We start from the raw sequence: 62,761 nt of genomic DNA on the forward strand, positions 1-62,761 counted from the left end.
CTATTGAGAATAAAATATAATAAATCTTGGAACGGGATGTCACAGATGAAGCCCTAATTTGATACTAAGGTGATTCTGAAAAAAGTGGCTATCAAAAAAAGTTGGCAGAACGGTGAAGACCAACTACCAACATCTTCTCTATATATATAAAGCCAGTAGGCCAATTTGGTGTCACTGCTTCACCAAAAAATTTTTGAACAAAAATGCTCTTAAAACAAAAAAAATTTAAAAACAGCCCAAAATAATGTATCAAACAATACATGAGTATTTTCGTCATATAAACAATGTTTTTTAAATAATTATTATTTTTTATTATAATTGAGAATTGTTATTAGTACTTCAAAAATCTTATTTGACACTCCAAACACTTACAAGCAAATGTAAAATGAAAAATTTTAAGTGTTAATAACATTTCCCTTGTAAATGTTTTTTGAAAAAACAACTCATTTTCTTTCCTCCCTGCGTGCAGATCAGCAGCTGCTCTTTCCTGAAATGCCTATTTAAATTTGTTCATTTTTAAAATGAGTCAAAGAAACCATTTTCTGGATCTTCCAACACAGAGGCCGTTGTCCTTGACAAAATGTAAGTAAGATTTAGCTAGATTTAGCTAAATGTATTTTCCATTAAGAATCCTATCCAATCCTTTTTAGCTAATGGCTTTCAATTTTCATTAGTATGGTTCAGTTACCTTCACAAAAAGCACTTTGCCACTCGGACGATAATATAAAAGTTTTAAACCTGAACATGTACGAAGTGTTTTAGTGTTTGTCTTCCATTTCAACGAAATGTTTGGTAGTAAAAATATCGTTATGCATGCACAAATATGCATGGGAAAAACTCTATATGCCGCATGCTGTGACTCCTAAACCCCTGCTACTCAAACTTGCTTCCAAGTGCAACAAAAACATGGATATCTAATATTCACTCATTGCCAAATAAATTGGCCAAACCAAAGGATAATATTTGTAACTCACAATATACACATAAATGGTATTGTATGAAATATTTGACATGAATTTTTATTATTAACATCACTTTATATGTTACTTAACTGTTGACAATTCACAGTCCTCATGTTCTCTTTTCTTTTTTCAAAAATAAATTATCTTGTTCTTTTTTTTTTGTTCATGTAGGAGTACGAAAAATTCCAAGTGGACTTCAACAGATCAAGTATGGAGGGATGTGATAGGAGCAATATATCACAGGTTGTCATCTTAATTGCGTTTCTCTCTATTTTTTATTGACTAAAATTTCAGTGTTTTGTTGCATAATGTTTCAATTTTTTTTTATATTAGTAGGTTTCACTTACCTTCACACAAAACCTTTTTTTTTTTTTTCTTTTTTTTTTTTTTCACTCGGATCAAAATACATAAGACTTAAACCTGTATTTTGGTTGGAGATTTTACAATTGCACCTTCGTTGTAGTTCAATATGATTTTTTTTTTCCTTTTTTAAAAAAACAAAAATTCATTCTCTTTTGCAATTTCTTCGTATAGGTCGGCAATGACGGATGAGGATCCTCTTTGTGAGGATCCCGGAGATCATCAAATTGTGATCGTTCATTGTATATTGTGCGGTTAGTTTTCGTCATGTACTGTTGATGTTTAATTTTAAATAAAAGTATCTAAAATAATTTCTAACCATACGATGTACAATGAACGAACACGATTTGAGAATCCAAATTCGGCAATGAAGAAGTTCGATTGGGGCAAATAAATGTTCACAATTCTCGAGAACAATCAAAGCAAAGGTTTCGTAGGAGCAATCAACAAAGACACAGACACCAAACTTTGAATTCATCACAGAGGGCTCAAAATTCAATGCAACGATGTGCCAATTATTAAACTTGATTAACTACTTCAATATTGTACAAAATCAAATTTAAAAAAAAAAAAAGAAAAGAAAAAAGAAGAAGAGACTATAGGATCAATATTAGCGGGTAACTATGATTTCTTTCCTTTGGACCCTAATAATTATATATTTGTAAATCCATATGATGTATGAATACTTTTGGACAAAAATGCCCTCTAAATGAAAAATTCAAAAGCAGCCTAAAATAATGCAGGGGTATTTTCATTATATAAATGGTGTTTTTTAATAATTAATTCTTTTTGTACAGTTTTACTCTATTTTTAAACACTTAAGAGGCGCGTAATGCCAGTTATAAAAAATGTCTTTCATACGTGCATAATAATGTGATTCAATTAGTTGTCAAATGATTTTTTTTTTTTGAACAAACGATGTTATCTACACTAAGGGGGAGGGGGTGAGCTTAGCTTCACAATGAGCTAGCAGTAATGTGATTCAATAAGTTGCTTATTAAATATTTTTTCTCTATTCTTAATGTAAATTCAATAGAATATAGATAGAAATTGAAAGACCGATTTTATTATATGGATTTAGTTGCTTTGGTTGGTTTATGAGGGGTTTCTTCTAGTATAGTCTAATATTATTCATTTACTTCAAATATTTGACTTTCTTTTTGTGATTAAAAAGAATTATTAAAACAATTCACACATATGAATACATTTAAAACGTGTAAGTCGCGCGTAGTTTTTCTAACTCTCATCATGTTACGAGACTTTAATCCATTTCACGCATGTGGGAATCCATTTCAACAATCATCGTCTTTTCTTATTTTTGAATTTCTAGGTACATGTCTATCACCTTTTAAAAGTATGGATGACAATTATAACTGTTAAACCCGATAACCGTGGATAACCATCCGAATGGATTGGATTTGGATATGAAAATTCGGGTATGGTATGGATATGGGGAAAAACCGTGAACTTTATTCAGTTATGATTTTAGATATGGTTATAGGGGTCTTCAATCCGTATCCGTCCCCGAATCCGACCCGAATATATTATATATATATATATGTATTTTTTTTTTATATATATATAATATAATTTTATTCAATTTACCGAACCCTCCTTATACTAATTCATTATGCAAGCATCAAACCCTATACTATCTTTATTATGCACCAAACATCATGCATGGGGCATGCCAACAACCTCATCAATTCAATATTTTTGTTGTTATACTCAACAAAATTAATTCATTGAATCATTTTATATATCCATTATCAAATATTCCAAGTTTATCAGATTCATCTCTTTTCAATAGTCTCATTGTCAAGAAACCGGTGCACGTTGTCCGCTCAATAGATACTCTTTCATTCTTTTTCATGTTATTTGATTCATGCAAATTCTCAATTAGCGTTAGTTTTCTAGTTTATTACATATGTTATGAGCCCATAGTGTGACATCCCACATCGCCCAGGGGTGATCCTTATATGTATATCCCATCCCTACCTAGCACGAGGCCTTTTGGGAGCTCACTGGCTTCAGGTTCCATGGGAACTCCGAAGTTAAGCGAGTAGCGCGCGAGAGCATTCCCAGGATGGGTGACCCATCGGGAAGTTCTCGTGTGAGTTCCCAAAAACAAAACCGTGAGGGCGTAATCGGGGCCCAAAGCGGACAATATCGTGCTACGATGGTGGAGCGGGCTCGGGAAGTGGTCCCGCCCCGGGCCGGGATGTGACAATTTGGTTCCATGGGAACTCTGAAAAGGCCTCGCGCTAGGTAGAGATGGGATATACATATAAGGATCACCCCTGGGCGATGTGGGATGTCACACATAGAATTATAAAAAATTAAATCAATAATTGTCTTCTTGTTTGTTGTTATATATATAGTTTACATGTTAATTGATTCAGTTTCAGTATTATGCCATGTCTTTGTTTACATATTAATGGATTTGGTTGTGTTCGCAACAATCAAAATGTCTAAAAGAAAATTTAAGTCTCAAGAACAAACAATATCTACCCCAACTGATTGTAATCTAGCACCTATTGAATCCAAGTGTTGTGCAACAAGAAATACCAAATCAAATTGCTCAGCCCCAAGATATACCAACTCCAAATGAGGTCGTTGGTGAGATTGAGGAACTTGGAGGTGATGATGGTGAAGGTAATAATTCAAGACTTTGCAGTTTGGTGTGGCAACATTATACAAGAACACTAGTTGATGGGGGTGATGAAAGCAATATGTAATTATTATAACAAGAAGTTTGGTGGGAACACTAGAACCAGCCATTTGAGGCATCATGTGACAATATGTCTGTGTCGGAGACAAAAAAAATTGAAGCAAACACTAACCCAAAAAGTGGGAGATGGGAAAGTAGAGTTGTATACATTTTGATCAAGAAAGTGCAAGGAGAGCTCTTGCCCAAATGATAATATTGCATGAGTACCCTCTTTCCATGGTTGAGCATGTTGGATTAGAAACTTCATGAGTGTTGTCCAACCTTTGTTTAAGGTTGTTTCAAGAAACACAATCAAGAGTGATATCCTAAAAATATATGATTATGAGCGTTCGAAAACAATGCAATTGTTGGATGAAAATAAGATTAGAATTGCCTTAACTATTGATATGTGGACTGCAAGTAATCAGAACAGAGGATTTATGGTAATAACGACATATTTTATTGATGACTCTTGGACGTTGCAGAGCTAATAATAAGGTTATATTTTTAATACTTTAATTTCTATTTAATTATTGTCTAGCTTTAGATTTATATTTCAGATTCTTTATTGTAACCATCTTCCTTGTAACTTTTTTAGATTTATTTATGTGCCTTGTCTGCATACCACCGAGACACTTTCATATGTTTTGATGGAGTGCTTGCTAGGTTGGAACCTCGATTGTAAGCTTTCTACCTTAACCGTAGATAATTGCACTATAAATGATAAAATGATTGATCTTATTCTTGAAAAAATTTCTAGTAGTTCACTTTTGTTGGGTGGAGGGTTCTTTCACATGCATTGTTGTGCGCATATATTAAACTTAATTGTGAAGGATGGTCTGGAAGTGATTGGTGGTGGTGTTGGGAAAATTCGTGATAGTGTTGTTTACTGGAAAGCAACACACAAAAAAAGAGGAAAAGTTTGTGGAAGCAGCACGTCAGTTGAAGCTTCCAAGCACTAAGAAACGATGGTGCTTGATTGTAAAACTAAGTGGAATTCCACTTTTTTAATGATTATGTTTTCCCTCGTTTGAAACAACGAGAGTCGCAATACAAGTGTTTGCCTGATGATAGAGATTGGGAGATGGCAAGAGAGATTTGTGAGAAGTTAAAGTTGTTTTTATAATGTCTTCGAGTTATTTTTTTGGAACTAAGTACCCTACAACCAATCTTTATTTTCCAAAGATTTGTGAGATCAGGTTGTCGCTAACCCGGTGGCTTACATCTAGACATGATGAAATAAAAAAACATGGCAAGAAGTATGATTGAGAAATTTGATAAATATTGGAATGTGATTCATGGAATAATGGCTGTAGCTACTGTATCGGATCCAAGATTCGAGATGAGGCTGATTGAGTATTTCTTTCCTCTTATGTATGGGCAATATGCTTCGAATTAAATTGATAAGATTCGCAAATATTGTTATGATTTGGTAAAAGAGTGTGGATCTATCACATCTCTAACATGGGTTATCAACCATCATTCACTTCATCTCAATTAAATCAATTTGAGTTTGAAGAGATGAATCCTTTAATAGATAACTTTGACTTGTTTGTTTCTAGTACTGTAATCACTGATAATGTAAAGTCAGAATTAGATCACTATTTGGAAGAGGCTGTTTTGCCTAGAACATCTGATTTTGATATTTTGGGTTGGTGGAAATCAAATGGGACTAAATATCCTATCTTAAATGCTTTGGCAAGGGATACATTAGCTGTTCTTATATCTACAGTTGCTTCCGAATTAGCTTGTAGAACTAGTGGGAGATTTGTAAGTCCACACCATATTAGACTTCATCCAAAGACATTGAAAGCCTTAATGTGCGCCCAAAATTGGATATGAATGAGGTAAGTATTGGCAATTATATTATATGTATATAACTATCTTCTTTGTAGATTATATGTGTACAACGGTTCATATTAATTATTTCGTCATTTGCTTAATAATGTAGAAATCATGCTCCATTGATGGGTGTGAAGGAGAAGCACCATGAAATATAATGCTGGCTTGGTGGAACTAAAAGCGAAGTGCAAATATCTCGTTTTTTTGTCATCACAAGTTTTGGAATTATTAGACAATTTGTTTTGTCTTCCTTTTGTATTTGCTTTTGTCCTCTTTTTCTTTTCTATTGGACCAATTTATCATATTGGCTTATCATGAACAACTTCAAATATGTTGTTATGTTTTTTGTAATTGGATGTTGTTATTTAATGACGGAATTAGTATCTACTAAAATTTGTAGTGCATCAATTAGATTAATATATATATATATATATATATATATATTTTTACGAAGATGGATATAACCGATAATTGATTGAAAATCCGTTATCCGGTGAATATGGTTATAGATAATCCTCAATGGTTAATTTGCAGTTATACATATGATTAATTTTTGTGGTTATGAGAATGGATATAACATTTCCGTCATCAAAACGAACCGTTGCCAAAGTCTCTTTAGAAAAAGAAAAAACTCTCAACCAAAAAAAGATAAGAAACTAATGAAAAGCAAAAGCATAAAGAACCATCAGGGCTCCTTACACGAAGGAAGTAATGACTCAATGACGACCAGTTCAAGCGTTTCTCTAGCCGTATTTTATTAGTTAATTAAAATTTATACACATTGGTAATTCAGTATTAAGATCTACTGATACTTTTTTTCATTTGTAAATAAAAGGTTTTAGGTTTGAATCTCGTTGATGAAGAATTTGATATCAAATTAAGTTGTCTATTATGTAGTTTAATCGAACCCTTTAGTTTAAAATATATCGTCAAACTAAAATTTAAACACACTGCAATACATAAACAATAGAAGAAGCTCTTGATCCGAAATTTATTATTTATGTTTTTTATTTTGAATTTCTAGGTACATTTCTTTATCATCTTTTAAAAGCCAGGAGGATCCTTTCCGGATCCTCTTTGTGAGGATTTTGAGGATACTCAAATCGTATCCGTTCATTATATATCGTGAGGTTAGTTTTCCTCAGATACTATTCATATTTAATTTAAAATAAAAGTATTTAAATGATTTCTAACTGCACGATGTACGATGAACGGATACGATTTAAGGATTTGCAGAATCCTTATAAAGAGAATCCGATTCTTATTCTCGAAGTTTCTTTAGAATAGAAAAAAAGAAACTAAAGAATCTCTTTTTTTTTTAATTCTTTTTTATTTATTTATGGAAAACTAAAGAATCTCTTTAGAATAGAAAAAAAGAAACTAAGGAAGAGCAAAAGTGTAAAGGGCCACCAGTGCCACTACACAAAGCAAAAGCATAAAAATTATGAAGTATCAGAAATTGGTGGACCAAAGATTCGCTCTGCATGGGCGAGTAGATGCAACGCCTGAAGAAAGCAGTGACAAGTGGGTCCAGCAGTACATCTGGGGCACAAATCACAAGGGCAATTTAGTAATCAACCTAGTTTTCATTCTGATTGAAGTGAATTAGTAAACAATTTATATGAATTCAACATCATTCATATCATCTTTTAATAAATAAATAAAACCTATTTATATATTTTTATATAGATAAATTTTATTATGTAAATTTAATTAAGAATTTAATTAAATTAATTAGTGTGAAAATAATTTATTTATGTAAGGGCAATATAGTAATCAACCGAGTTTTCATTCCGATTGAAGTGAATTAGTAAACAACTTATATGGACTCAACATCATTCCTACTCCGATTCCAGACAGTTTTTGTAAACAACTTCAATAGGAATCTGATTCTGATTCCATCTCATTTCAATTCCTCCTCAATCCAATTCCTCCTCAATTCAATTCCTCTCAATTTGAGTACGGATTGGTAAACGCGTAGAAGTTGTAGCCGCGCGAATATCAAATATATTATAAGTATTATATACGCAAAGACGTAAAAACACCACAATAGTTTTCAAACATTTACATTTAGATACACCAATTTAAATTGGTCTTAATTGAAGCTTAGACCATCTCTAAAGCATATGTCAAATTTTAAACCTAAAATTTAAATTTGAAGGCTTACGTGGCACTTTGGCATTTTTTTAACTTTTGCTCTCCAACCGATATGTCAAATTTTAAACATAAAATAATAATTTCTTTGCATTGGGAATGAAAAGAAACAAAAAGATAATGCTTTAAACCAATAAAAAAATTAATAAAAAGTATTTAATAATTAATTAAAAAAATTTGAAGGCGCTGTCAAATTTGGCAGCAAGGGGGAGAGATGTCAATCCACGTCATGTCACATCAGATTTGGCTTCTCGGTTGGAAATATTAATACTGTCTTTTGTTACTGTTATTGCTAATTTGGATATTTTGACATCTCATTTGAAGATGTTCTTAAACAAAATCCAATTGAAAAGATGTCAAATTTTTTAATCATACTTCTTATTTGGTTTCATAATAACACATAAATCAAAAGAATAAGCTAAGAAATTTCGTAATTGTTCAAGTGAATCATTGTGCATAAAATTAGAAGTTATTTTGACAACTGAAACATACCACTGCATGAATTTGAAAGATCGATTATTTTTTCCAAATAATTGATCTTAGCCTCACAATGGGCTAGTAATAATGTGATTCAATTAGTTGTTCATTAAATATTATTTTTCATATTCTTAATATAAATTCAATATAATGTAGATGAAAATTGAAAGATCGATTTTATTATATGAATTCAGTTGCTTTGATTGGTTTGTGAGAGATTTTTCTAGTATCTAAGATTATTTATTTACTTCAAACATTTAACTTTTTTTTTATCAATTCACACATATAAATAAATTTAAAATGTAAAAATTGAGTAAATCACTTTCTTAATTGTACATGATATTTATGTTTTTCTCCATTATTTGACAGAGGGAGCTTCCCCAGGAAGCTAGAGGCCCAAGCTTCTATAACGCACGTACGCGACACGCCGACGTCCTATTTTGGACTTCCACCATTACCTCATTTATTTTGGGACTTAAAAACAATCACTGCGTACCTAAACGAACATTGCCTCAAATGAAATGGTCCCCCTAGTATAAATTTTAAATTTGAGGTTTATATTACTTTAAACCGTTAATCTCCAACGGATAATCGGAACAAAAATCTACAATGCAACTATACTACTGATTGCAATTGGTGATTCTTTTAAAATGCATTTTAAATGTTTTTTAATTTGAATTTCAAAAAAACTTTCACAAATAATTTTTTCAGTCATTGCAAAAATACTTTTAATAAACTCTATTTTTTTTAATTATAAACGCTAGAGCCTGTCTTATTGTTAGATATCCCAAGTATTTGTGACTTTTGGCCAACCTAAAACCAGGTTGAAAACAACATAAGTGAGTTGTATCAATTAGATAAAGAAGTGTGTTCATCATCTTGTACCTAAATCCGAATCCATATATATCTTTGTAAATTAGAATGAACAATGTTTACTGTACACTCATTTTTGTTCTTGAACACTCTCATTTATTCGAATTTCTTATTATTCTTTACTTTACTCAATGTAAACGTCAAAAATAAACATGAGTCTTGAAAAATTAAGTTGTGTGGGAGTCGCTTCCTATACAAATAATAAGAATGTTACTATGTCCAAAATACTGTTCCATCTTCAAATTTAAATTTTTCTAGACATTTGCTATTAGTATTTTTCTTTAGTTGTAACTTATAGGTGAGAACTATTAGGTTTTATTTTCGTTTTGAATAATAGTCGTTTCTATTGTAATTTGTCATGATGATTGCTTTTTAGTCAATTATACGGAACACTATTTTTTAGTGAGTTGAAATTCTTCACAAATTTTTTATTGAGGCTTCTGTCCGCACATTATCCTCTTATTGTACGGTTTCCAGGATTCTTAATGAACAATGTACTTTCTAAAAAATAAAAAAATAATCTTATTAAATTGATCGGAATCATCTTTCAATAGATAGCGTAGCGACTCAAAAAGTTCAACAGTTCTGCTAAATAAGGGTTCGAAAGTTAAAACAGTTTTAATTTCCCAAGTGGAAAATAATAGTAGCAAGGCAAAACAATTCTGAGAAAATTGAAGAAGACAAAGAAGAGAATCACTGAATCAGTCAAATGGAAGTGTTTGGCTTTGAGAAAAGGATTAAGAATTACAGCAGCTACCAGAAGATACTGTTAGTGGGAGAAGGAGACTTCTCTTTTGCCGTTTGCTTAGCCAGAGCTTTTGGCTTTGCTTTCAACATGGTTGCCACTTCTCTTGACTCCAGAGGTAATTCCAACACAGCCACCATCATTGTTACTTTTCTGATTTAAATTGTAATGTATTTCATGTGTTTCAAATGTACAAGAGACCTTGTGAAATTTCAACTTCAAGATTCATAGAACCTTCTTCAGCCATAGTTCAGGCTCTGAAGAAATAATCGCTGCAGTAAGAATGGGCAGAGACAGGTTACAAAAGAACCTGCTCTGATACCATGTTAATTTTCTGATTTAAATTGTAATGTATTTCATGTGTTTCAATGTACAAGAGACCAAGTATACATGAGAGAAGAGAGGAGAGAGAGATGGCTACAAGTAATCAACTGGCAAACCCTAGTGACCGGATAAACCTAGGCTTAATCCAATCCTTAAAGCAAGGAGATTACACCAAACGCTAGGTTATGAAGTTAATCACGTCAACTCCCTTCAATCAAGGGAAGATAGCTGTTTTACACTTGAGATAATGATGACCTTGATATCTAGGAAGGGTGACCCTAGAAACCGAGAGACCAAAGGTGTGTACACTTCAACAATCATTGACTTGTGTCAACATCCAACTACTTTAAATCTTTTTCCTAATTTCATCCCAATTCCTTGAATTTTGAAGAAACCCCAGTTGAAATTTAAATTAAATGAAAAAACCAATTTAGTATTGTTGTTGCAAATGAACTCTCTATTTGGTGCTAAAATTTACATTTTAGGAGTGACTCAAATGAAATAATTGATTGAGGGGATCAACGATTTTATCTTTTTGCTTAAACTATAGAGGGTTTCTGAATCCTGGTTGAAATCCTTTGCATGCTAATTGTAGAATTCATCAATGGTGAAATAATAGGCAGAGGGGCACAAAGATTTGATTTTTATTATGTTTAAACTAAAGGGGTTTTGATTGATCATTTGCATGCTAAATGTAGAGTCGTTAATGGTGAATTATTCAAAAGCTATGAGCAATGTGAAGGAATTAGAGTCCATGGGATGCATTGTATTGCATGAGGTGGATGTCCATAGCATGAGCAGGCACCCTTTCCTGATTAGTGTACGCTTTGATCGCATAATCTATAATTTTCCTCACGCCGGTTACTTGCATGGCTCTGAACGCAACAAGTTACAGATTTGGTAAGTTCAAACACACTCATTTATGCAGCTTTTTGTTTAAGGTCATGGTATATTTTGTGCTCATACGGTGTTTGTTTATGGCAAAGCCGGTATTTAAGGTTTATATGAGAATGGTTACTAAATGAAGGATGGAATGACTTAATTTCGATAGCAAGCAGAACACTAGCACAACAATGTAAACATAGGACTCAAATTCTAGATTAAATTCATGCATTTTTCAGGTTTCATCAGCATTTGGTCAGGGGATTCTTTGAGAATGCAAGGGAAATGCTGACCGGAGTAGGAGAAATTCATGTGACACACAAGACAACATTTCCTTTCAGTGAATGGAAAATAGTGGAGTTAGCTTATATGGCTGGATTATATTTGGTTCATGAAGAACAATTCTTGATATGGGATTATCCAGGTTATGAAAACAAGAGAGGAGCTGGGATGTGTGATCAAACTTTTCCTATTGGAAGGTCTAGCACCTTCAAATTTGCCAGAATGTTATTGTTGTACCGTTCTACCACTTCTGGTTTCCACCTTGGCGCTACTTCTTCGGGTCCAGGGCCTGGATGGGATACGTGTCCTCCCATGCAACTGTAAGCACATCATATCAAATTTGTTTTCTTGATTAGTTTTGTATGATTTTGATTACTACTACATGAGCAAGCGAGTTGCATTGCGTGAGCCTAAATTTTTAGAGTTAGTACACCAAATGAGAAAATTGACCCTGCAACTCCCTCCATAAATAGGGCATTAAAAATGAGTATAATTTTGTACCCGTGGAAAGAAAATAAGTTCCCAGTCACGGAGTCACCTTATATTTCCAGCTTCATATGTTCATCATTAACTTATTGTAACGGAACTTTTTTCCTAACTCTTGTTTTTCTTGCAGGCCATTTTACGCATAAAGTGATATTGACTGCTGGTAAGAAGTAGCATGGAGAGTACGCTTTCGATCGATAGGCGATGGGATTCTTCATGAAACATGAGTCCCCTTGTTTCTTTCCCTATAACTTCAGAAGTTTTACTTTCCAGCTTAGTTTTGAAAGTGATCATCAACTTGACAGAACCTAGCTTTTTGTTGTATATGATTTTTAGTAGAAAATCAAGGACCAAGCTCTGTAAGATGATCTTTCTTTAGACATTGTAGGATGATCCCAGTCAAATACATTATATATATTCCTATTCTGACGATGAACTGCAGTTATCTATGGATGTATTAATCTTGTGCCTCTTACCATGTATTACCTTTTGTCCAGCTACCTGATCCTCGAATCTCTGAAAGGGTTTTACTTGGGGAATATTTTTGTTCACCACCCTCAAGTGATAGTGAAGCTCGCTGCATTATTTATCACTGTAGGGTATGTTTAAATTTCAAGATCTGTGTAGAAGATAGACACGAGCATGAGCAAAAATGCACCCCTTTACTGAAGGCTTCACTAGGGAAATTTAATTTGAAGATGCTAAATATTCCAGGAGTGCTAGATTTGTCATCTAAATTGAATTTAGAATTGAAATCACTCTCATATAACTCAAATTTTCTGGCTCACTTGTAAGAGTTTGATTCCTATAAAATTGGAATCATACTTGAGGGCCTTAAAAGTTGTTTTTGTATTCGTGGAACTTGACTTAGAGTGGAGAATATAATTTTATAAATCCTCTACTCAAAGTCAAATTGCAAAAATACACAGACGCGACTTCAAATAGTTATTTCTCTTGAATTTATCAGGCTAAACCCACGACTTGATGCCTCTCCGCTCATGTGAAAGATCTGTGATGAATGGGTCCATTAAGTATCGAAAGAATGATATTATACAATTACATACTAATACAAAAAGGCAACTATTATCATGCACTCCTCTCTTGTAAGTTGTACAAACATAGGGAAAAGTTAAGGTTTCACGAGTTCATAATCACATTTTTGAAGTGCTAATAATAGTTTTGATAAAAAAAAATCTAAGCATTTGAGTTCGTCTACTTTTATTTTTTCCTTCAATTTCTTGGTATTCTTTTTTTTTTTTTTACTTCAACATGGACATGCATCATCAACTATAGTACTATCCTTTACTCACATTCAGATTTGGCTCAATCAAAAGATGTATCGTGTTTTCTTTTTCTTTTTCTTTTTAAAGTCCAAAAAAAATTAAAGAACATGTCTATTATTTTTTAAACAATAAAACATGCTAAAATATTATTGTGCCAAAATAAAAAAGGTGAGTATATAAAGTAGGTTGCATTATTCCTCACCACCCTAACATAGTGATAATCTCATCATCGTATTTATCATCGTTAGATGATTTTAGATTTTAAAATTGATGTCTATCTACTACATAGATTTGAAATTTAAACTCTTCTAACGATGATAAATTAGATGATAAACAAAAATATTTTTTATAAGTACTTACTAGTAAGTACCTAAGTATCTAGCTCAAAGGTGCACGGATTCAAAAGAGTTAAGCATAATTAGTAGTTCTCCAATTTCCAACAAGGAGACCCTACAATTACCATATAAGCGCATGCATGTAAAGCCTATAAATTTGGAGTGATAAATGGTAATTATTTAAATCAAATGAGAAGCCTAACAGTTGCCCCATCCTGTAACTCTATATATTTCAACGATCAAGTAAACAATTACAAGAAATTTCAGATAAAAATAAAAAACAGAGACAAATGGAAGAGGATAAACAAGAGAAACGGATAAAACATTACAGTAGTTCTCAGAGTATACTTTTAGATCATTACCAACTCTTGGAATGAAATCTAAAAATTTTAATTCAAAAATAGTTTTTCTACCTCAATTTTTCTGGCCTAAAATTTTAGTCTTAAATTATTAAAGAATGAATCTCACCCGTTAGATTTAAAAGAGATGGAAATCTATGTCGTCTGATAGAAATAAAGGAGATGAGATTGCATATGGGTGGCCGACAATCCCATCAAGTTGGGCCCCACTTCCCCTCAAAGTGTCCCATTTTCCTAGCTTTTTGGCGCATTGCCATGCTTTTAGCGCGTTAACTAGCGCGCTTTCTTTTTTTTCACAGCGCACCTGCACGCACAGTGAGTCAAGATATTTAGCCTAGACTGGTTTCTTGGTTGGTATTTGAGTTTATTTTTTTTGGTTCTAGCACTTAACTTATTTTTAGAATAAGGGTTGGAATGATTTTTTTTTTTTTTTGGGGGGGGTGGTGGGCATAGAATTTAGAACTTACTTCAAGGATTGTAGTTGGTTTTTTTGGGGGGGTGGGGGGGGGGGGGCGCTGGTGGGCATAGAAGGGAAATTTTAGAACTTACTTCAAGGATTGGAGTTGGTCTGAGTGGGTGAGGGTGACTTTTCCTTCGCTGCCTACTTAGCTAAAACCTTTGGCTCTTCTGCTACCATGATTGCCACTTCTCTGGACTCTAAAGGTAACCATTTTATTCTACTTTTTGGTGCAATGATGTTGGAGGATTCATACAACCGACTCCTCTTAATAGGGCAAGGCTTTGTTGTTGTTGTTGTTGTTGTTGTAGTATTATATACTTCTTCCTGGCTGATTAATTAATCCTTTCAATTATCTTTTGCATTCATGCTAATTATTTTTCAATTGTTCTCTTAAGTATTTAAGTGCAAAGAGCAACATGAAGAAGTATACTGCATGAAGTGTGTTAGAATCTAGAGAGAGATTTAGTGAGAGAAAGATGTAGAGAAAGAAAGCAAAATAATATTTTGTATTGTATTGAATGAATAATCTAATAATCTTACACTTTAGGTATATGTATATATATACACACCAGCATTTACATATATAAACTACCTATCCTAATGACCAAGCAAAGTATAACTAATTCTCATAACAAACTCTAACAATACCACACATTGTCAGTTTACATTACTACCCTTAATATCCCCCCTCAAACTAAACTGAGGTAGCCAAAGAGAAAGTTTGCCTCTAAGAAGCAGAAAACGATCTTTGGACAATGCTTTGGTGCAAATGTCTACAGTTTGATTCTGTGTACAGACAAAATGAACTGTGATAGAGTGTGCCAAAACTTTCTCTCTGATATAATGATAGTTAATCTCCAATGCTTAGTTCGAGCATGGAAGATTGGACTCTTAGCTAGAGAGATGGCAGATATGTTGTCACACTATATTTTGAGAATATAGGGAAAAACAAGGCCAACATCAACCAATAATTTGCAAATCCAAGTCAATTCAGCAATTGCTGAATTAACTTGAGGGGAAAGAACCAAGAGTACTTGGTGAAATCATCAACCAAGATAAGGTAATATCGATATCCATTAACAGAAGAAATGGGTGCAGGACCTCATACATCAGTGTGTAATAGCTCAAGAGGCTTGCTTGTGTTACAAGGAACAAAAGTAAATGATTTTCTAGAGCATTTGCCTAGAGCGCATCTTGAACACACAAACTTATTGAGCCTATATGAAATAGAAATACTAGTCTGAAAAGCTAGTTTATTTAAGATTTTGAAGGATGGATGGGCCAAACGTTGATGCCATATATCCTGAGGAGCTTTAGTACTTGCTACATAAGCATATTGATTTCCAGCAATAAAGGGTGCAAGAAAAGGATAGAACCTAGCTTTGACAAGACCTTTAAAAAGCTCATTCCCTGAAGTAAGATCCTTCACAATAAAGTGAAAATGATATAGATGAATGGAACACCAGTTATCAAGTTTAAATCAATTTGCAGAAATCAAATCTTGTTTCAGATCAGGAACATGTAACACATTGTTCAGGCCAAATGTATGTGTAGATGTAGTAAGACTAGAAGAACCAGAGTGAGTGATAGGCAAACCTTTGTCATCGCCAATGTAGACTTGCTCAGGACCATTGTAGGTTTCAGAACTCTGAAGGTTGTTGGAGGAATTTGCCATGCGAGAGCTTGCACCAGTATCAATAAGCCATGTAGGATTTGCAGAAGAGGTGCTGGCATGAAATGTAGTTTGAAAAATCTTGTTGCCATAACCAGGATTCATTCGATGAGGGCAATCAAGAGCCTCATGATCAAATTGGTGACAAATTTGACAGGAATTTCTTTTGTTGAAATTATTGAACTGAGATCTGGATCCTCGATTGTACCTCTATTGACCTTGGCGAGATAAATTTGGACGAGAATTGAAGGATCGAGAATTATTAGGGCAATTTTTTCTAGGGTTAGAGAAATTTTGATCCATGCCACATCCTTGTGAGCAGTTGAAATTTGAGCCTTGTTGAACATAATACGCCTGAGAACTTGAGTCATCGAACAGTGTAGGAAGAATTCCAGTGGATGAATTGTAAGCTTGAAATGGTGCCGATGTTGAAGCTTTCTTGCGACTAGTGAATTGAATCTCCTTACTGAGCAAGAAGCCATGTAATTCATCAATGGTGTTTGAACCAAGACGAAATTGAATAACATCCACAAAGGAATCATATTCAGGCGGTAATCCATGAAGAGTGACAGAGATAAGTTCTAAATCATCAACTCCAGCATTTGCGAGAGCGTCCGCGATTTCTTCAAGCTGTTGAAGATAAGCAGCTACGGTTAAATCGCCTTTGGTTATTATCCAGAGTCGAGAACGAAGTTCATGTATGTGTGAATGAGACGTCATCGCAAGGCGCGACTCCAATTTGGACCAGAGTTCTCGAGCGGTGGTAACACCAACAATGTAAGGAATCAGAGAATTCGAGAGCGTAGAATTGATCCAAATCAAAATGTTTTGATCATTCTCAAACCATGCCACATATTGAGGATTCACAGTTGAAGTGCAATTTCCTGAAAAATCAAGAAGGTACTTAGGCGGCACCACCATAGAGCTATCAACAATTCCGGTGAGATTATACTGGAGAAAGATCGGTGCAAACAAAACACTCCAGGTAAGCCAATTTTTGGTTGTCAATTTGATTAGAACCAGCAAGCCAATGTTCTGGATTGTGATCGAAGAACTGGTCGAATTAGGGGACAAATTTGGGACTGAGGAATGTGTTGGAGGAGGAAGCTGAGAGGTAGAGTCAAAAGAAGGCGAATGAGGTACCGCCATTGTTGGTGGCTTAGGGTTTCAGAAGAAAGATCTTGAGAACACAGAGGAGTGGAAGAAGAGGATCATCGAAAGTCGTTAGACACCAGCGATAGATACCATGTTCGAAACTAGAGAAAGATGTAGAGAGAGAAAGTAAAATAATATTGTGTATTATATTGAATGAATAATCTTACACTTTAGGTATATGTATATATATATACCAGCATTTACATATATAAACCACCTACCTTAATGACTAAGCAAAGTATAACTAATTCTCATAACAAACCCTAACAATACCACACATTGTCAGTTTACATTACTACCTTTAATAAAGTGGACGTCCACACCATGAGCCAACACCCTCACCTGATTCATAAACTATTTGATTGGATCGTGTTTAATTTTCCTCACACTGGTTTCTTTCTTTGTGGACACGACAAGTACCTAATCGAGTAAGTTTATATATAACCTTCATGTTTGAGAAGTACCAATAGACTAAAAGCTCTAGTTATATCTTTATATATAAAGCCGGCAACCCCATTTTGGGGTCACGGCTTCATCAAAAATATTTGGACAAAAATGCCCCCCAAACAAAAAAGTTCAAAAGTAGTCCAAAATAATGCAGGGGCATTTTCGTCATATAAACAGTATTTTTAATAAATAATTCTTTTTGTACAATGTTTTTTTTTTAATTAGTATCTCTCCCACACTAGGCAAGTAATAATGTTATTCAATCAATTGTTTATTAAATATTATTTTCTCTATTTTCAAACACATTCAAAACATCTTAAGAGGCAAATAATGCCGGTTATAAAAAAAGTTTTTCGCACGCGCATAATAATGTGATTTAATTAGTTGTCAAATGGTTGGTTATTTATTTATTTATTTATTTATTTTCCAGCAAACAATATTATCTAGCCTAAGTGGAAGGTGGGGTGGGCTTAGCCTCACAATGAGCTCGCGAAAATGTGATTTAATTAGTTGTTTATTAAATATTATTTTGTCTATTTTTAAACACGTTCAAAACATCTTAAGAGACGCATACCGCATGTGATAAAAAAAAGGTATTTTGCACGCGCACAATAATGTGATTCAATCAATTTTATTATTTTCTATATTTTTAAACACTTAAGAGTCGTAGTGTGCCAATTAAAAAAAAAAAAGTTTTTCGCACTTGCATAATAATGTGATTCAATTAGTTGTCAAATGATCTTTTTTATTTTTTTTTATTTTTTAACAAACGATGTTATCTACGTTAAGGGGGAGGGGTGGACTTAGCCTCACAATAGGCTAGCAATAGTGTAATTTAATCAGTTGGTTATTAAATATTATTTTCTATATTCTTAATGTAAATTCAATATAATGTAGATGGAAATTGAAAGATCGATTTTATTATGCAGATTCAGTTGCTTTGATTGGTTTATGAGAGGTTTCTTCTAGCATGGTCTAATATTATTCATTTACTTCAAATATTTGACTTTCTTTTTGTCATAAAAAAAAATTATTGAAACAATTTACGCATATAAATGCATTTAAAATGTGTAAATCGCGCATATCACACTGTGATTAAAAAAATGCATTTTGCACATGCGTGAGCATGTACATGAAGGCTAGTTCCTTGTTATTTATACGTGAAATAATATTGCATGCATTGCACTTTCAGGCTTCATCAGAATTTGGTTACAAATTACTTCAAGAGTGCGCTTAAAATGCTGACCAACTGTGGAGAGATTCATGTGACACACAAGACTGCACATCCTTTCAATGAGTGGAAGATTGTAGAGTTGGCGGAAGAATTTGGGCTGCATTTGGTTGAGGAAGCAGAGTTCTCACTATATGATTATCCAGGTTATTTAAACAGGAGAGGAAGTGGGATTGCTCTATGGAATTTCCTGTGGGAAAGTGTAGTACCTCCAAAGTTTGCCAGGCAATCTGCAAATAATGAACCTTGAGGCCTTATCTGACTCTTGATTTTTGTTGTTGTTTTCGTTGACATTGGAATTTACCAGAACAAAATTGTCCCAATTAAGTTTACTTCAATATTTTGAAGCAATGAAGAAGTGAAGGTGTTGGATTGTATTTATATCAATTTTATCATGGTTTCGCGTAGACACTGTCCACTTTTGGAGAGATTTTTCAAAGTGATCGATACACGGGATGGTACACTATGTGTCACTGTACAAATGGTGATGTATGTGTTCTAAAAAGTTAATAACTTAAAAAAAAAAAAAAAATTCCCACCACTTCTATTAGAACACGTGGTGTACCACTTGTATTCCTGTCACAATGAAAAATTTCTTCCACTTTTGGAGTGAGTTTAAAACGACTTGACCATAGCATGTAGGACATCACTCATATTTAGGCCTTGTTTGGTATAAAGGATTAGCTGATTTTTTCTTTTAGAGTAATGTCTCCTATCTCCAAGTTGGTCACCATTTTTTCATGTATACCTTCCAAATATTTTTAAAATAGCATCTTATTTATTCGAATCAAATCATCTATACCATCTAATGTCTTAAATTAATAAAACTTTAAGCTCCGCTCTTGAAAAATAATTAACAATAATATTATTTGTATACACAAAATTGCCACTTTTTAATAGAAGTAAACCTTACCGTCGTATATGAGATATGTCTGTATTAATTACTATGCAAGCAAATTTGTTATTTTTGTGTGCATAATTAGTATTATCTCAATAATAAGGATAAATTGTCGTTCGATCTCCTGAACTATTACCCTAGATAAAATTGACTCCTTAGAGCATCTCCAAATGAGATGTCAAATTGTTCAAATCAGCAATAACGGTAACAAAAGATAACATTAATGTTTTCCAATCGAGAAGCCAAATCTGATGTGGCATGACATGGATTGACATCTCTCTCCCTTGCTGCCAAATTTGACAGTACCTTCAGATTTTTTTAATTAATTATTAAATGTTTTTTATTAATTTTTATTAGTTTAAAGCATTATCCTTTTGTTTGTTTTCATTCCCAAGGCAAAGAAAGCACATGAATTATTATTTTATGTTTAAAATATAACATATCGGTTGGAGAGTAAAAGTTTAAAAGATGTTAAAAGTGCCATGTAAGCTTTCAAAGTTAAATTTTAGATTTAAAATTTGACATCTCCTTAGTAGATGGTCTTAAAGCATCTCAAAGGAGATGCCAAATTTTAAACATAAAATTTGAATTTGACAGCTTATGTGGTATTTTTATATCTTTTAAAATTTTGTTCTTTATCCGATATGTCAAATTAAATATTATTTTATTACACTATTTTCTTTTCTTTTTATTTTATTACACTGTTTCTTCAACCCAATTCATAAAGTTTCAATCTTTGTGCAATTTCATCTGGGTTTTGCTAAAATCCAACTTATGATCCCAACCCTCAAATGTGGCGGCCGTGGAGCAAATCAAAGGTTCAAATTCACGGCACGTCATCCCCATCCTCCCCCTTCTCCTTCTCCTTCAAAGACATCCAAACACTCTGCAGCGACGAAACTGACGACCACTCCCAGCAACTGACGACCGGCGCCGACACCAAAAAAGCCTCCACTATTTTCCATCGCGTCCGAGTCGCCAACTCGCTCCTCTGCGCCTGGCCAGCCGCCCAGCTCTTCACATCCTCACACCTCAAACCTCAACCCTTTTGAAATTTTTTTTCTTTTAATTCCTCACTCATGCAGCTTCTTTTCTTTTCGCCAAATGCAATTTAGGCCCCAATTTTTTGATAAGCTGTTTTTAAAAAGTTCAGTATTATCTACATACTTATTTTTATTTCTTGTACCCTTCTTAATTTTTCGTTATCTGATTGAATGAATTGAAAAAAATTAAGAATAAAAAATTAACAAAGGTTAAGAAGAAAAAATGGAGGTGTGAATAGTAATTTCCTTTAAGAAAATGCATGAGGATGGTCTGCATGTTTTTTTTAGTGCAAGACTATACAAGTCTTTTAATATGCACCGTCCAAAACGATCGAAGGGCTAAATTTATTTATTCACCAATATTTCGCACCCCGTCCTTTCTTTTTTCCGGTGGCACGGCTGCCGCCGTTGTCAATACCAGTACCCACCCCGTCTCCCTTCCTCCCTCCAAGTTGAGATACATTGAAACCAAAACAAAATATTATTCAGTCAAGATGAAAGAGCAAAAAGGTGGCCAAGACGACAATGGTTGGCATCCCAATGAGACTTTGGCAGTCTTACCTTGAGGGCGGAGGAGGGAGGGGGAAGGATGATCTGCCATGGCCCATTGCATGTGGAAAAGGAAGGGAAGAGCCGAAGAGGGACCGGGGGAGGTGAAAAGTTGAAGTTTGGGGAATGAAATATTAAATACGTGGCATCGTTATAACCCTTGGATCATTTTGGACGGTGCATATTAAATGACTTGTACAGTATTGCAATAAAAAAACATGCAGAGAATCCCCAACCAGCCCTTAATGGTCTGCGTTGGAAATTAACAAGGGCAGTCAATTGAATGCGACCCTTTTTCTTCTTAATCAGGGGTGTTTATGTTGTGTGTGCTTAATTTGAAGTTCCAAATCAAACGGTTGATTGGCCATTCCCTCCCTCTAACTCTTTGTGTTTAATGTTGCAAAATAAAATAAGAAGAAATTGGGAGTAAATTGAAGAGCACTCAAATGCAAGAGGAGAAAAAGATCATGTACTACAGCAGCTCTCACACGATACTGTTAGTAGGTGAGGGCAACTTCTCTTTTGCTGCTTGCTTAGCCACTGCATTTGCCTCTGCAAACAACCTTGTAGCCACTTCTCTCGACTCCAAAGGTAATACGAGTGATAATCTATTTTATTTTTGCTATAGTGCAATGAGAATCTACGCTAAGGATATTATTGACATTCTCAAATTAAGAACATTTTATTTTTAGTGTGTGGTTCAACGATCAAAACTGTTTAGTTTTTAGATTCTATTTCAATGATTATTTGTGCAAAATATAGATCAAATCGACAATTGTTTAGTTGTTTGATTGTCTTCATTTTCATTTCAACGAATTTTTTCCACATTTTAGATTATCAAACATTTATTTATCAAAAATAAATAAATTTAGATGTACTCTTATTTTTTATTTTTTTATTTTTTTAGGACAAAAATGTTCCTTAAATGAGAACAAAAAATGTAGACGGTTTCCAATCGTTGAAATGCATTCCAGGGTGGCCTTCAAAAGAATGTCCTTAACTTACATACTGATATTTATATAAATGTATTACCAATTTCTTGACTAAAATCCCTTCCATACCAATTGTAGAGTCATTTATGGAGAAGTACCCAAATGCAGTGAGGACTTTGAACGAGTTAGAGGGAAAGGGATGTGTAGTATTGCATGAAGTGGATGTAGATACCATGAGCCAACACCCTCTGCTAGCTGATAAACTATTTGATCGACTCGTCTTTAATTTTCCTCATGCGGGTTTCATCGGGATGGAAAACCAGAGGTTTCAAATTGAGTGAGTTTGAATACAGATTAATTCTACATGAATCAAATGTGGAGTGATGCATTAGGGCGACGAATTTTTCAGGTTGCATCAAGATTTGGTCAGGCGATTCTTCACCACTGCGTGTGAAATGCTGACGGCAAGAGGAGAAGTTCATGTGACTCACAAGACCGCTCATCCTTTCAGCAACTGGAACATTGTGAAGTTAGCAGAAGAGGTAGGGTTATACCTGGTTGAGGAAGCACCTTTCACGCGAGATGATTATCCAGGTTATCTCAATAAGAAAGGAAGCGGGAGAAAATGCAACCGGACATTTCGTGTTGGACAGTGTAGTACTTACAAATTTGCCAAGCTACCTCTTCAACTTCTGGTTCTTGGTTCACCTTCTTGAATTCTTGATCTGATTGTGCTCTCTCGTCTCTGTTCGTCAACATGTATACTGTTTTCTTTTCTTACTGTTTAAACTTTGGTATGGGGTATCACAGCAACAAGTCAGCAAGTCCATTTGATCATTTCTCTATGCGGAGTTTTCAGTTATCTCGAGATCTTCCGTCTTGAAAGATCCAACTACTTGATGGAAGACAATTCTTCATGTTCACTGTAGATCCGAATGGTTCCCGAGGAATAGCCTAGTGATGAACTAATGCCTGCACTTCAAGGGCCTTTCTTACACCAATTATACTTTCAATCTCTTGTGCTCCGCCTTGCAAACAGAAAACACAGAAAAAATGTTGATTTGGGAACGAGTACCACACAACTAAAACAAACTAACAAGACATGAGCAGAACTTACCTCGTCACCAATGTGAGAAAGAAGTCATTTTCGTGAATTGGGGTCTTGTTTTCTTGCCTATTAGGTATTAAGGTTAGCTCTCTATAAATGCGATGAGTTGCATCTTTGGTTGATAATAAGTCTATCAAGATGTAGTCCTCTAATACGTGACAGTCATGGCCGTCTTTATTTTTCGTCAATAAAATAATATTCGTAGTTTAGTTATCATTTTGTTTATTTGTGTACTATAATTTTCAACTCAGTGTGAGATACCAATCCACGAAATATAAAATCCATTCAAGTCCGTTCAACATCTAACGGTCATATACAACTAAAAAATGAAAATAATTAGTGTATTAGGTTATGAGGTCTACTACTACTCAACATTTTGTATGTCTAGGAACCTTTTAGTTTTTCTTTCCTTCGAATTCATAACTAGTTTATTTGCCAAGCAGTGAAAAGACAATTGGACAAGTGGTTAACAACTTGGAGCCACTATAGGATCAAAGTGTAGCAGTCATTCACGAGCTCTTGGCAACATGCTTATAAACATACAACATGAATGTCATTAAAGGGTTTTAAAAGACGTTAGGTATTAATTAGACAACGTGCAGAAGCTTAGCATTGAGAGGTTTAGACGGCGTTAGGCAAAGATTTTTAAAATAATATTTAATACTAATCACGCGCTATCATGTAATTTAACTTTTCTATTTAACAATGCGAATTCACTTAAAACACCAACGTCACAACAAAGATATAAAAAAAAGGACAAGGAAGAAGGGGAGACTAGGATAGACTTGAAGTCTTGAAGATAACGTCCAAAGAACCCATCAATTTGGTGAAATGAATATTTCTGTGAGCATAGGCTCATTCATTTACCTCCCATCATATCACATTTTGCTACTTTTCTCAATATCACAAAATCATCTAACACTTTGAACCTCTCCTCAACGATAAGGAAGAATCCACAGCCCCCCGCACAAACCACTCAATAAATCCCGTTGTTCTTCTCCTCCACATCTCTCCCAACACACAGTTGGAAAAACAACCACATTAACCTTTCATCTCACTCAGTCAAACTCCGTTTACTATCCCACACCCCCACCAACCGCAATGGCCTCCACCACCGCACCCACCACCTTCTCCCTTCTTCACTCCGCCACCGCCTCCACCTCCCGCACTCGCGCTTCCCTCTCCCACGTCTCCCTCCCCTCCTCCCTCAAACCCACCGCCCTCCCCCGCCTCGGCTTCTCCGCTGCTGACCCCCTCCTCGCTCTTCAAGTAGCTTCCAAAGTCCGATCCTTTGGCTCCGGCAAAGGCGTCAGAGGCGTCGTTGCGATGGCGAAGAAGAGCGTCGGGGACCTTACGGCCGCGGAGCTAAAGGGGAAGAAGGTGTTCGTCAGGGCTGACTTGAATGTGCCTTGGATGACAGCCAGAACATCACTGATGATACTAGAATCCGCGCTGCTATCCCCACCATTAAGCATTTGATTGAGAAAGGGGCTAAAGTCATCCTTTCCAGTCATTTGGTATGTTTGTTCTTTCAATTATGTGCTTTTTGTTACTGGGTTTTGCTTGTTTCCTCTGTTTATATGGTTTCTTTGTCAACTTTGCTGAAATGGGTTCTGTTAGTTAGCTCTCTTTTTTCCCTTTTGATTTGATTCGGAATTGCGCTGAAGTCGAAATCTTTCGATATGTGCTATGTCTCTTTCAAAAATGTATGAGCTTTGAGTTGTGTTTGTGGCCTTTTGATATTTGAATGGTTTGTGTGAGATTCGGGATTGATTTTGGGGCTTGATTTTGGTCCCATTGGTTTATTTAGTTTTACAGTTTTATTAATGTACTAATTTGGTAGCTATTTTTCTCTGTACTTGTTACAATGTGGATTTCCAAAATCATTTTCCCTCATTGGTTGGAAATTTTTGTTTCCGACTGATGAATTTGATAGTTCTGTTTGGGATTTAGACTATTAGTTGCACTGCCACTACCAAGAACAGATGGGGTTTATGTCTTCATTTTCCGATTTGATGTTTGGGCAGATCTCATCAGTTATTGAATGATGTCTTGCAATAAATCTATGGTTTTTCTTTAAGCACAGGCTTTTTTCATCGCCCATCAAGAATATTGTTGTAGATTTCAGTGTTGATGGTTGGGACGCCTTGGGGCTATGTTTTCAACTTTTATGGTGCTTTATGATTCTGGTTTTGTTTGTACTTTTGGCATCTGTTTGTTGCCAAATACAGTGGTATGATGCAAGCTGAATCTATGTGCATTTTATTTCAGGGACGACCAAAAGGTGTGACCCCAAAATTTAGCTTGGCACCTCTTGTACCTCGGCTATCGGAGCTTCTTGGCATTCAGGTTTACATTTTTATTGAAGAGAAAATTGTATAAGAAGAAAAATCAAAATGGCAGTGACAAGGGGTGTATATTGAAACTGATTTTTTGCTGCTTCTACTTTTGTTTGCCTATCGTAACTGAAACAGGTTGTCAAAGCTGAGGACTCTATTGGTCCAGAAGTAGAAAAGCTGGTGGCCTCACTTCCTGAAGGTGGTGTTCTTCTTCTTGAAAATGTGAGGTTTTACAAGGAAGAAGAGAAGAATGATCCTGAGCATGCAAAGAAGCTCGCTGCCTTAGCAGATCTTTATGTCAACGATGCCTTTGGGACAGCACATAGAGCTCATGCCTCAACTGAGGGAGTCACAAAGTTCCTGAGGCCATCTGTTGCTGGTTTCCTTTTGCAGAAGGTGAGGCTTCCCATTCTTGTCTCTGCTGTATCATTGACCTTAATAATCTGCAGACCTTTCCAATCCTTCAAGGAATACAGATTTCATAACTTGAAGCCTTAGTTATAACTTATAACTCTTCAAGCTACCGTAATATTTAGATTCAAACATGCAATTTATGCTGGCTTGGGTAATTGGACTGTTATTGTCACTCTTGCAGAGGGTTTACGCATTAGTAATTGCTAAGATGTCTTACTAATTTAAAATCACGATTTCCAATTTCTGTTTACTTCCTAACAAAAACATTACATTACAAATGTGATCAAGTCTCAGCCCAACACCCTTGTCCCCGCTTTTCTGTATTAATTCCTGGTTTAAATGTTAATGCTTATTTATTCTTCTTAGGAACTTGACTATCTCGTTGGGGCAGTATCAAGCCCAAAACGACCATTTGCTGCCATTGTTGGTGGTTCAAAGGTCTCATCCAAGATTGGAGTGATCGAGTCTCTTTTGGAGAAGGTTGATATCTTACTTCTTGGTGGAGGTATGATTTTCACATTTTACAAAGCACAGGGTCTCTCAGTTGGTTCCTCTCTGGTGGAAGAAGATAAACTAGAACTTGCTACATCACTCATGGCAAAGGCCAAGGCAAAAGGAGTGTCTCTTTTGCTGCCCACTGATGTCGTAATCGCAGACAAGTTTGCCCCTGATGCAAACAGCAAGGTACATAATCTTAATGTACATGTACAACTTGATTCTTCTGATTCTTCGATTTTCTCTATCTTCTTGCTGGAAACTAGTTGATTCAACATCAGCAATAATATTGTGTGTCTATGTTTAACTTTGATCAGCACTTCACGTGAAAGAAATGACAAATTGGTTTTGTACTTGCAGATTGTTCCAGCTTCAAGCATTCCTGACGGGTGGATGGGATTGGATATTGGTCCAGACTCTATTAAGACATTCAATGATGCACTGGATACCACTAAAACCATCATCTGGAATGGACCGATGGGAGTGTTTGAGTTTGATAAGTTCGCAGAAGGAACAGAGGTATGCAAGAGTCTTTTTTCTGGTTTTCACTTTTTGTTCATCATCCTATTTGTTACTGATATATGCAGTTTCTATACATCTTCTTACGAATGCGTACTGAGTGGATAAGTGTTATCTTGTAACGTAGTCAACATCTATCTCTAGATCCTCAAGAGATGATATGGTCAGATAGATAGTTCTCGAATCCGTTTGCACCGTTTACCTAAGTTTAGTTTAATGTATTTGACTGTTTCGTAGATTTGTGTTGTGTGAGGGAACTCTTTAGCTTCTCTCGCCCATTATGATTACTTTCTCCGGCTATATGAATGTGATGTGTGGGTGGCGATTTAAGTTGCAACTCTTTCTTTGCAGTCTGTTGCAAAGAAGCTTGCGGAACTTAGTGGGAAGGGAGTGACAACGATCATTGGAGGTGGAGATTCTGTTGCAGCCGTGGAGAAAGTAGGAGTCGCTAGTGTGATGAGCCACATATCAACTGGTGGTGGTGCGAGTTTGGAGTTGTTGGAAGGCAAAGAACTTCCTGGTGTACTTGCTCTCGACTGAAGCCACACCAGTTCCTGTGTAAGAACAATCTTTTTTCCTGTATTTTTTTTTCCCTGCCCACCGTGCTGGTGTTTCTTTCGAGTCTGTAAACGAGAAATGGCATGTAGGAAGATGTGAGTTCGAGTTGTGATTGTCTGATGTTACCTTCAATATAAGGTTCCATTATGTCTATATAATGTTTCCATAAGAGATGGCGGGGAGGGACAAAGGCAGCCATTCGAGCAATCCAATAAATTTGTGTTTACCCCTGCGCCCTGACAACTACAATCTTCGTAAGTGTAGTTTGTCCTTTGTTTTCAGACCAAAAAATAAAAGTTCAAAACCTACGTTGTTCATCATGGTATATAGAAGATGCGTACGGATTTTATTCTTTATTCTACAACCGGAATTTTTAGTTGCTGCCATACGTTGTTCATTAGCCCCAAGACGTTGGTCTCTAACCAAAAAAGTAAATGCTTGAGCTTGAGAAGCTTCTGGTCCAGTGGGTCCATAAAACTCACTAGGATAGGCGGTATTATTGAACCAAACAAAGCAACAAGCAATAAAATAAAAAATGGATAAAGTAGCTAAATTATAAGACAAGTAAGCCTCTCCAGACCATACAAGTGCACGGCGAGCCCATGCAAAGGGTTTGGTTAAGATATGCCAGATTCCACCAAGTATACAAATGGAACCTAACCATACATGCGAGGTTCAAATGAGGAAAGGCTTATGGTGGTCATGTACTCTGCTGTATGTGAAGAAATGATGCCAACATATCTAGACAAATACAGCCAGTGTTCACATTTCAATCTCATAACCTGGTGGGAACCATGACATTGGAACTCACCTTAGCAGCAAACAAAGAAAACTAAACAAAATCACCAAAGATTGAACCGAACCAAGGATCTGATCACCTGAAAGTCGTAATGGGTCACAATTTTGTGAAAGTGGATTCCTTTCGACATCGCCGTTGTTCTCAACTTCATCACGGCGTTGAGTACCTCAGAACCATGAGGATAGTATATGATCATCTTCTCCAAGTCACGAGCATGCTCGAGAATATAATATGCGAACTCAATAACATTAGACCGAAATTGATAATGTATGACAACCTTCTTAGCATGAGAAATAAACGAAAGCTCCTTTGATTTCCAATAGTCCCTTTTTAACCATAGGCACTGAAAAGACAGACAATCAAGTAAATAGAATGAAAACAAAACACCAACGAAATAAATAACGAGTTTGCGAACCATAACGTGAATCATTTTGCTGAATTTGTGTAGTGTAGTCTTACCTCAAGAGTATCTGGGTCCAAAAAAAGCAATTTAACCTTGCGGATGCTACAAAGAAAATCAAATAAGACATCAAAGTTACAGTTCCAAGGGGAAGAACAAATCACAGCCTTCTCCAAAAACATTAAGTTTCCAAGATTTTGGCGATTCGAAAATTCCCCAATCCATTCCAAATACTTAAGATTCGGAGCAGAAATGTTGACCAATCTGTTTGTCTTCCTCCCAATCGGTTCAACAAAATGTAATTTTTCAAGTCTGTCACCGGATATGTTAACATGGCATCCGTCGTTGTACTCGTAAGACTGATAGCAAAATGATTCCAGAGATGAGCTTTCGATGACAAGGTTGTTGACCCCAGCACAATCTTCAAGAAGTAATTCCTTAATGGATGTGCAGCAACCTGAAATCCACTTCAAAAATCGATCACCATCATTCTTTATCGAAACATCTTTTAACCTCAGGCATTCGAGATTAGACGAAAAATCCATGGAGGGCACAACACTAATGTTGCAGATCATGTTCACAGTTAAAGACTTCAACGATTTACAGTGCAAGAGGGAAGCAGGAAGATCTCCAAACGTATTATTAGGAATGACAACAAGATGAATCACTTCAACATTGCACCTTACTGCAATTTCAATCCATTCCCTCAGTCGCGATTGGAAATAAACATCACAGTCGTCGTCGTCGTCGTCGTCACCATCATCAACCCAAAGGTCCCAACGAAAACGAAAGCATTGTATCTTATGATGCACCCCACGTTGAACGAAGAACCTACTCAAGGAATCCAAAACCCTTTCGTTCTTCAGACGAGTGGATGTATCCACACCAGATAAGTCATGAAAATTCAAGTACGGGGTCGATATATAAAACTCTCTGCATCTTTTGGACAGACAGCCAACCCTAGTGAGGTCTTTGAAGTTGAGGCGAGACAAAATATCATGAGCGATCTCGGTTGGGAGATTACTGAATCTATCTATCCTACTTTTTCTTTTTTGGTTGCGACGATTGGTACTGCGAGCATGCTCAAAACTTGCAGTGGTCATTGAAAAAGCAAAATACAATCGCTGTTTCACATACGGGAAAAACAAAACCACTCAACTATGTTGTAGGTGGAATTAGAGTTTTTGTAACAGAGAAAAAAGAAAAGGAATTAGGGTTTTTGAAGCCGAGGAAAAAAATACGAGATATATGAATTTTGTCACAATTGAAGCCTCGGTACTTGAATTAAATATTCGTGAATATCGATCCTTGAACATAATCTGATGAATGTGGAGTGTATTCAATAATATGTAGAATTTGAATAAAAAAATCCATGTATTTATATCTTTTAATTTTTTTTTCTTACCCTTATCTCTTCCTTGAAATTCTCACTCAGTAATTACAATTGTTATGGAAAAAGTAATGCTAGGGAGATCAAGACCATATTTTATAAATCGTATAACGTGATTGTTGTTAATTGGATTATTTATTATTACTTAAGTGTTGATCAAACATCAAGTGTCAATTAACCCATCACTACCACAACCTCATGCATTACATTCCTCCCACATATTGATAAGGTAATACTATCGGATCAGATATCCAGTAATCCAACAAATCATATATAGATTTTGTAGCGAAAGATCCATCGGGGTTGAATATTTTTCTTTTCAAGTTAGATATCAAATATAAGGTGCTCCACACATTTTGTGTGAAAAATTTTGAAATTTTATGGAGCAAATGAGGAGAGAAATGTGAGTTAATTTGTTTTTCTTTTATTGAATTTTTTTTCATTTTTGACAGAGAGAAGAGAGGGGAAAGGAAACTTAGGATTTAGAGATAGAGGTGGGGTGTGATGATTTGATGACATGAGTGAGGAAAGAAGCGTTTTCTCCCTCTCTCATTGTTTCTCTCTCTAGAAATTCAGATCCAAACCTTTCATCCGGCTTCAACTTTCAACCGCCACCCCTTGCTCTTGCTCGGGGTAGGCAACAACCTGCCACTTCCTCCTTTTTCCATTCTCCTCCTTCCCTCCTCATCCCCTCATTCTCTCCTTCCCTCCTTTGCCTTTTTCTTTTTTTTCCTCCCTCTCATTTTCTCTGCTTCATCCCTTCCCTGCATTTATCTCTTCCTCATTTCCTCTTTCCAGTCTCTTTCTTTTGTTTTATTTCCGTTCTCTCTGAATTTATCTTAGTTTCCTTAAGTTGAGTCTCAACTATCCCCTGAGTTTGTCTCATATATGGGCTTCATGCCCTTTATTCAGCATCTTTTGCCAACTTTTATTGTTTTCCGTCTTTAAGTTTCTAACCTCCCTCCTCCTTAGCTGTGATACTACATCCCTATCCCACTGGACTCGGATAAGTGGGCTCCAATCAGGAATGGGATTCCAAATCTACTTCCCTCCTTCACTCCCCACCCCCCAAACGACATACATATGTCGTATCCCCTTTAAGGCCAAGCGTTGGGTATTTTACATACCCCTTAGCCTCACCCTCTAACCGTATGATACTTTGTTTGTATATATTTGCAGGTGCTCGTTAAGGAGAATTGGATCTGATGTCTACTTTCTAAGTTTGAAGTTTAGCTTCCTCGAAGGACATGATGGCGGCGGGGATGTGGTCGTTGCTGCTGGAGATTAGGTTTTTTTATTGTCTGTTTTCTGCTGCCTTCGGGCCTAAATGTGGGCCTCTCATTGTATCTTGGATTGTTGCTCTCATTTTGTTTGGGCTTTTACTTTTCCTGTAATTGTTTATCTGGTTCTTTTTTAACCTTGTACTAGTTTTTATATTAATGAAAGTTGACTTTGTGATAAAAAAATAAAAGAGTGAGGAAAGAAAAAAAAAAATTTGGTCAAATTATTTTATGTCCGTAATTTTTCTTCTAATATTTGTATTAAATTGAGAACTAGAAGATCCAATAGATTTTTTACCTTTTTTTCACAAAATAAATTGTATTAATAGCTAGCATAGAAATCTAGATTACGTAAAAATGACCCTATTTAGGATGACAAGAATATTTCAAAACATCTTAGGTGAAGAAAAGTAAAATTCATACCAAAACCATCAGCTGCCAGCCCAAGGTTTTCCCCAAGGCCAGGCCCAGAGAAAGAAGAGTCGAGATTCCTATGAGCTCTTCGTGCTGCCCAAGATTAGCAATAACTAGGTGCGCTCCTAAGGTATAACTCGCACGTGTCGTACATCCCACGCACCAAATCTTCCTCTATAAAGTAAGCTTTCTCTCACAACTGAGTCCTCGGTCTCCCGTCCTTGTTCTTTACATCTCTCGCTCCCAAAAACCCACTACATTTTCTCTCATCTTTGTACGGTAAGCCCTCCAAGATCCAATCTTACACTTCTTTTCGTATTTATTTGCTAATTAAATGATCTGGGTTTTTATAATTCTGATCGATTTGTACTGTTTTTGGATTGTTTTGAAGGTGATTTTTGTGCTGCGATGGCGACCAAGAAGAGTGTGAGTACTTTGAAGGAGGCTGAGTTGAAGGGGAAGAGAGTGTTTGTGAGGGTTGATCTGAACGTTCCTTTGGATGACAACTCCAACATCACCGACGATACTAGAATCCGCGCCGCCGTGCCCACCATCAAGTACTTGCTCGGCCATGGCGCCAAAGTTATCCTGGCTTCTCACTTGGTAATTCATGGCGATTAATCCGCATTTACTTTTTTTTTTTCCTGTTTTAGAATCTGGGTTCCTTTTTTGGGTGATCAAGTATATGGGTTTGTGTCGGTTTGGAAGATTTCTGTGTTTTGAATCGATTAGTTTTTTTTTTATTGAAGTTGTTCTGAATTCTGAAAATTACTGATTGGATCTGCTTTGCATGGTCAGCGTAGATCTTATAAGTTTGATTGATAAGGATTGTGATGGATTTTCTGCTTGATCTATGTTGGTCAATTTGAAGATCCCCATTTTGTTTACTGCTATTCTTATTTAATTTTTTTAGTTATCTTATTATTTTGACCATATCATTTGCTGTAATTTTGTTCCCAGTGGTCTAGTAATTCATCTGTCATTGTTTCGTAGCGATGACTGTTTTCTGTTACTCGTATAGTTGATCCTTTGAAAGTAATGAAGAATCAGTATAGATTGTTTACTTTGAAAAGTTTGTTTCTTAAAAACATCGCCTTTGATGATCTTGGCAAGTTGTGCAGCTCTTGCGGCTGCTTAAGCAGTTATCCTTCAAATTTCACTGCTTCTTTTACTTGTGTATTACTTTTGCTAAATGCCTGGATATAGTGGGATGGATTTGTGTTGCAAGGTCTGGTGTCAATGGTGTTTCAGTTGGTGCTTACATTCTTATTTGCTATACCAATTTGAGGTAACCTTTGAAAGTTACTTACGAAAATATTCTCTGAATTGTTGTTTTCAGGGACGTCCCAAGGGAGTCACTCCCAAGTACAGTTTGAAGCCTCTCGTGCCCAGGCTTTCTGAGCTCCTTGGACTCGAGGTTTGTATTTTATTAAACATTACAATTTTTGTCTGATGGTGTTTTTCTCATGGGAAGCACTATTTGCTCATCGCGTGTTTATTCATTTTCTGTTACAGGTTAAGATTGCCAATGACTGTATTGGTGAGGAAGTCGAGAAATTGGTTGCTCAACTTCCAGAGGGAGGAGTTTTGCTCCTTGAGAATGTTAGGTTCTACAAGGAGGAAGAGAAGAATGACCCTGAATTCGCCAAGAAGCTTGCTTCACTTGCAGATGTTTACTGTGAATGATGCTTTTGGTACTGCTCATAGGGCTCATGCATCAACAGAGGGAGTCGCTAAGTACTTGAAGCCTTCCGTTGCTGGATTCCTTATGCAGAAGGTATGTAGATGTATCTGACCAATTGCACTTACGTAAACTATGAATGCTCCACTGTCCTGCTTCTCATTGAAGTTTTTCCCTCTTAAGAATAAGGGCGATCGCAGGATGTTTCATACATTTACTTTTCATATTTGGTACAACAATTTTCTTGTTGTGCTAACCCATGTTCTATTCATGTGGTGATGTCAGGAACTCGACTATCTTGTTGGTGCCGTGGCAAATCCTAAGAGGCCATTTGCTGCTATTGTTGGCGGTTCAAAGGTGTCAACCAAGATTGGAGTGATAGAATCCTTGTTGGCGAAGGTTAACGTTCTCTTGCTTGGTGGAGGAATGATCTTTACTTTCTACAAGGCCCAAGGTCATTCAGTTGGATCTTCGCTTGTAGAGGAGGACAAGCTTGATCTTGCAAGGTCGCTTCTTGAGAAGGCCAAGTCTAAGGGGGTTTCTATTCTCCTCCCAACTGATGTGGTTATTGCAGACAAATTTGCAGCTGATGCAAACAGCAAGGTCAGTAGTTCCTCTCTTTTCTTTTAAAAATCGTCTTGAAAAGGTGATACCTTTGTGAGTCTCAAATGCATATATTTTCCTGCAGGTTGTGCCAGCGTCTGCTATTCCAGATGGTTGGATGGGATTGGATATTGGACCAGACTCGATCAAAACTTTCAGTGAAGCTCTCGATACCACTCAAACTATTATCTGGAACGGACCTATGGGTGTTTTCGAATTTGAGAAGTTTGCTGCTGGGACTGAGGTAAATAACAAACTAAATTCCTGATGATTTTGAAATTTTCAAGTATCAAGCTCATCCGGAGAAGCCTCCGTGCTATGATGTCCATCATAAGTTCTTATATTATCACTTCTGAATTGTCTGATAAAATGCGGATCCGTATATTCGTATTGTCTAAAGTCGTCATGTACAACTGTTTTGGTACTTGAGAACCCTGATAATCAGAGACTTCACACATTTAGGCACAGATACTAATCTAATTCTTTTCTTGTGATCAGGCAATAGCTAAGAAGCTTGCAGAGCTGAGCGGCAAGGGCGTGACAACAATCATCGGAGGTGGTGACTCAGTTGCCGCTGTTGAGAAGGCTGGGCTTGCTGAGAAGATGAGCCACATCTCCACCGGAGGCGGTGCAAGCTTAGAGCTCCTCGAAGGGAAAACACTACCCGGAGTCCTTGCTCTGGACGATGCTTAAGCTGAAATATTACCCAGTTTTTGTGCATTTTGTTGCAGTTTGATGGTTGGGTTTCCAACCAGAATGGATCAAGTAAAAACAGAGCTGATCTTGTAGAGGCTTATTATAGGGTTAGGGTTTTGAATAAGTGCCGTCTTTAGATACTTGTTATCAGTTTGGTATGGAATGTCATATTTTTGGAACATAGCTGTTTTGTGTTGATCTTATAATGGCATCGGATGGTTTGATGATATCTACCCTAAACTTATTTGGTATCCGTGTTAGGCCGCTAAGATGTTACACTTCACTAAAGTGTTACGATATCGTCATTATTATTTATTTATATTATAACGTGTTAGGCCGCTAAGATGTTACACTTCACTAAAGTGTTACGATATCATCATTATTATTTATTTATATTATAACATGTGAATTAGTAAAATTAGTTACATTGCACCAAATCATGGCTATTTTCTATATTCAGGATGTTTGTAACCTCAACGTGCTTATCATCTTTGATATGTAGGACGTGTTGCTTGGGATATTGTCAATTTTGTAAGCATTGTATGCCCTACTTGTTAAATTGGGTTGGGGGCTTCAAATTGACTGAGGGTGGGATTGGAGTTTGAGTTGAGTGGGGGAGTGTTCCAAGTTGGCAAAGCGGGATTATCCGATCAAGCTTTCATTGTTTTGTATGATTGAAAATTTTGTTATCAAAATTTCCCTAAGTAAGCCAACCTTCTTTAAGACATTGTGACACGATGTTGTTTGGTAGCTTAAAATAAACCGACATGATGTTGTTTGGTAGGTTAAAAAGAGATCAAAATACAACATACAATTGGGTGAATTGCCGCTTTAGTCTGTGAATTATCACCTTGGTGAAAATTAGGTCCTTAAATTATTTTTTAGCTAAAATAAGTCCTTTAATTCATTAAAACTACTAATTTTATCCCTAATATTATATTAAAAGCTATTTTATTCAATTTTTTGTCAACTTAAGTAATATGACACATTTTAGAGGGTAAAGCCGTCATTGTCTTGCCTATAAGCCCTTAACCTTGCATATAATTTGTAAATCTAACGTCTAATTTACCCTCTAAGGTTAACTCCATATACTACATCTTTGAGAAAAAAAAAAAAAAAAGTCCTCAAACTATGGAAAATTACCAATTTACCCTCTAAAATGTGTGACATGCAAGTCACGCTACTTAAATTGACGAAAAATTTAATAAAATAGCTCTGAATATAATATTAGAGATGTAATTGATAGATTTTATTAGTTTAAGGACTGATTCATTTAAAAAATATTTTAGGGACCTAATTTTTACTCAAGTAATAATTTAGGGACTACATCGATAGTTTACCCCAAAAGATATAATAATATTTCTCTTCATTTGTAATTGAGAGATTATAAGTTTGAATCTCGTAAATGGCTAATTCAACACCAATTTCTTCCTCTCTCTTCCCTAGTTAGTTTAAACATATATATATATATATATATATATTTGTATGTGATCCAATATCTTAGTAGATAGAGTAGTTGAGCTTCTACTCATGCATTCCGGGAAACTCCCCTTCTTCAAATTATTGTAATAGTTTCAAACTATCTTCCTCCCCTTGGTAATAATAATTATAATAAAAACAAACAAACAAATAACAATTAAGGCTGCCAATGACATTAGGGTTTAATAGTGCTTTTTCACTTGTAACTTAATTCAAATACTCACACTCAAATATCATTATAGAAGAAAAAAAAATTAATTAATTAAAGCTTAGGTTATCATTATTACCAAATTAATCCTCAATCTAATACAATTACTTAACCGCCACTTAATACTACGGTTTAGTGATATTCCTCTTCATTTGTAAGTGAGAGGAAGGTTCGATTATTGTCAAAGGCGAATTTGAACCACTTTATTGCTAACCCATTGTAAGATTTAGCCCACCTCCTCTCCTTTAGTGTAGATAATATAATTTCTTAAAAAAAAGAAAAACACACTTACTTAACCAGGCAAATAAGGCACCAGAAATTGCAAGGCCTGCAATAAAAACGGAAAAGAACCCACCATCGAGTATTCGATTTTGACCACATAAACAAAAAAGAAGGTAGAGTACGCAGAAAGTAGGAGGTGCATAATTTTCCAAATAAATCAAAACCGAAAACAAAGTATCCTCCAAGAAACACATGAATGCTGAATTTATTAGGTAAATTTTTTTCCTACGAGAAGTGGGGGTTGGGAGTCTGAATATGTTAGAGTGTTCTATAATCATATGTGAGATTTTATATTCCCTTTAATAATTTTGGCCTTCGGGTCCAAGGCAAACAAAGAAATTAACTAGGAAAGTCCTTTGGTCCAAAGCAATAATAATAATTACACAGAAAATAAATTCAATTTCTTTTTCCTTGCTCACTCGGGAATAAAGGGAATATGCCAATTGCAATAGGAAAACCCCAACGCAAAAGTCCCTACAATAAGTTTGTAACACCCCTATATATATATCTCATCTTTCAACGCTTTAAGTCACAACTCACACGAGACGTCCTGCCCAAGAAACCTTCTGTTTCAAAACCCTACCCAAAACGCTTCATACACCCTTTGCTTTCTGTGAAGTTTGGTTTGTGATGGCAATGGAGAAGGTGCTTGAAGTTGTGGGGGATAGAAAGCCTAAGACTAAGATCGTGTGCACGTTGGGGCCGTCTTCGCGGTCTGTTGAGATGCTGGAGAAGCTTCTGAGGGCTGGGATGAACGTTGCTCGCTTCAACTTCTCACATGGTACTCATGCTTACCATCAAGAAACTCTGGATAATCTTAGGACCGCCATGAACAACACCAGCATCCTCTGCGCTGTCATGTTGGACACTAAGGTAAAATCTCATGCAATTACTTGTTGAGATTCTGATTTTTGAAAAAAAAAAAACATGAGAAATTGTTTGATGTTTTTTTCTTTTCTTTCCTTTTCCTTTTTGTGATTATTGTGAAAAATTGGCTAACAATGGTGTTATTTTCTTTCTACAGGGTCCAGAAATTCGAACGGGATTTCTGAAAGACGGGAAGTCTATAAATCTTAAACAAGGTCAAGAGATCACCATCACCACTGACTATAACATTCTTGGTGATGAGAGTATGATCTGTATGAGCTACAAAAGGTTGGCTGAGGATGTGAACCCACAAACCGATATCTTGTGTGCTGATGGAAAAATTACTCTGAGGGTTCTGGCTTGCGACGAGGAGCGTGGTTTGGTGCATTGTCGCTGCGAAAACTCTGCAGAGTTGGGTGAGAAGAAGAATGTCAATCTCCCTGGAGTGGTTGTTGATCTGCCAACACTAACAGAGAAGGACAAAATTGATATCTTGGAGTGGGGGGTTCCCAATAAGATTGACATGATCGCACTCTCTTTCGTGCGCAAAGGTTCAGACCTTCTTGAGGTCAGAAAATTGTTGGGGGAGCATGCAAAGAATATAATGCTCATGTCCAAGGTAAGTGGTTGAAAATTATTGTAGACTAAACCCTAAACCCTATTTGGTTTCAGAGTTTTAACTTTTTGTATTACTGATTCTTATGGAGTTTTGTGTTTTGTTCTTTGGTAGGTTGAGAATCAAGAAGGGGTTTCCAACTTTGATGAAATTCTTGCAAATTCGGATGCGTTTATGGTGGCGAGGGGTGACCTCGGAATGGAGATTCCAATCGAGAAGATATTCTTAGCTCAGAAATTAATGATAGAGAAGGCCAACAGACTAGGCAAGCCGATCGTGACTGCTACTCAGATGTTAGAATCCATGGTCAAGTCTCCTCGTCCCACACGAGCTGAAGCCACCGATGTTGCCAATGCAGTTCTTGACGGAACTGACTGCGTGATGCTCAGCGGTGAAACAGCAGCGGGAGCCTATCCAGAAATTGCAGTTCAAACCATGGCCAAAATTTGTGTTTCTGCTGAGGACTCTATAAATTATGGGGAGCTTTTCAAAAGAAAGATGGAAGTTGCAGCAATGCCTATGTCCCCACTAGAGAGCTTGGCCTCCTCAGCAGTTCAGACAGCGAATTGCATCAAGGCGGCACTGATTTTAGTCCTGACCAAAGGAGGAAGCACGGCTAAGCTGGTGGCTAAGTACAGGCCAAGTATGCCAATTTTGTCTGTGGTGGTGCCTGAGATAACAACAGACTCTTTCGAGTGGTCTTGCAGTGATGCAGCTCCAGCGAGGCATGGCCTTATTTACAGGGGAGTTCTGCCTCTTCTCAGCTCAAGTCCCATTAGGGCTTCTCATGCTGAGTCCACCGAAGAGAGTATACATTTTGCCATTCAACATGCAAAAGCAAAGGGACTTTGCAAGACTGGAGACTCTGTTGTGGCGTTGCACCGCGTTAACACTGATATGATCAAGATCTTGACTGTGAAGTGATGACATTAACACCGATATGATCAAGATTTTGACTGTGATTTGAGGATTATTCTTAATTAGGGGAGCTGAGGTTGACATGCATTTATCATAATTTGATTTTGCAGCATCCAATTTTGACTTTAATTTTTTGTTTTAGAGTTTAATTCTGAGGTTAGAGCAAATAATATGATGTTTTAGAGTTTAAGTTTTTGTTTTTGAGTCATTTTACAGAAGGATACAATGATGATTAACAAAAAGAACTATCCTCTTTTGAGAAAACAGAAAACAGACGCACCAAAGTGTTAATATTTTGTACTCGGACATAGTTTTTGCCAAAAACAAAAAGCAGCTCTTCAAAAATATCACAAAAGCAATTCTATAAGAGAACCAGTTCTATATCCTGGCAGCATTTTACTCAATTCATTCGAGTTTTTCATGTATGCTTCTGCTCAATCCGAAGGATGGAACCCTTTACAACCGAAGGTGGCAATGTACGTGATTTTCATCAGCTTACATGATAGAGCAGCTCCTGTGCTCCCTACAACAACAAGGTTGATTCATCAGTCATAAACAGAAGATTCTGAATTTTTACAAGTGAAGTGAGATGGTACGTACTCAATACACTTCTTCGCGTCTCCATAGTGGCTTAAGGCTTGTTCAAACTTGAGCCACTGTGGACCTGACTCCTGAAGATTCACATTTTTTGGCCCCAAGATATAAGCCTGAACAACAAACTCCGGAGTTCTTAACCTGCTCGTTTATTATGACCATCAAATTAGACATAACATGGTCAACGATGTCAACATTAGGCGATCAAAAATTATTTCCAATGATAAACTAATCCTCTAACTTACTTACCTCCCTTCATATTCCACTAACCATACTAAATAGGCTGCACCAAAGTACATCGAGAAAAATGGCTTGCAAATATCATCGGCTTGATTAGGTTTATATGCTCTAAAGCCCATCTCGCTGCACGCAACGTGGAAGTTTAAGTGCATAGTAAAAATTCAAAATAATCTGCGGTGACATTTCCAAACATTGGAACCCATGACAAGCTAAGATCTTGATCTCTATACAGATTGTTATAAAGTTTCGAGTATGCTCCTCGGTTCAAATTAAGAAATTTTGTTCTTTTATGAGATTGACATACTTGTAAAGCCATAAAGCTGTAGAATAGTCGATTCCCATTATTCCAGCACGTGGACCGACACCATTCAGGAAACGCAAGCTAACAACCTCTGCAAGAGCACAAAGAACTGACTGTGCAAAAAATAAGTCTCCCGAAAAGAAGAATAACAAAGTAAAAGACTCTGATTGTTGGAGTCAAAAAAGTGAACTGAGTGAGGATAGAAATGCTTATGAAACTGAAGAACACAAGGCAAAAATGACAAATAGTTTTGTTATCTTCCAGGCTTTTACATATCTCAGATGAAGAATCAGGTTGTAATAAGCGGTGTCCAAAACAGTCGAAAACATATCTCACAACTTAGAGTTATACTTACAGCTTTCATTGGCTTTGTACTGAAGTGCTTTGTGAGTATGATATCTGCAACTGCCTGCAAGAAGTCAATATCATTTAGGTGACATGTTAAGTTTGATTTCATTCACAACGATAGCCATAGAAATATAATCCTGAACTTCAAACCAGTCTTTCTAAACTCATACCTTCAGTTCTGCACGAGAAAGATACGGTCTTTTCTTTTCGTCAATGGAGAATCGTACTTTTCCTTTTTTCTCTCCAGTCCTGCTCCACTCTTTAGAGACGTCATGATGATTCCACATTTCTGCCATGTCTTCTGGGGAAGCTCTGGCATCCCAATAAACATGATGACCTGATGAAATGAGGAATAAAAACGACAGAAATTCTTATCAAAACAAAACATGGTTGGATTAGTACCATCCGTGCCAACTGACAGACTGCCACCTCCACAAATGTTCTCTTTACAATGTTCGTACTAAACAAAACATAATATATTTTTCTAAAACAGATTTATCAGTTGAACTGATGCGAATTACAGTAGCTCGGTCTGTAACTGGAAAGAGGACCAACCTGTGTTGTGTGAGGGTGCAGTCGGCGCAGCATGATGGGCATTAGAAGTAGAACCATGAATTGGAGATGGATGACCTTCAAAACATTTTCTGCACAAAGGTGTGATACAACGTTATCAGAATGGAATATATCTGAAAAAAGTTAGCTTCTACTTAACCATGAGACTTCATAATTCAACAAACATAACACATTGTTTTCTTTTCGCTACAAATAATTCGTTGTTCACTGCACAACAATTTCTAACTTGGCTCCAATTCTTCACCAAACATTCTAAACCTTTATACAGTTGAGTGGAAAACATTTCAATGCATCATTTACATTGCCAAAAACAAAACTATCATTACGAAAAATGCTTAAACCAAGTTCCAGATTATAGTGATAGAGAGGAGACGGCAACCTGGATGGAAGACTTTCTTTGACTGAAAGATACCGTTGCCAATACTGCAAAGTTGATTTGTGAGTCGCCTTCTTGGTGCCACCTTTATATGCCCTAACTATGAATTCTTCACCTCTTTCTCTACAAACAAAGACGGAACTCGGAAGTATATATCAATACTAATCTTAGTAGCTGGACATGACCAAGTTCACACTCCTAGGAGCCACATGTAACCAGATACCAAAAAATGATCAGACGAACACTACATTTTGTAACTTACTTGTTATCAAACTTTGCTAGCCATTTAAGATACGCAGCACCAAAATATACATTTACAAAAGGCTTGAACAGAAGATCGTGATTCCCTTGAATATCATATGCATGGTAACCCAAATCACTGCAAGAAAGTTTCACTTACATCGTCATTGCTCCAAATTACATAAAAAGTAGATAACCAACATTGCTGGTCCATTTAAGAGGTCTGTTCTCAATCAAATCAGTTCATAAGGCTGTACCTAGCTAGCCAGTCAGCGGTCTTTGGAAAAAGTTGCATGATCCCTACAGAGGTGGACTTAGATTTTTTATCATACCGTGTAGCAAGGGGCTGTCTATCACTTGCAAGTTCAGAAATAGCACAAATCATATCCTGCAGGAAACAAAAGGAAAAAAATTAAGGGGAAAGAAAATAAATAGCCGCGTAACAATGGGATGTTTATTTTTCTGCAGAAATTGAAGCTGCATTCACAGCAGCTGATGACTCAATTGCGAAGACCAGACGTATATGCCACTGAGGAAACATCCATTCTTTTATTCTTTTGGATGAAGGAAAAAGTGTGTTCAATTCAAGCTGATTAAAACACATTATAGAAGGGAAACAGACTCGCTAATCTTTTCTTATCATAGAAAACTTACAGGATCTATTTGTGAACCAAAATGCCGGCGGATGATGATCTCAGCCACAGCCTGCAAAACAGCCATTTGATGCAAGGTAAATTATTCAACAAATTCAGAAGAAAATGGTCTGTGCCTAATTTATTCCAAAAGAATTCTCTTTAGCCTTTTTAGTAAAAATTGTTCCCGTTAACGATACTAACAGTTGTAAAAGAAAATGTAATCGGCTAATTGCCCAGTCTCATACTTCAAAACTTCTTAGTTAAACTTATAGTAACTGTCATTTCCTTCAATGTAGTTACAACTGCTTCACCTTCATCTCGATCTGTGTCAAGTAAGCATTTCCATCAGGATCACGCGAGATGTGAACTTTCTGGCCTTTGGTCTCTCCAGCATCTAACCATTCTGCAGCCACATAAGGACTACTCCACATTTCTTCTAGGTCGTGGGGATCAACACAGTCATTCCAATATTTATAGCTGACAGCCATCCTCGTAATTTTGTTGGATCTTTATCCTAGCATCTGATATACAACATCAAGATTAATTTCTTACAGCAGTATTCATCAAGTACCCAAATTAAATCCAATACCGTGCAATTCATCGCAGTTTTAAGGCTGTAAACAATGATTTAATCCATTTGTTCCCTAATACGAAAATTTGCAACCTGAATCAAACATATTTCCGCTTTGACAACATCCGAAGCTCAAAACAAATGAACCACCCCATAAAAAAGCTGCAGTTCTTCACTATATATTGCATATGATAAACTATCCACAGAACATAAAGCTAACCAACAATGAGTAAAAAAAGGCGACCCCAGGCCAACAAGGTCACACCGCCTTGCGAGAGTGGGGGTTGGGAGAACGTCTACGCAGCCTTACCCTTGCTTTGCAAAGAGTAATAAAGCAAAATAACACAAACATATGAGAAAACCGAAATTAAACCCTATAACATGCCAATCCAAAACAAACACATAGAAATACAATATATATGCATATATAAATTTTATTCCATGCATAATTAAATTGGTGATCTCTAATCATATATGTGACATTTTGCGTTGTTATACTAAGAGTTAAAAATGTGTGTCAAGCTATGTTATTACATTTAAACATGCATGATCTCGTACAATCAACTATCTTTATTCACGTTTTGACAACATAAATGGAAAGATAAATTTTTCAAAGAGGTAAAAGAGTTGGATTACCAGCGCAAAGAGGTGCAATGAGAAGGAGGAAATAGTTTCCTTCACTTCCTCCTTCCCAGGGGCCGATGCTAAAGAGAAAGAGGAGAGAATGGATTTCTTTTTTATTTTTTATTTTTGATCTTGAGAGAGGAAAGAATGCTGAAATGTTATATATGAAACGGAAGGTGGAAAATTGACAATGGTTGCCGGGAATGTGGCAATGCCACTCTTCGTTGGGCAGAGCTTGTCAGAGAATGACACTTGGCTTTTCATGCCTAACCAATGCTGAAACTTTCTTCATTTTACTTTTCAGATGATTCTAAAGGCACCAAATTTTAAATCTATTTTTTATAGAACACATGATTTGACGGTTGATAGGTTGGATTTATTTTTTAAATCATTAAAAACAGTTGTAATCATCAATCGACATATCATGTGATCTACAAAAAATAGTCTCAAAATGTGGTATCCCTAAATTTCTTTCCTTAATAAACTAAAAACTTTCTGTTTTTGCTATTTTCTTTTTTGTGACATAAACTCTACATCAAGTAAAAAGGTAATTTGCAAGAGGTTAATAAGGTTAAGAGAATTTATCTTTGCGTACGAGGCTCTAAGTTCAATTTTGTTCTCTCAATATCGTTTGCATAAAAAAAAAAAAAAAAGTTAATTTTATTTTTATTACGCCTTCATAAATTATCAATTTTATTCTAACGTTATTTGTAGAAAATATATAAGTTTGGTTACTTGAAATCATGAATGTTCAAATGTAAATGAACACAAAATACAAACATACAACCTCAAGAACACATGATAAAACTTGGAAGAGAAGAAAACTATTACCAGTCCAAAACCTAATAATTAACCTAAAGTGCTGCATCTGACCTTCTCTCCTCTGTGAGAGTTTCCTTTCCCTTTTAGTGAGGGTCTTCAGCTTTTCCTCCTACTCCGGCGCCGACTCTGGCTTCGGCTGGAGTCGGTTGCCTCTTTTCCTTTTCTTCTTCTGTTTTCTTCTCATTTCCCCTTCTCTACTCTGTTGTTCTCTTTTCCTTTTCTTCTTCTTTCCTCTTCTCTTGATGCTTTTCTTCCTCCTTCCTCTTCCTTCTTCCCTTATATGTGTGATTGGCTTTCTCCTGGTTTTTCTACCCATTTGTTCTGGTTATTCCCCCACTGTGACCTCCGATCTCACCTTTCCTCGGTCTCGATCTGACAGTCCCACTTCCAACCTTCCTTTTTCTTCTTCTCTCTCGCTTTTTTCCACCTCCATGACTCTACTCCAACCATTTTCTACCTTTTCCATTTGCTTCTGTCCTACATCATTCTCACACATGTTCAATTTTGCAACCATCTCTTCCACCCGCGTTGTGCGGTTCTCTAGGAAGGTGTGCAGAGCTTCGGCTCATATGGTGTACCCACCACCACCTTCCACTTGTATGCTGTTTTCGGCTTTGTTGCTGGGGGAAAGTTCTTTCCCTCTAGCTTCTTTCTTTGGTAGCTGCGGTTTCGATTTGTGTGGTGTACGGTGGAGGACGCTGGCGCCTTCTTCTTTGGGGCTGTGTTTGGTGCGATCTCTGGCCTGGGATACTGGATTGTGGTCGACGGCCGGTTCTTCGACGGCGGAGGAGGATGCTAGTCTTGTGGTGTTTTCTGTTTTGGGGCTTTCTCTCGGGTTGGGCTTTTGTTTAGTGTTGGGGGTTCACTTTTTGTTTTGTATTTTCTGTATATTTGCGCCCCTTTGTCTGTAATTGTGTTCTCTTGGTATTGAATCTCCTTTATCCAAAAAAAAAAAAAAAAAAAAAAAAAAAAAAAACCTAAAGTGCTGCATCAAGCTCGCGTAAATCACTTGACTAACCTAATTTGATGCATGCAAACCTAATTACTATATTAAGTATATTAACATTTAGCATCATGTAAGAATTACTGACAACTTGGAAAAAAATAACGAAATTGTTTGGTGATTACTTGCAATCTTGCATACATGATGCGATACCAAAATATCTACACCAATCTAAGTTTAACATGAATTAAATAATATCATTTGTGTATATATACTATATACAATGAGTACTCGAAATCTACATATGCCCGTGATTTTAATAGAAGAGAATAGAGATAGAAGGAAGACAGATGAGAAAAGTTGACAGGAGAGTAAGAAACATATGCAAAATGATCATATAAAATCTAAAATTAAAGTAATATGTTCCAATATTGGTGTTTTGACTTCTAATATTTTGAAAATGTTTGAGATTGTTTTTTTAAGTAAAATCACTTTTTGACATTCAGAATTGCATTAAAAATTCGTTAAGCAGAAAATTTTAAAAGTAATTATGGGTTAAGTCAGTGTTAATGTAAATCTCTACATATTTGTGATAAAAACACTATAAGCATTGTGAGGATAATTGTTTCCTACATAAGCAATTCCAAACAAAATTTTCAACCATGTATTAGCTACTTGTTTTCATTTCTTATATTCATTTGTGCGTTGAGAGGCAAGTAGCAACCATATAACTTTAACCTCTTGATTAGTAAACAACTACTCATGTTTGTTGATTTCTTATTATATTTGTTGGAAGTATGCCCACAAAGCCACTCATTTGATGTAATAGCTTTTGGAATACTTATTGTATTAAACTATTATATGTTTAACGAAGGGCAAAGCTTATTGTTAATCACTATTTATTGTATTATGTGTTTAAGCAATAAGGGAATCCAAAGAATGTATTTAATCTAAGAGAGAAGTGATCTAAGTAAGTTAATTAACGAGACCTTTCTTTTATGTTCATTCCTAAAACGTTCCTAACCATAGGATTGCCAATTGGGCATTGACAATCCGTTAAGGTTAGTATGTGTTATGTTAACTCAAGCGTGAGTATGACTAGTCTCAAGTCATTTAGTGTTGGGCACTGACAAACACATAGGTGCTCAAAAGGTAATTGAGTACACTGAACAACAATAAAAAAGGAGTTCGAACATACATGTCATGTAAGAACTCATAAGTTGCAATATGCAAAGTAGTCATTTGACTTGAGGCATCATAGATGTCTAATGGTTAGGTCCTTGATCATTTGATCATGTCAAAGGCATTCCATCGAGAGTGTCCACAACATTGTTGGGGTCAAGCTATCTAGTCATGATGTAGGCATATGAATGCACAACAAGGATCTCTAACCTTCCATGGTGGAGGGAGAATACTCTAAGATATGATTCAGGAGTCTTTGGCCAAAGCATATGAATATGACTTAGGAAGTTTGTTCCAAATCATATTCAATTGAATCATATAGAGAAGTATCACATTGGATAGTAGACATGAAACAAACTATCACTCAAACAATGTGATTAAGAGTATTGTATTAAAGAATGACCGTATTGCATTGTAATTGTAACTGGATAGGTTCTCCAACCACTTCTACTTAGCTTAGGTAGCCATGACATATTGCTAGGTGTCACTCATAGTTTGTGGAAGTCCTGAAGATTAGCAAACACTAATCTTTATCAAAGGGAGAATTGAAATGTGATTTCAATTCACAATCGATCGTTAAGAGTAACAATTGCTCACTGCCTCGCTAATTGGAACATAATGGATCGTACACCAAGTAAGGATGAAAGTGAAGAAATATAAATGAGATGGATAAGCAATTAAATGGTTTAATTGAGAATGGTCAAGATTAATTAATTATACGAAAGGTTCATAGTGGGCTTTTAAGTTAGTTTTAGGTTTCGGGGCCCAAAAGGGTTTTTGGTCCATAAGGCCCATTGAGTTTATGTCGTGTGACAACTAAAACTGAATGGAACAATAGCCCAAAAACAAAGCTAAAACCGGCCACTTAGGGAGAGTGAGTTGATTGACTTATTACAAGTTTGCCACTTACTTGTGAAGTGGTATAAAGGCAACTTTATAGTCATTCCCTCATTAGGGTTTTCTTGAGGTAAAGAAGAGAAACCTTTTCTCTTTTTTTCTATAAAGAGGCCGGCCACTTAGGGATAAAATAGCTAGCAATATTTTCTTCCGCTAAGTCATCCATTTCATCTTCACACCTCATCCTTGGTGTGGAGACTTAGAGACACTAAACCTTTGGTGTTCTTGGAGATCCTTTCCTCACATCCTCAAGGAGCAAAGGAGTATCAAAAGGAAGAAAATCACAAGGAAGATCTAAGGAGTTAGGAGGTGACTTGAAGGCCCTCCACTTGTGTAAACAAGGATGAGCTTCAAGGGTAATGAATCTCAAAATCCTTTTTTCTCTTTAATGTTGTTAAGCAGTCTTGTGGTTCACCATTCACTACGCTTTGAAAGTCATAGGTTTTAGAATTGTTTTTTAATGCATGCCTACTTTAAAGTGTTATTAGTTTGCTTATGTGTTTAAATGTCCTTACATGTTCTTAGCTAGGACAAAATTTTCCTTCAATATTGTAGGCATCTAATTACAATTATCATTCAAATATAAGCTTATAACCAAGTAGGCTATAGACTATTATTGGTGTGCCTATATTTGATGGGTAACTTTGAATGTTACTCTTCCAACAACTTTCTTTATTTTCTAAGCCTTCTATGGAATCCATAATCTAATAACTGAGGCTTACAACTAGTTAGCTACACCTAAATCTACAATGAAAAATGTTGAGACTGTATATAATAGTTGCTTATGAAAGAGACCGCGTACACTGCCACTGTGGTAGCCGCTAAACCCCTTTCATAAAAGTCTCTCTCTTTATTGAGGTTTACATGTACTATCAACTATATGGATGGTCCCATAATTAGGTATTTCATTAGGGAGCGAATAATAACCATTTCATTATCATGTTACACATTGTCACCATGTGAGAACAAAGCCAAGCACCCATTGACATCAAACAGATGTTTTGTGTAGTAGTCCAAACTTGTGCGGTTGTGCCTAAGAAATGCCATAACCTTATACGGAGACAGCGAACATATCATGTCATTCCCGAAAGCAAGAATTGCACTTGTTACTTTGCAAGCATATATGCCGTCCGGCTTTTACCATCCAAACATGTGCGTGTGCGTGTGCGTAATCGATTTCTCTTCCGGCTTTTAGTTCTCAATCAACGTCATAAAGAGTGTTAAAATCAAATGCGAATGGCCGCACGTGATTAATTTCTTGTTGTGCATGCATGGAGTATCTTCCTACTTCGAGGGAAGACCACGTGCAAAGCTGTATTTGGTTGTTTTCAACCCTACCTACCACTTCACACACCAACAAAGCAAAGGCCAAATTAGTACTGTGCTAACGCGCGGGCTCGACGCTGAGATATCACATTCAATAATCAATGTCAATAATTTAGATTATCGACACTTTCCCCTGCTTCTACGATGAAGGTCCCCACTTTGATCCCCCCGGCGACAAACACAAAATAACAAAAGCAAGTTTGTGCGGTTCGGATTTGAAGGGTTGGTAAGTTAGTAGTGGTATTTAGATATTTTCTAGTATATTCTGGTTTATTCTGTACATCAGGCTTTTTTATTTTAATTTTTTTTAATTTTTTGTCGTTATTAATGTCACATCCCGGGCCGGGGCGGATCACTTCCCGGGCCCGCTTCACCACCGTAGCACGATATTGTCCGCTTTGGGCTCCGACTACGCCCTCACAGTTTTGTTTTTAGGAATTCACACGAGAACTTCCCGATGGGTGACCCATCATGTGAATGCTCTCGCGTGCTACTCGCTTAACTTCGGAGTTCCGATGGAACCCGAAGCCAGTGAGCTACCAAAAGGTCTCGTGCTAGGTAAGGATGAGAATATACATATAATGATCACTCCCCTGGGCAATGTGGGATGTTACAATTAAATTCTTGATTAAAATTTTTTGACCAAAATGTTTAATGTAACATCCACATCGACTAACAGAGAGGGGTGATATGCCTTATATGTACATGCTCACCTCCTATAGCATGATGCCTTTTGGGAACTCACTGGTTTCGAGGTTCCATTGGACAATATCGTTCTACGACGAAGTCGAGACTGAAATGTGACATTTAACGGCTAAAAATTTTAATGAATAAAATACACTTAAATATAATAGAATTTCAGCGGTATTCAAATTGATTTTAGGTTTGACAAAAAAAAAAAAAATTGATTTTAGGACTTAAGAATTAGAACTTGATCCTGTTTAAATTTACCTAACTTAATAAGCTTGGTATAGCCACTTAGTACTATATATGGTCAAGTAATATTTATCTTCTTATGTTCGATTCTCGCCAAAAACTTATTTGAACCACATTATTACAATCTCATTGTGAGGCTTTGCTCACTTCCCATCCCATAATATCGTTTGTTAAAAAAAAAAAAAAAAAACTCGTTAGACGGCGATACTTCTCTTTTGTCGATGGTAAGAGATTTCATATCAAATTATTCCTTCAAGAAAAATAACTAACCCATAGGTACAAATAATTATTAAAATTCGTTTTTACCAAGTGTTAGACTCGAGTAACAATACTGAACTTACGTTTTTCGGTCCATGGTAACCTTCTAGTACGAGTTTAAATTTCGAGTTAGACTTTGAGGTTGAACATCCAAGTTTCAATCCTCCATGGCTGCGTGTGAATTATGTTTAGTATGACTTTGTTGAACACCATTTATTTAGTGCGTCATATATTTTAGTTATGTCTCACATACATATATATATATATATCAATTTTTGCAATAAATTACTAGTAACACATGTTGGTCAACAAAATAATTGGAAATTGGATTCCTCCCTCTACTCCTGAACAACCATGTTCAAATCAAGTTGCAATGATTTTTCAAAGTTCCAAGATAGCATCGGATCCATACGTACTCCTTTTTTAGAAGTTAAGCGAACTAAGAAAGTTGGGATATTTAGGGTAATTTATTTTTAAAAAATGGACTAGCTGATAGCTTCGTCACGACAGTCCACACTTCTGAGAGTCGAAAAGACTTATAAAGACATTTCAACTTCTCCTAGTCACTCTCGTGTAATTCATCAACTCTAAGAATCGAACCTAAGACGTGTTATATGAAATAAACAAATGTAACTGACTCTTTGATTGCATAAAAGAAAGTTTGGAACCTTATACAAAAGAAAAACAAGAAGTGAGGGAAAACCTCTTGTATGCACACGAAAGAATCACATGGATGTTTAAGTTCTAATCCCACACACTAAACACATCCAACCCCGCTACAGCTTTTGTGCTTGTTATCGTATACGGTTGCTATGACATCTCACATCGTACAAGGGAGTGATCCTTAAATGTATATTCCCATCCCTACCTAGCACGAGGCCTTTTAGGAGCTCACTGGCTTCGGGTTCCATAGGAAATCCGAAGTTAAGCGAGAAGGGGGCTAGAGCAATCCCATGATGGGTGACCCACTGGGAAGTTGCTCGTGAGTTCCCAAAAACAAAACCGTGAGGGAATGGTAAGCCCAAAGCGGACAATATCGTGCTACAATAGTGGAGCGGGCCCGGGAAGTGGTTCCGCCTTGGGCCGGGATGTGACAATTTGGTATCAGAGTCTAACCCTGGCCGTGGTGTGCCGACGAGGACGTCGGGCCCCTAAGGGGGGTGGATTGTGACATCCCACATCGCCCAGGGAAGTGATCCTTAAATGTATATTCCCATCCCTGCCTAGCACGAGGCCTTTTGGGAGCAAACTGGCTTCGGGTTCCGTAGGAACTCCGAAGTTAAGCGAGAAGGGGGCTAGAGCAATCCCATGATGGGTGACCCACTTGGAAGTTGCTCGTGAGTTCCCAAAAACAAAACCGTGAGGGAATGGTAAGTCCAAAGCGGACAATATCGTGCTACGGTAGTGGAGCGGGCCCGGGAAGTGGTTCCGCCTCGGGCCGGGATGTGACAGTTGCTATACTTCACAAAATAAAATCTTTTCTTTACCTTAAATCACCCGGTCTTCCATTTTATTAACGCACAATCAAAGATTTAAGTTTCGACTTCGATGGATAGTTTGGTAATTCTAATATAGATAAAGATAATGCCAAGAAGACTAAAGTTCTAAATCAATTTTTATAAACCAAATAATGTGAATATTGATGATTGAATTATAAGTAATGTTAAATAGACCAAATTTTTTAAATTAAATTTGCAAACTAAATAATGTGATTGTAGATAATTTAATTATTAATTAAATGTCGATTAATGTACTTAATTCTTATTGGTGACATCTCATTTGATTTAAAAAATTTAATCTTCCTAATATTATTCTTGAATTATTACCAAAAGTTGACGTGATTCTTTGGACAGACACGAACATCTTCCCCTGTTGAGTCCGGCTCATAACAAAATCAAGTGCAATTGACCGGGAATGTGAACCGGCCGCCTGTAGGACCGGAATCTAAAAGAAGGGAAAAGCCACAAAAGGCCCACACAGGTCCAACTGTCACCCGTCGAGGACTACGAGATCCTCTCTCTCCTCCCCATGTCACGACAAGCTCACCTACGTAATTTACACAGCTGCACACCCGCTGTTTCCACTCTCATCGTAAGCCATACATCCTTAAATATCAACCGTCTGTCTTCAATGCCTTGGATAAATCAACGGTTAAAATCCATCAATATTTCGAGGTGGTTCGCAGGAGATTATTCCCCTAAGGAACGTGAAGAAAGAGAGGAGGCAGGAGAGAGAGTTTCTCAGGAGAGCTCCATAAGAACCTCCGCATGCTTTCTCACAGTTCTCATTTTTTTTAATTAAAAAATATAAAAAACAAAAATCACATTTGGGTTCTGGTGGTGGGCTGTTCGGAGTCCCCAAAAGCTGCTTAAAAGCTTCGTGCTTTTTAGGGTTTTTCATTCCATTTGCTTCCGACGAAGAGAGAGTAAGAGGGCTCCGATCCGATCACAAATGGCGGCTTCTTCTCTGCTCAGATCTACAGTCTCAGCTCCGTTGATCGAAGCCTCCCGCCCCGACCTCTCAGCGTCCGCGTCCGCCTGTTTCAAGGTCTGCTTTTTCACTCCCCTCAGCTGTTTGTGGCGAATCACCACCTAACTGTTCCAAAACGTCGTCGTATGGCATCAAGCATTTCTGAATTTTGTTGTATATCGGTATATTTCGTATGTGAAACAAAGGACTGAAAATGTAGTCTTTTGAATAAATTATTTGATTTTTTACCAATATTTGTTATGAAGTTTAATGCTTTGAATTTCTGCTTGTATTCAATTTTACAAATTTTGATGTTTTAGTGTCTGTGGGCTGATATTGTTTTGAAATTTTAGTAAATTTTCTTCTTTTATTTAGTAGTAATTTAGTTAAGTTTTTCTAGCTTTAAATAGCTCTATGATTTTTATATTTTTTATAATTTTTTCTGAGTTATTTCATGAAAAGAGGAAATCAGTACTCGCTAAAGCAATAAATAGCAAATGCAGTTTCTATTTTTCTCTGTTTTAATTTTGTGTTATTTGATGTTCAGGTGTCAAGCGTCGGGTTCAGTCGCAATCTGAACTGTCCCAAGGTGCAGTCATCCATATTTGGCACTTCCATCCCAAGCGGATCATCATCTTTACAGTTGAGCAAATCAGTCTCATTTAATCTGTTTTAACTTTTTGGTTTTTCGATTTGAGGCTTTGTTTGTAATAGATTGTGATATATGTTATGTTTACTAGGATATGCAGCGCCAGGAGCGTCCAACCCATCAAGGCCACAGCCACTGAACTGCCACCCACAGTTCAGAGTAAGAACTCCAAAAATATTTTTCAAACACGGAATTGATTTATATTGCTCCGAAGCTTACTTTTGATTGGTTTGTTTTGTTTAGAATCAGGGAGTGGTGGGAAGACAAAGATCGGAATCAATGGTAAGTTCGTTGAAGTTGTGCGTTCTCTCTTGCTTGTCTGTAGGCATGACTGATGTTTTCTTTGCTTAGTTTAGGTTAGTTTGATTACTAAGTAATAAGTTGTTTGACTATAATTTCAATATTACTGTTTTTTCTTTTCTCATTAGCTTCTTTAATTGTTTCTGGATGCTAAACAATTGTTAGCTGTCAGTCATAGTACTGCTGATATATCAATAACTCACTATTTACATTTTACTAATGTTTACATTGTCTTGGCTTAGAAAGGGTGATGGTATATGCTGAAATCACTATTCCTGCAGGTTTTGGTAGAATCGGAAGGTTGGTTCTAAGGATTGCAACCACTAGAGATGATATAGAAGTGGTAGCAGTCAATGATCCTTTGGTTGATCCTAAGTACATGGTAAGCAATAAGGATGTAGCATTAACAGTGTTTATGTCCAATATGCTAATTTCCATTGTCATAATTACATAGCACATAGTGCCATATCGTTGCCAGTTGTTCTTTATGTTTTAAGATTAGAGTGATGTTCATTAGACAGTGTCATCTCTGTTTGGGTATTGAAAGCTTGACCGCACTAAAAAAGTCTTATGGAATTTGTGCTTAGATGCGGAACAGAGTCAAATTATAGGAAGTGTTATATTTGAACAGTTTCCAATTACCCTGTTTTTCTTTCTATTAATATTGGTACAGTTGATCTTGTATGTAGTAACTGAAAGATTGAAATTTTAGATATTTTTGTCAGTTATTTTCATGCAAGTATAAAGTAAAAAATTGATGATTTTTTTCGTGGGTTTTCATTTTGCTCCCTTCGTATACCCAGTTTCAAACTTATTACTGACAATAATGCTCTTGTGTTTTTCCTTGATTCTTATGAAGGTTTAATTTTCCTTTCATTTTTTCCATGTCCAGGCTTACATGTTTAAGTTTGACTCTACACATGGAATATTTGATGGATCAATTAGTGTTGTGGATGATTCCACCTTGGAAATAAATGGGAAGGAAATCAAAGTTGTGAGCAAAAGGTATTGTGCTGTGATTTTCAATAGTAATTTAATACTCTAGAGAACATTGTGGACAAAAGAATTTTCTTTTCTTATTGTAATAGTATCATATGGAGCTATTTGTTTTGGGATTAACTTCTGAACCTTATCCAGAGATCCTGCTGAGATTCCTTGGGGTGATTATGGGGTTGAGTATGTTGTTGAATCTTCTGGGATTTTTACAACACTTGAGAAGGCGGCATTACATAAAAAGGTTTGTTGCTTTAAGTCAATTTTCTGCACTGTTTTGCCCGTTACTGGCACACCAAGTTAATCTCTGATTGCTTCTCTTTTGCAGGGTGGTGCAAAAAAAGTGGTAATATCCGCCCCATCAGCTAATGCACCCATGTTTGTGGTAGGAGTAAATGAGAATAAATACAAGCCAAATATGGACATTGTTTCAAATGCAAGCTGTACCACCAACTGCCTTGCTCCTCTTGCCAAGGTTTGGTTGCATCTTATAAATTATTGATATTAATTTTTGGCTCTAGTATAATTTGAACTATCATTCAGGATGTTAGATGTTATCTAAAAACATGTCTGCTATTATATCTTTTTCCTTCCAATTGTAATTCTTTTTAGCATTGGTCACCAAATAGTTTGTTATCTCTATTATGTCAGTTGCTAGCACTTCATAACAAGCTACGGCCTCTTGCCATATCTTACCTCATTAAATTTATTTTGTAGGTGATTCATGAGGAATTTGGTATTCTTGAAGGTTTGATGACCACTGTGCATGCAACTACAGGTTTCTCTCTCTCTCTCTCTCTCTAAAACTCAAGTATGTGCGTTGTAGATCACTTGTTATGGGGTTTAACTTACTGATGGTTTTACGCGTTCAGCAACACAGAAGACAGTCGATGGCCCTTCAATGAAGGATTGGAGAGGAGGCCGAGGAGCTGGACAGAACATCATCCCTAGTTCTACTGGTGCTGCAAAGGTACTATACCTGAAATTAGATTCTTGGTGGTACTAACCTAAGATATTTTGGTGTTTTAAATTATTTTCGGGGTCTAAAGGTACACTAATCTCTTTTGTTTCTTGGAAATGTAGGCAGTTGGAAAAGTTCTTCCAGAACTCAATGGAAAGCTCACTGGTATGGCCTTCCGTGTCCCAACTCCTAATGTATCTGTCGTGGATTTAACTTGTCGACTTGAGAAGAGTTCTTCATATGAGGATGTCAAAGCCGCGATCAGGTATGTGTTCTGCATTTTGTTTGTATAGTATCTGCCTTTATGCTTCTTTCTTACTCCCTTCTTTGAATAGCTCATTCACTTTGATATCTTACATGAAGGTATGCTGCTGATGGGCCACTTAGGGGCATCCTCGGATACACAGAAGAAGATGTTGTCTCCAATGACTTTGTCGGTGACTCAAGGTAGGATCCTTTTCTTTTTTCTAAGCTTTCTTCGAAAGGAAAGCAGCACTAGCATGAATCTACTGGGTAAGATTCAGTTGTGGAAGTTCTTTACTGATCTGTCTTTAATTTATTCCTCAAATTCCAGGTCTAGTATATTCGATGCCAAGGCTGGATTGGCACTCAGTTCCTCCTTTGTTAAGCTTGTTTCGTGGTACGACAACGAGTGGGGATACAGGTAAACACTCTACGCTTTGCATGCATATTACAATTTTGCTGCCCACGGTATCTGTTAATTCAAAGTCTATGGTGTCTAATTCAATGCGTATGACTAAATCACGCTTTGTATTTCTTACAGCAACCGAGTTTTGGACCTCATAGAGCACATGGCGTTAGTGGCAGCATAGGTATTGGTTGTCAAAGAGTGCCTCCGAAATTTTAGCACTTTGATGCTTGCTATGAGTTTGGTTGAAGAGTAGTTTATACACATGATCTCGTTTTTATTGAAGTGGAGATTTAGGCGGACATCGCATAATTCTACTTGAAAATAATGGAAAATTTGATTTGTATGATGAGTTCCCAGCTTGTTTGGGCTAAATACATCATCTATTTGTACACGCATCATAATATACCGCTCTGTTGAAGGGCCTCTTTCCCTTTCTGTCCAAGAAAAGTCTTAACGTGAATGATCTCATAATTTATCCGTAACTTTGTCGGAAATTTCCTACCATCTTTGCTTCGACAACCAAAGTCCAAAAGTTCACCCATCACCCTTAGGTTGGGAGCAACTTTCATGACAGGGACAAGGTTCTAAAAGAAGTCAAGCACTAGTCAGGCGGCGCATTGAGGTATAGCGCTTAGTCGGTCCTAGGTGAGGATTTTTAGAATAGTGGACAGGGGTACACCGTAAGAAGCCGGCTCGTGTCAATTATTCTTTTTCTCGTACTTCTCTTGGCTGCTAGTATAGTCTCTTTCCTTTCCAGTGAAATTTTCTCTTTTTCGGCCTTAATCTAGACAATCATTTGGGAACTTGTCTTGCTTCTCAATTCAGGGATTTTGTAGAAAAAAATGCATACAGACCCAGGGTCGACCTAGTTCAAGGCTCAACAAGCTGTGCCTTAGAGGCTAAAAATTAGGGGTTAATTAAAAAGCCTTTGCAATGGAAATAATGCTACTTCACGAGATAAAATAAAAATGCGCTTAGTTTTGTATGGCTAAGTATCATTATTGTTAACATAGATTCAGCTTGAATTAAGTTCTAGTAAGGCCTTCCATAGTAGTTTGAGTGAGTGTAACGCATATATATAAGAACAAGGTAGTATGAGTTTGATACTTATAACAGTAATGTTACACTAGTGTGAGTTCAATTAAGTGTGTGAGTGATACTTTGATACAAAATAGTTTTATAATTGGTACCACACTCAAATTTTTCGGCCTGCTGTACAGGTGTGATTCTTATATGAGTTTAATACATTGGTATCACACTCACTTTTTGGCTTACTGTGAACATAGTGGAAGGCTAAGTTTGTATGTCTAAGTAGCTATGTCACCACAGTTGAACCGAAAAAAAAGAATTTGGATCTAAACTTTTGAGATTGTGAAAACAGATGGATAAATTGTGCATCAGATGTATTCGAACCACAAACTAAACATAATTGCTCAAAATCAGGCAATCCAATTCCCACCAAAGTCATATGAGCTTGAGCTGCACGTGTTAGTTGTCGATGTCTCGTACATAAGCACTGCGATTTGCTTAATTAATTCTTCGAGATTTATTATGAAATCCTCTCTTAATTCTCATACAAAGCATAGTCGGATTTTATTTATTTAAAAAAAATTTAAAAAAAAAAAGCCCAGCTCTTCCAAACAAATAATCTTTGAGGTGGCTATTTACAAAACTTCAATGCATCTCATATACTATAAGTATGGGTGTTTAGTGGCAGGCATGGATACAAAGCTCTTTGGCTTCATGTGAGAGGGAGAATCATGTTTTCTGTTAATTAGGATTCTCATTAATTATAGACATCTATATACTTGGATATGGTAAATCTCATAAAGCTAAGACGTTCAATTATTTTTTGTTTGGCAGATGACCTACAAATTTTGCACTTTAGTGACAAAAAAAGAACAAGTTCTTTAGAGATAGGCCCTTACAACTCATATTTCGGAACTGAGTTTTTGGAGGCTACGGCCCAAAGTAGAAACCATGAGTTTTGTTGCCATCTGTAAATTCTTCTTCCTCTAGTGTGATGGTGAGAAGGAAAATTTTGTTTGATAAGCTCTTTGTATGATTGATAGCATCCATGAAAACCTCTGAATTGATAATTGATACCCTTTGTTTTTTTTTGAAAGATCAGTTTTGGTTTATAATCTCGTTGCCTCTCATGAACTTTTATCTGTCATAAGACAGAAGGAAAATTGGATCTACATATATGCAGCGATTGTGCATTCGGCATGGAAAAGATTGTGATTGTGTGGATATCAGTATGATTTATATGTGATATTTAATTGAGTTTATACTGCCTCCAGCCTTCCAGCATGTTCAAAAGTTCAAAATATATAAAAAGATCAGTTCACGTATAAATTTCATTAATTTGTGATACCAAAATCTCAAGCATCTTATTTCATTATAATACGCATATAATGTTCCTTAATATAAATAAATTTCATATATCGTTATGATCACTATCGCTACCAGCCTACCACACTAATTGCAGCGCCTTGCAATTTGCATGGTGGGCTATTATTTTAGAAATAAAAATAATATAATTTCATGGAGGGCAAGGCTTGTTGCACAAACAGAGGAGTAAGGAGCATTTGCCGCCATCGTAACCGTGCCTCTTGCATTTTCTGACGCAGGGAGGTGTCCTGGTGCATCCGCCGATAAGTTCTGTACAGTCCCCGATTTGAATAGCTTCAGTATTCTTCACTGTCTCATCTGCATGTGAATAATACAAATGATATATAAAAGATTGATTAATAATTTAATATGCAGATGATATATCATGCATTCACTAACTTTTGAGCTTCAAAATAAGCTTAGGGATAAAATATTAACTCATCATTTAAGGTAATTTTAACTGTTAAAAATTAAGCCCTCGGGGTTAATTAATAGGGACGACCGCGGCCTAATGATTTACGAAGAAAATAAGTTTCGAGTTTGATTTCTTCCAATATATGTTTACTAATTGTTTGTGTGAGAGGGAGAGAATGAGCATAGTTACCGGAAGCTAGAAGGATGATGAGCAACAAAACAAGCACAAAGAACTTCCTCGCCAATGTCGCCATAACCTTTCTCTCTCGTGCGTTTCTCAATTGCCTTATAGCTTCGACTCTCTCTTTCCAGCACTATATGTATATGGTATGGGTTTGCAGACACATCTTAGACTCCTAGGCTTTTTATAATATGGATTTTCAGGATTTTATCAAGGAAAACAACGTGATTATTTAAAAATTGTAACACCAGTGTGGTAATCCAGTGTACATAGTACTTGGTGAACTTCAATTTTCTGTTAATTTTCCTCATTTATCATGATCATACAACTTCTATTTTCTGTTTTATATCCTAGTTTATAGTGCGAAAATTTCAATTCTGTGAATTTCTTTCCTAATTTATAATGTGAATATGAGAATATGAAAATAGAAAAGTCCATAAATGATATTCGTAAGAATTAGAGACGAACTGATACTTCGAAATCATGTTCTGTTTTTTTTTTAGGCTTATTATATTAACATCCTACAAATTATTAAATAAACCCCACATTTGATTTTTCAATTAAAAATTATCTTAATACGCTCCACGTACTTCTTCATAATACCATCACACCCCACATTCTCAATATACACCTTACATTTTCTACATGCGTCTCATATTTTTTATACACACCACATTTCTCAAATCTTATAAAGCATTTAATTTGCACAAAAAATGCCGACTGGAATTTTGACAAAAGATGCTGCCTTTAAAGCATATGTGGGTCGTTTTCAATTCCACCATTAAAACCCATGTCGTTTGTTTTTAACATGTGGTGGTAATTTTAGGTATTTAATTCTTCATATAATCCATGTGATCCCTAAAAGATGAATACAAACATAAAAGCTTGAATAACGCAGCAAAAGCAAGATTAAATAATTATCGATGTCGTCAAATCACTAAAACAATAAAAAATATGAAGTCTTACCTCATGTGAAGCTTCCAAAACATCGATTTCGTGTTTCATTCGTCAAAAATAATTTTTCTCAATCAACATGTTTGTAATTTCATTAGTTAGGGTTTTGTTCAACAATGAAGGGTCAAAGGGTTTTGATAGTTGAAGAAGATAAATAATACATTAAAAGTGATTTGGGGTGTATTTAGAAATTTTTTATTTTTTTAAACCTTATAAGGTCAAAATTGCCATTGTATAGTAGGGTAAATAAGTCATTTAATATTAAATTTTAATGTGGAGGTGCATTCAACATTTTGTGGAGTGCTAATATAAAAAGCTTTTTTATCCTAATTTATAATGGGACAGCTTGAATTTTCTGTTTTCTTCCCTAATTTACAATGAGAAAGCTTTAATTTTCTGTTTTCTTCCCTAATTTACAATGGAACAACTTCAATTTTCTGTTTTCTTTCCTAATTTACAATGAGACAACTTCCTACAGAAATAAAAATAAAAAAAAAAAAAAAACCTCGGCAGAGGGTTTAATTAGTATGCATTAATCCCCCAAACAAAACACCTTTTAGAAGTAAATCCCAATTTTTATTCTGTTTATTTGTAAGCCCCCAATTTTTGTTGTTATTTAATAATGTGATTCACAGTTCTGTTTCAGATTTTTTGGTTGGGTAGTTTACTTAAGGATTTAACCACATAGGTATATATATATTTTTTTAATAACAAAAAAAAACAAAAAAAAACAGTAGCGGTCTTATATATATATTAAAATAGGTATATATATATATATATATTTTTTTTTTTAATAACAAAAAAAAAAAAAAGAGATGATTTCCACACGAGTGATGATAGACTCACGTCATTGTCATATTTCTACACCCACAGTATAATTTCACCCACCATAAAAATTAAAATATTATTTCTCCACCCACCATTATTCCTAAAATAACTTCTAATGTCTACTTTTTTAAACAATAATATTAATATGTTTAAAAAAAAAAAACAAAACAAAAAACTTCATGCTTCCTTAATTGCCACTACCCTAGCCGCACCAGAACCTCCTCCCACCCCCATCAAAAACCAAAACCTTTGACACGTGCTTGGCGGCATCTCCTTTGGAAAGAGAGAGAAACCAAAGGGAAAGGAAGAGAGAAGCACATGGGGAGTTTTCCAATACAGAGGCAAATTGCTCCAAATCAATTTATTCCAACTAGAATTGGGTATTCTTTGATTTTAAAATCTGGGTTGTCATCGTTGTTCGTTTATGAGGAAAAGGAGGAGAGGATGGAGGTGGTAGTATCATAATTGGAAGGGAGAGTGGGGTGGTGTTTGTCGCTAGGGAGGGTAAATTGGAGATTTGATAGCCGTCAGTCCATCGTGGATGATTTGGGAGGATGATGGATTTATGTTTAGTTTTGTTAGTTTTATTTTTTTCTTTATTCTGTTTTAGTTTATTTAATTAAAGTTATAACAAATTTATAAATGTGGATTTAAAAGTCTTTTACTAAAAGGATAATTATGTGATTAACATTTTAATTAAAAGGTGGGTGGGAAAATAAGATATAATGGGGTGGTTTTAGTAGCACTCTTTCCACATGCCCCTTTAAGAAATAGTACAATTTTAAGGGTATTAACCACATAGCTAGGTATTGGTCTTACTCCAAATGGGGTTTCTCTAAAACTAGTTTTTCTTCTCTCCTAAGTCTCTTTAATATTTCTTCTAAGATTATTCTTAAAAATTGGTCAATTTTGAGGGCTGTAATTTTTCTAACCGAAGGTAATATCTATGTTCTTTTGTTTTTGATTGATGTGTTTTGGTTAATATTCTCGTTGTGTATCATAAACTTTTATCCAAGTGTGATAACACCAAAGGAAAATTAGACCTCAAAAAGATTATGATTGTGCATCGGCTATAGCTTAATTATATATATAAAAAGTCACTTCCAGTAATAATTTCATTGATTGATGATACGAAAATCTCATGCATCTTATTTCATGATACACATATATAATGTACCTTAACAAGTTCACTAGCTCAATTATTTAATCATAATTAACTTAAAATAATGCTATCATCACCACACTAATTGCAGTATCTTGCAATTTGCATGGTAATTTTATTTAGGAATTATTTTAGGTAGGGCAAGGCCTGTAGCACACGCGGAGGAACGCGGAGCATTTGCCGCCCTCATAACCCTGATTTATGCATTTCCTATTACAGATGCGGGTCTTGATGCAAAAGCCAATAAGTTTATGGTCCGTGCAATCCCCAATTTGAATAGCTTTCGTGATCTTCATTTCTTCTTGTCCAACAGCTTCGGTGTTCTTCACTGTCTCATCTGCATGTCAATAACACAAATGATGCATAAAAGATTATCCATAATTGTGTTTGTTGTGTGTGTGAGAGGGAGAG

The 62,761-nt window shown here is 36.1% G+C and overlaps 6 protein-coding genes and 1 pseudogene across 7 annotated transcripts; 6 read left to right on the forward strand and 1 right to left on the reverse strand.

Annotated features, from left to right (window-relative positions):
* The first annotated feature begins 9,908 nt into the window (after positions 1-9,908).
* On the forward strand, positions 9,909-12,579 carry LOC125472365 (uncharacterized protein At4g26485-like). Of its 2 annotated transcripts, none has more exons than XM_048573678.1 (4): positions 9,909-10,241; positions 11,146-11,347; positions 11,569-11,931; positions 12,228-12,579. In XM_048573678.1, the coding sequence occupies exons 1-4, from the start codon at positions 10,088-10,090 to the stop codon at positions 12,241-12,243; spliced, it is 735 nt and encodes a 244-aa protein (XP_048429635.1). In that variant the 5' UTR covers positions 9,909-10,087; the 3' UTR covers positions 12,244-12,579. The 2 variants fall into 2 exon arrangements, with proteins under 2 accessions (XP_048429635.1, XP_048429636.1); XM_048573679.1 differs by lacking the exon at positions 9,909-10,241 and adding an exon at positions 10,257-10,746.
* A 9,396-nt stretch (positions 12,580-21,975) lies between these two features.
* Positions 21,976-23,265, forward strand: LOC125472564 (uncharacterized protein At4g26485-like). The gene is made up of 3 exons (XM_048574205.1): positions 21,976-22,120; positions 22,600-22,798; positions 22,871-23,265. Exons 1-3 carry the CDS (start codon positions 21,976-21,978, stop codon positions 23,175-23,177), a joined length of 651 nt encoding a protein of 216 aa, XP_048430162.1. The 3' UTR covers positions 23,178-23,265.
* A 1,229-nt stretch (positions 23,266-24,494) lies between these two features.
* Positions 24,495-28,115, forward strand: LOC125472482 (annotated as a pseudogene).
* A 4,180-nt stretch (positions 28,116-32,295) lies between these two features.
* Positions 32,296-35,384, forward strand: LOC125472492 (phosphoglycerate kinase, cytosolic-like). Its single transcript, XM_048574054.1, is given in 8 exon segments — positions 32,296-32,456; positions 32,569-32,780; positions 33,517-33,594; positions 33,693-33,854; positions 33,856-33,954; positions 34,144-34,461; positions 34,547-34,705; positions 34,960-35,384. Coding segments are annotated over 7 exon segments (1,206 nt in total). The 5' UTR covers positions 32,296-32,456; positions 32,569-32,585; the 3' UTR covers positions 35,155-35,384.
* Positions 35,385-37,201: 1,817 nt separating this feature from the next.
* LOC125472618 (pyruvate kinase, cytosolic isozyme-like) lies at positions 37,202-39,592 on the forward strand. Its single transcript, XM_048574286.1, has 3 exons — positions 37,202-37,999; positions 38,151-38,612; positions 38,724-39,592. Exons 1-3 carry the CDS (start codon positions 37,757-37,759, stop codon positions 39,531-39,533), a joined length of 1,515 nt encoding a protein of 504 aa, XP_048430243.1. The 5' UTR covers positions 37,202-37,756; the 3' UTR covers positions 39,534-39,592.
* A 138-nt stretch (positions 39,593-39,730) lies between these two features.
* Positions 39,731-44,372, reverse strand: LOC125472312. Its single transcript, XM_048573570.1, has 13 exons — positions 44,042-44,372; positions 43,146-43,355; positions 42,854-42,904; positions 42,457-42,587; positions 42,222-42,338; positions 41,963-42,082; positions 41,566-41,654; positions 41,181-41,347; positions 41,018-41,071; positions 40,666-40,775; positions 40,371-40,484; positions 40,128-40,262; positions 39,731-40,050 (listed from the first exon to the last, which is right to left on the reverse strand). The coding sequence occupies exons 2-13, from the start codon at positions 43,320-43,322 to the stop codon at positions 40,023-40,025; spliced, it is 1,293 nt and encodes a 430-aa protein (XP_048429527.1). The 5' UTR covers positions 43,323-43,355; positions 44,042-44,372; the 3' UTR covers positions 39,731-40,022.
* Positions 44,373-52,656: 8,284 nt separating this feature from the next.
* On the forward strand, positions 52,657-56,852 carry LOC103941710 (glyceraldehyde-3-phosphate dehydrogenase GAPCP1, chloroplastic-like). The gene is made up of 14 exons (XM_009351908.3): positions 52,657-52,940; positions 53,410-53,504; positions 53,603-53,670; positions 53,755-53,793; positions 54,093-54,193; positions 54,704-54,816; positions 54,949-55,048; positions 55,133-55,279; positions 55,522-55,582; positions 55,677-55,774; positions 55,888-56,030; positions 56,129-56,212; positions 56,340-56,429; positions 56,550-56,852. The coding sequence occupies exons 1-14, from the start codon at positions 52,845-52,847 to the stop codon at positions 56,596-56,598; spliced, it is 1,284 nt and encodes a 427-aa protein (XP_009350183.2). The 5' UTR covers positions 52,657-52,844; the 3' UTR covers positions 56,599-56,852.
* The last annotated feature ends 5,909 nt before the right edge of the window (positions 56,853-62,761 follow it).

The sequence above is a fragment of a genome, unplaced genomic scaffold, assembly GCF_019419815.1.
Source record: "Pyrus x bretschneideri cultivar Hongxiangsu unplaced genomic scaffold, Pyrus_bretschneideri_v1 Contig7, whole genome shotgun sequence".
In the NCBI taxonomy this organism is placed as follows: domain Eukaryota; kingdom Viridiplantae; phylum Streptophyta; class Magnoliopsida; order Rosales; family Rosaceae; genus Pyrus; species Pyrus x bretschneideri.

Coding starts and splice junctions, on each gene's coding strand:
- LOC125472365 (XM_048573678.1), top strand. CDS start 10,088: ATGGAAGTGTTTGGCTTTGAGAAAAGGATTAAGAATTACAGCAGCTAC. Junction 10,242..11,145: donor CACTTCTCTTGACTCCAGAG/GTAATTCCAACA, acceptor TGCTAAATGTAG/AGTCGTTAATGGTGAATTAT. Junction 11,348..11,568: donor CGCAACAAGTTACAGATTTG/GTAAGTTCAAAC, acceptor TGCATTTTTCAG/GTTTCATCAGCATTTGGTCA.
- LOC125472564 (XM_048574205.1), top strand. CDS start 21,976: ATGCAAGAGGAGAAAAAGATCATGTACTACAGCAGCTCTCACACGATA. Junction 22,121..22,599: donor CACTTCTCTCGACTCCAAAG/GTAATACGAGTG, acceptor TACCAATTGTAG/AGTCATTTATGGAGAAGTAC. Junction 22,799..22,870: donor AACCAGAGGTTTCAAATTGA/GTGAGTTTGAAT, acceptor CGAATTTTTCAG/GTTGCATCAAGATTTGGTCA.
- LOC125472618 (XM_048574286.1), top strand. CDS start 37,757: ATGGCAATGGAGAAGGTGCTTGAAGTTGTGGGGGATAGAAAGCCTAAG. Junction 38,000..38,150: donor CTGTCATGTTGGACACTAAG/GTAAAATCTCAT, acceptor TTCTTTCTACAG/GGTCCAGAAATTCGAACGGG. Junction 38,613..38,723: donor ATATAATGCTCATGTCCAAG/GTAAGTGGTTGA, acceptor GTTCTTTGGTAG/GTTGAGAATCAAGAAGGGGT.
- LOC125472312 (XM_048573570.1), bottom strand. CDS start 43,322: ATGGCTGTCAGCTATAAATATTGGAATGACTGTGTTGATCCCCACGAC. Junction 42,588..42,853: donor TTGGTTCACAAATAGATCCT/GTAAGTTTTCTA, acceptor TGTTTCCTGCAG/GATATGATTTGTGCTATTTC. Junction 41,072..41,180: donor TTTCTCGTGCAGAACTGAAG/GTATGAGTTTAG, acceptor GACTTCTTGCAG/GCAGTTGCAGATATCATACT.
- LOC103941710 (XM_009351908.3), top strand. CDS start 52,845: ATGGCGGCTTCTTCTCTGCTCAGATCTACAGTCTCAGCTCCGTTGATC. Junction 53,671..53,754: donor ACTGCCACCCACAGTTCAGA/GTAAGAACTCCA, acceptor TGTTTTGTTTAG/AATCAGGGAGTGGTGGGAAG. Junction 56,430..56,549: donor GACAACGAGTGGGGATACAG/GTAAACACTCTA, acceptor TATTTCTTACAG/CAACCGAGTTTTGGACCTCA.